The following is a 66,220-nucleotide window of genomic DNA, read 5'->3' as shown; positions in this document are numbered from 1 at the left end:
TTGAGTATTGGAGTTTCGGAGTTTCGGAGTTCTGGAGAATTGCAGTTTTGGAGTTTCAAATTTTCAGAGTTTCGGATTTTTGGAGTTTTGGAGTTTCGGAGATTTGGAGTTTTGTGCGTTTTGGAGATTCGGAATCTTAGAGTTTCGGAATTTTGTAGTTTTGTAGTTTTCGAGTGTCGGAGTTTTGGAGTGTTGGAGTTTTGGAGCCTTGGAGTTTTGGAGTTTTTGAGTTTTGGAGTTTTGGATTTTTGCAAATTTGGAGTTTTGGAGTTTTGGAGTTTCGGAGTTTCGGAGTTTTGGAGTCTCAGAGTTTTGGAGGTTCAGGGTTGTGGAGTTTCGGAATTTTTGAGTTTTGGAGTTTCGGAGTTTCGGAGTTTTGGAGTATTGCAGTTTTGTGGTTTTGGAGTTTTGGAGTTCCGAATTTTCAGAGTTTAGGATTTTTGGAGTTTTGGAGTTTCGGAGTTTTGGAGTTTCAGAGTTTTCGAGGTTCAGGGTTGTGGAGTTTCGGAATTTTTGAGTTTCGAATTTCCAGAGTTTCGGATTTTTGGAGTTTTGGAGTTTCGGAGATTTGGAGTTTTGGCGTTTTGGAGATTCGAAATCTTGGAGTTTCGGAATTTTGTAGTTTTGTAGTTTTCGAGTGTCGGAGTTTTGGAGTGTTGGAGTTTTGGAGCTTTGGAGTTTTGGAGTTTTTGAGTTTTGGAGTTTTGGATTTTTGCACTTTTGGAGTTTTGGAGTTTCAGAGTTTTGGAGGTTCAGGGTTGTGGAGTTTCGGAATTTTTTAGTTTTGGAGTTTCGGAGTTTCGGAGGTTTGGAGTATTGCAGTTTTGGAGTTTTGGAGTTTTGGAGTTTCAGAGATTTGGAGTTTTGGCATTTTGGAGATTCGGAATCTTGGAGTTTCGGAATTTTGTAGTTTTGTAGTTTTGGAGTGTCAGAGTTTTGGAGTTTCGGAGTTTCGGAGTTTTGGAGTTTCAGAGTTTTGGAGGTTCAGGGTTGTGGAATTTCGGAATTTTTGAGTTTTGGAGTTTCGGAGTTTCGGAGTTTTGGAGTTTCAGAGTTTTGGAGGTTCAGGGTTGTGGAGTTTCGGAATTTTTGAGTTTTGGAGTTTCGGAGTTTTGGAGCATTGCAGTTTTGGAGTTCTGGAGTTTTGGAGTTTGGAATTTTCAGAGTTTCGGATTTTTGGAGTTTTGGAGTTTCGGAGATTTGGAGTTTTGGCCTTTTGGAGATTCTTGGTCTTGGAGTTTCGGAATTTTGTAGTTTTGCAGTTTTGGAGTGTCGGAGGTTTGGAGTGTTGGAGTTTTGGAGTTTTGGAGTTCTGGAGTTTTGGAGTTTCGGAGTTTCGGAGTTTCGGAGTTTTGGAGTTTCAGAGTTTTGGAGGTTCAGGGTTGTGGAATTCCGGAATTTTTGAGTTTTGGAGTTTCGGAGTTTTGGAGTATTGCAGTTTTGGAATTTTGGAGTTTTGGAGTTTCGAATTTTCAGAGTTTCGGATTTTTGGAGTTTTGGAGTTTCGGAGATTTGGAGTTTTGCCCTTTTGGAGATTCGGGGTCTTGGAGTTTCGGAATTTTGTAGTTTTGCAGTTTTGGAGTGTCGGAGTTTTGGAGTTTCGGAGTTTCGGAGTTTTGGAGTTTTGGATTTTTGCACTTTTGGAGTTTTGGAGTTTTGGAGTTTCAGAGTTTTGGAGTTTCGGAGTTTTGGAGTTTCAGAGTTTTGGAGGTTCAGGGTTGTGGAGTTTCGGAATTTTGGAGTTTTGGAGTTTCGAATTTTCAGAGTTTCGGATTTTTGGAGTTTTGGAGTTTCGGAGATTTGGAGTTTTGGCGTTTTCGAGATTCGGAATCTTGGAGTTTCGGAATTTTGTAGTTTTGTAGTTTTGGAGTGTCAGAGTTTTGGAGTGTTGGAGTTTTGGAGCTTTGGAGTTTTGGAGTTTTTGAGTTTTTGAGTTTTTGAGTTTTTGAGTTTTGGATTTTGACACTTTTGGAGTTTTGGAGTTTCGGAATTTTTGAGTTTTGGAGTTTCGGAGTTTTGGAGTTTTGGAGTTTTGGAGTTTCGGAGTTTTGGAGTTTCAGAGTTTTGGAGGTTCAGGGTTGTGGAGTTTCGGAATTTTTGAGTATTGGAGTTACGGAGTTTCGGAGTTTTGGAGAATTGCAGTTTTGGAATTTTTGTAGTTTCGAATTTTCAGAGTTTCGGATTTTTGGAGTTTTGGAGTTTCGGAATTTTGCAGTTTTGTAGTTTTGGAGTGTCGGAGTTTTGGAGTGTTGGAGTTTTGGAGTTTCGGAGTTTCGGAGTTTCGGAGTTTTGGAGTTTCAGAGTTTCAGAGTTCTGGAGGTTCAGGGTTGTGGAGTTTCGGAATTTTTGAGTTTTGGAGTTTCGGAGTTTCGGAGTTTTGGAGTTTTGCGGTTTTGGAGTTTTGGAGTTTCGAATTTTCAGTTTCGGATTTTTGGAGTTTTGGAGTTTTCGAGATTTGGAGTTTCGGCGTTTTGGAGATTCGGAGTCTTGGAGTGTCGGAATTTTGTAGTTTTGTAGTTTTGGAGTGTCGGAGTTTTGGAGTGTTGGAGGTTTGGAGCTTTGGAGTTTTGGAGTTTTTGAGTTTTTTAGTTTTGGATTTTTGCACTTTTGGAGTTTTGGAGTTTTGGAGTTTCGGAGTTTCGGAGTTTTGGAGTTCAGAGTTTTGGAGGTTCAGGGTTGTGGAGTTTCGGAATTTTTGAGTTTTGGAGTTTCGGAGTTTCGGAGTTTTGGAGAATTGCAGTTTTGGAGTTTTGGGGTTTTGGAGTTTCGAATTTTCAGAGTTTCGGATTTTTGGAGTTTTGGAGTTTCGGAGTTTCGGAGTTTTGGAGTTTCAGAGTTTTCGAGGTTCAGGGTTGTGGAGTTTCGGAATTTTTGAGTTTTGGAGTTTCGGAGTTTCGGAGTTTTGGAGTTTTGGAGTTTCGAATTTTCAGTTTCGGATTTTAGGAGTTTTGGAGTTTCGGAGATTTGGAGTTTTGGCGTTTTGGAGATTCGGAATCTTGGAGTTTCGGAATTTTGTAGTTTTGTAGTTTTGGAGTGTCAGAGTTCTGGAGTGTTGGAGCTTTGGAGTTTTGGAGTTTATGAGTTTTTGAGTTTTGGATTTTTGCACTTTTGGAGTTTTGGAGTTTTGGAGTTTTGGAGTTTCGGAGTTTTGGAGTTTCAGAGTTTTGGAGGTTCAGGGTTGTGAAGTTTCGGAATTTTTGAGTATTGGAGTTCCGGAGTTTCGCAGTTTTGGAGAATTGCAGTTTTGGAATTTTTGTAGTTTTGAATTTTCAGAGTTTCGGATTTTTGGAGTTTTGGAGTTTCGGAGATTTGGAGTTTTGGCGTTTTGGAGATTCGGAATCTTGGAGTTTCGGAATTTTGTAGTTTTGTAGTTTTCGAGTGTCGGAGTTTTGGAGTGTTGGAGTTTTGGAGCTTTGGAGTTTTGGAGTTTTTGAGTTTTGGAGTTTTGGATTTTTGCACTTTTGGAGTTTTGGAGTTTCAGAGTTTTGGAGGTTCAGGGTTGTGGAGTTTCGGAATTTTTTAGTTTTGGAGTTTCGGAGTTTCGGAGGTTTGGAGTATTGCAGTTTTGGAGTTTTGGAGTTTTGGAGTTTCAGAGATTTGGAGTTTTGGCATTTTGGAGATTCGGAATCTTGGAGTTTCGGAATTTTGTAGTTTTGTAGTTTTGGAGTGTCAGAGTTTTGGAGTTTCGGAGTTTCGGAGTTTTGGAGTTTCAGAGTTTTGGAGGTTCAGGGTTGTGGAATTTCGGAATTTTTGAGTTTTGGAGTTTCGGAGTTTCGGAGTTTTGGAGTTTCAGAGTTTTGGAGGTTCAGGGTTGTGGAGTTTCGGAATTTTTGAGTTTTGGAGTTTCGGAGTTTTGGAGCATTGCAGTTTTGGAGTTCTGGAGTTTTGGAGTTTGGAATTTTCAGAGTTTCGGATTTTTGGAGTTTTGGAGTTTCGGAGATTTGGAGTTTTGGCCTTTTGGAGATTCTTGGTCTTGGAGTTTCGGAATTTTGTAGTTTTGCAGTTTTGGAGTGTCGGAGGTTTGGAGTGTTGGAGTTTTGGAGTTTTGGAGTTCTGGAGTTTTGGAGTTTCGGAGTTTCGGAGTTTCGGAGTTTTGGAGTTTCAGAGTTTTGGAGGTTCAGGGTTGTGGAATTCCGGAATTTTTGAGTTTTGGAGTTTCGGAGTTTTGGAGTATTGCAGTTTTGGAATTTTGGAGTTTTGGAGTTTCGAATTTTCAGAGTTTCGGATTTTTGGAGTTTTGGAGTTTCGGAGATTTGGAGTTTTGCCCTTTTGGAGATTCGGGGTCTTGGAGTTTCGGAATTTTGTAGTTTTGCAGTTTTGGAGTGTCGGAGTTTTGGAGTTTCGGAGTTTCGGAGTTTTGGAGTTTTGGATTTTTGCACTTTTGGAGTTTTGGAGTTTTGGAGTTTCAGAGTTTTGGAGTTTCGGAGTTTTGGAGTTTCAGAGTTTTGGAGGTTCAGGGTTGTGGAGTTTCGGAATTTTTGAGTTTTGGAGTTTCGGAGTTTCGGAGTTTTGGAGTATTGCAGTTTTGGAATTTTGGAGTTTTGGAGTTTCGAATTTTCAGAGTTTCGGATTTTTGGAGTTTTGGAGTTTCGGAGATTTGGAGTTTTGGCGTTTTCGAGATTCGGAATCTTGGAGTTTCGGAATTTTGTAGTTTTGTAGTTTTGGAGTGTCAGAGTTTTGGAGTGTTGGAGTTTTGGAGCTTTGGAGTTTTGGAGTTTTGGAGTTTTTGAGTTTTTGAGTTTTGGATTTTGACACTTTTGGAGTTTTGGAGTTTCGGAATTTTTGAGTTTTGGAGTTTCGGAGTTTTGGAGTTTTGGAGTTTTGGAGTTTCGGAGTTTTGGAGTTTCAGAGTTTTGGAGGTTCAGGGTTGTGGAGTTTCGGAATTTTTGAGTATTGGAGTTTCGCAGTTTTGGAGTTTTGGAGAATTGCAGTTTTGGAGTTTTGGAGTTTCGAATTTTCAGAGTTTCGGATTTTTGGAGTTTTGGAGTTTCGGAGATTTGGAGTTTTGTGCGTTTTGGAGATTCGGAATCTTAGAGTTTCGGAATTTTGTAGTTTTGTAGTTTTCGAGTGTCGGAGTTTTGGAGTGTTGGAGTTTTGGAGCCTTGGAGTTTTGGAGTTTTTGAGTTTTGGAGTTTTGGATTTTTGCAAATTTGGAGTTTTGGAGTTTTGGAGTCTCAGAGTTTTGGAGGTTCAGGGTTGTGGAGTTTCGGAATTTTTGAGTTTTGGAGTTTCGGAGTTTCGGAGCTTTGGAGTATTGCAGTTTTGGAATTTTGGAGTTTTGGAGTTTCGAATTTTAAGAGTTTCGGATTTTTGGAGTTTTGGAGTTTCAGAGAATTGGAGTTTTAACGTTTTCGAGATTCGGAATCTTGGAGTTTCGGAATTTTGTAGTTTTGTAGTTTTGGAGTGTCGGAGTTTTGGAGTGTTGGAGTTTTGGAGCTTTGGAGCTTTGGAGTTTGGGAGTTTTTGAGTTTTTGAGTTTTGGATTTTTGCACTTTTTGAAATTTGGAGTTTTAGAGTTTTGGAGTTTTGGAGTTTCGGAGTTTTGGAGTTTCAGAGTTTTGGAGGTTCAGCGTTGTGGAGTTTCGGAATTTTTGAGTTTTAGAGTTTCGGAGTTTCGGAGTTTTGGAGCATTGCAGTTTTGGAGTTCTGGAGTTTTGGAGTTTGGAATTTTCAGAGTTTCGGATTTTTGGAGTTTTGGAGTTTCGGAGATTTGGAGTTTTGGCCTTTTGGAGATTCGGGGTCTTGGAGTTTCGGAATTTTGTAGTTTTGCAGTTTTGGAGTGTCGGAGGCTTGGAGTGTTGGAGTTTTGGAGTTTTGGAGTTCTGGAGTTTTGGAGTTTCGGAGTTTCGGAGTTTCGGAGTTTTGGAGTTTCAGAGTTTTGGAGGTTCAGGGTTGTGGAATTTCGGAATTTTTGAGTTTTGGAGTTTCGGAGTTTTGGAGTATTGCAGTTTTGGAATTTTGGAGTTTTTGGAGTTTCGAATTTTCAGAGTTTCGGATTTTTGGAGTTTTGGAGTTTCGGAGATTTGGAGTTTTGGCGTTTTTGAGATTCGGAATCTTGGAGTTTCGGAATTTTGTAGTTTTGTAGTTTTGGAGTGTCACAGTTTTGGAGTGTTGGAGTTTTGGAGCTTTGGAGTTTTGGAGTTTTTGAGTTTTTGAGTTTTTGAGTTTTGGATTTTTGCACTTTTGGAGTTTTGGAGTTTCGAATTTTCAGAGTTTCGGATTTTTGGAGTTTTGGAGTTTTGGAGTTTCGGAGTTTCGGAGTTTTGGAGTATTGCAGTTTTGGAGTTTTGGAGTTTTGGAGTTGCGAATGTTCAGAGTTTAGGATTTTTGGAGTTTTGGAGTTTTGGAGAATTGGACTTTTGGCGTTTTCGAGATTCGGAATCTTGGAGTTTCGGAATTTTGTAGTTTTGGAGTTTTGGAGTTTAGGAGTTTCGGAGTTTCGGAGTTTTGGAGTTTCAGAGTTTTGGAGATTCAGGGTTGTGGAGTGTCGGAATTTTTGAGTTTTGGAGTTTCGGAGTTTCGGAGTTTTGGAGTTTTGCAGTTTTGGAGTTTTGGTGTTCTGGAGTTTTGGAGTTTCGAATTTTCAGAGTTTCAAATTTATGGAGTTTTGGAGTTTCGGAGATTTGGAATTTCGGCGTTTTGGGGATTCGGGGTCTTGGAGTTTCGGAATTTTGTAGTTTTGTGGTTTTGGAGTGTCGGAGTTTCGGAGTGTTGGAGTTTTGGAGTTTTAGAGTTTTAGAGTTTTGGAGTTTTGAAATTTTTGAGTTTCGGATTTTTGGAGTTTGGAGTTTTTAAGTTTTGGATTTTTGAGTTTTGGATTTTTGGATTTTTGGAGTTTTTGTGTTTTTGAGTTTTGGAGTTTTGTATTTGCACTTTTGGAGGTTTGGAGTTTTGGAGTTTTGGATTTTTGGAGCTTTGGAGGTATGGATTTTTGGATATTCAGGGTTTTGTTCCAGAATTTTGTAGTTTTGGAGTTTTGGAGTGTCGGAGTTTCGAATTATTGGAGTTTTCGTGTTTTGGAATTTTTGATTTTTGGAGGTATGGATTTTTGGAGTTTCGGAGTTGTGGAGATTCGGGTTTGTGGAGTTTTGGAGTTTTGGAGTTTTGGATTTTTGCACTTTTGGAGTTTTGGAGTTTCGGAGTTTTGGAGATTCAGGGTTGTGGAGTTTCGGAATTTTTGAGTTTTGGAGTTTTGGAGTTTCGGAGTTCCGGAGTTTCGGAGTTTCGGAGTTTTGGAGTTTTGCAGTTTCGGAGTTTTGGAGTTTCGAATTTACAGAGTTTCGGATTTGCGGAGTTTTGGAGTTTCGGAGATTTGTAGTTTTGGCGTTTTGGAGATTCAGGGTCTTGGAGTTTCGGAATTTTGCAGTTTTGTAGTTTTGGAGTGTCGGAGTTTTGGAGTGTTGGAGTTTTGGAATTTCGGAGTTTCAGAGTTTCAGAGTTCTGGAGGTTCAGGGTTGTGGAGTTTCGGAATTTTTGAGTTTTGGAGTTTCGGAGTTTCGGAGTTTTGGAGTATTGCAGTTTTGGAATTTTGGCGTTTTGGAGTTTCGAATTTTCAGAGTTTCGGATTTTTGGAGTTTTGGAGTTTCGGAGATTTGGAGTTTTGGCGTTTTGGAGTTTCGAATTTTCAGAGTTTGGGATTTTTGGAGTTTTGGAGTTTCGGAGATTTGGAGTTTTGCCGTTTTGGAGTTTCGGAGTTTCGGAGTTTTGGAGTTTCAGAGTTTTGGAGGTTCAGGGTTGTGGAGTTTCGGAATTTTTGAGTATTGGAGTTTCGGAGTTTCGGAGTTCTGGAGAATTGCAGTTTTGGAGTTTCAAATTTTCAGAGTTTCGGATTTTTGGAGTTTTGGAGTTTCGGAGATTTGGAGTTTTGTGCGTTTTGGAGATTCGGAATCTTAGAGTTTCGGAATTTTGTAGTTTTGTAGTTTTCGAGTGTCGGAGTTTTGGAGTGTTGGAGTTTTGGAGCCTTGGAGTTTTGGAGTTTTTGAGTTTTGGAGTTTTGGATTTTTGCAAATTTGGAGTTTTGGAGTTTTGGAGTTTCGGAGTTTCGGAGTTTTGGAGTCTCAGAGTTTTGGAGGTTCAGGGTTGTGGAGTTTCGGAATTTTTGAGTTTTGGAGTTTCGGAGTTTCGGAGTTTTGGAGTATTGCAGTTTTGTGGTTTTGGAGTTTTGGAGTTTCGAATTTTCAGAGTTTAGGATTTTTGGAGTTTTGGAGTTTCGGAGTTTTGGAGTTTCGAATTTCCAGAGTTGCGGATTTTTGGAGTTTTGGAGTTTCGGAGATTTGGAGTTTTGGCGTTTTGGAGATTCGAAATCTTGGAGTTTCGGAATTTTGTAGTTTTGTAGTTTTCGAGTGTCGGAGTTTTGGAGTGTTGGAGTTTTGGAGCTTTGGAGTTTTTGAGTTTTTGAGTTTTGGAGTTTTGGATTTTTGCACTTTTGGAGTTTTGGAGTTTCAGAGTTTTGGAGGTTCAGGGTTGTGGAGTTTCGGAATTTTTTAGTTTTGGAGTTTCGGAGTTTCGGAGGTTTGGAGTATTGCAGTTTTGGAGTTTTGGAGTTTTGGAGTTTCAGAGATTTGGAGTTTTGGCATTTTGGAGATTCGGAATCTTGGAGTTTCGGAATTTTGTAGTTTTGTAGTTTTGGAGTGTCAGAGTTTTGGAGTTTCGGAGTTTCGGAGTTTTGGAGTTTCAGAGTTTTGGAGGTTCAGGGTTGTGGAATTTCGGAATTTTTGAGTTTTGGAGTTTCGGAGTTTCGGAGTTTTGGAGTTTCAGAGTTTTGGAGGTTCAGGGTTGTGGAGTTTCGGAATTTTTGAGTTTTGGAGTTTCGGAGTTTTGGAGCATTGCAGTTTTGGAGTTCTGGAGTTTTGGAGTTTGGAATTTTCAGAGTTTCGGATTTTTGGAGTTTTGGAGTTTCGGAGATTTGGAGTTTTGGCCTTTTGGAGATTCTTGGTCTTGGAGTTTCGGAATTTTGTAGTTTTGCAGTTTTGGAGTGTCGGAGGTTTGGAGTGTTGGAGTTTTGGAGTTTTGGAGTTCTGGAGTTTTGGAGTTTCGGAGTTTCGGAGTTTCGGAGTTTTGGAGTTTCAGAGTTTTGGAGGTTCAGGGTTGTGGAATTCCGGAATTTTTGAGTTTTGGAGTTTCGGAGTTTTGGAGTATTGCAGTTTTGGAATTTTGGAGTTTTGGAGTTTCGAATTTTCAGAGTTTCGGATTTTTGGAGTTTTCGAGTTTCGGAGATTTGGAGTTTTGCCCTTTTGGAGATTCGGGGTCTTGGAGTTTCGGAATTTTGTAGTTTTGCAGTTTTGGAGTGTCGGAGTTTTGGAGTTTCGGAGTTTCGGAGTTTTGGAGTTTTGGATTTTTGCACTTTTGGAGTTTTGGAGTTTTGGAGTTTCAGAGTTTTGGAGTTTCGGAGTTTTGGAGTTTCAGAGTTTTGGAGGTTCAGGGTTGTGGAGTTTCGGAATTTTGGAGTTTTGGAGTTTCGAATTTTCAGAGTTTCGGATTTTTGGAGTTTTGGAGTTTCGGAGATTTGGAGTTTTGGCGTTTTCGAGATTCGGAATCTTGGAGTTTCGGAATTTTGTAGTTTTGTAGTTTTGGAGTGTCAGAGTTTTGGAGTGTTGGAGTTTTGGAGCTTTGGAGTTTTGGAGTTTTGGAGTTTTTGAGTTTTTGAGTTTTTGAGTTTTGGATTTTGACACTTTTGGAGTTTTGGAGTTTCGGAATTTTTGAGTTTTGGAGTTTCGGAGTTTTGGAGTTTTGGAGTTTTGGAGTTTCGGAGTTTTGGAGTTTCAGAGTTTTGGAGGTTCAGGGTTGTGGAGTTTCGGAATTTTTGAGTATTGGAGTTACGGAGTTTCGGAGTTTTGGAGAATTGCAGTTTTGGAATTTTTGTAGTTTCGAATTTTCAGAGTTTCGGATTTTTGGAGTTTTGGAGTTTCGGAATTTTGCAGTTTTGTAGTTTTGGAGTGTCGGAGTTTTGGAGTGTTGGAGTTTTGGAGTTTCGGAGTTTCGGAGTTTCGGAGTTTTGGAGTTTCAGAGTTTCAGAGTTCTGGAGGTTCAGGGTTGTGGAGTTTCGGAATTTTTGAGTTTTGGAGTTTCGGAGTTTCGGAGTTTTGGAGTTTTGCGGTTTTGGAGTTTTGGAGTTTCGAATTTTCAGTTTCGGATTTTTGGAGTTTTGGAGTTTTCGAGATTTGGAGTTTCGGCGTTTTGGAGATTCGGAGTCTTGGAGTGTCGGAATTTTGTAGTTTTGTAGTTTTGGAGTGTTGGAGGTTTGGAGCTTTGGAGTTTTGGAGTTTTTGAGTTTTTTAGTTTTGGATTTTTGCACTTTTGGAGTTTTGGAGTTTTGGAGTTTCGGAGTTTCGGAGTTTTGGAGTTTCAGAGTTTTGGAGGTTCAGGGTTGTGGAGTTTCGGAATTTTTGAGTTTTGGAGTTTCGGAGTTTCGGAGTTTTGGAGAATTGCAGTTTTGGAGTTTTGGGGTTTTGGAGTTTCGAATTTTCAGAGTTTCGGATTTTTGGAGTTTTGGAGTTTCGGAGTTTCGGAGTTTTGGAGTTTCAGAGTTTTCGAGGTTCAGGGTTGTGGAGTTTCGGAATTTTTGAGTTTTGGAGTTTCGGAGTTTCGGAGTTTTGGAGTTTTGGAGTTTCGAATTTTCAGTTTCGGATTTTTGGAGTTTTGGAGTTTCGGAGATTTGGAGTTTTGGCGTTTTGGAGATTCGGAATCTTGGAGTTTCGGAATTTTGTAGTTTTGTAGTTTTGGAGTGTCAGAGTTCTGGAGTGTTGGAGCTTTGGAGTTTTGGAGTTTATGAGTTTTTGAGTTTTGGATTTTTGCACTTTTGGAGTTTTGGAGTTTTGGAGTTTTGGAGTTTCGGAGTTTTGGAGTTTCAGAGTTTTGGAGGTTCAGGGTTGTGAAGTTTCGGAATTTTTGAGTATTGGAGTTCCGGAGTTTCGCAGTTTTGGAGAATTGCAGTTTTGGAATTTTTGTAGTTTTGAATTTTCAGAGTTTCGGATTTTTGGAGTTTTGGAGTTTCGGAGTTTCGGAGTTTTGAAGTTTCAGACTTTTCGAGGTTCAGGGTTGTGGAATTTCGGAATTTTTGAGTTTTGGAGTTTCGGAGTTCCGGAGTTTCGGATTTTTGGAGTTTTGGAGTTCCGGAGATTTGGAGTTTCAGAGTTTGGGATGTTCAGGGTTGTGGAGTTTCGGAATTTTTGAGTTTTGGAGTTTCGGAGTTTTGGAGTTTCGGAGTTTCGGAGTTTTGGAGTTTCATAGTTTTCGAGGTTCAGGGTTGTGGAGTTTCGGAATTTTTGAGTTTCGGAGTTTCGGAGTTTTGGAGTTTTGGAGTTTCGAATTTTCAGTTTCGGATTTTTGGAGTTTTGGAGTTTCGGAGATTTGGAGTTTTGGCGTTTTGGAGATTCGGAATCTTGGAGTTTCGGAATTTTGTAGTTTTGTAGTTTTCGAGTGTCGGAGTTTTGGAGTGTTGGAGTTTTGGAGCTTTGGAGTTTTGGAGTTTTTGAGTTTTAGAGTTTTGGATTTTTGCACTTTTGGAGTGTTGGAGTTTCAGAGTTTTGGAGGTTCAGGGTTGTGGAGTTTCGGAATTTTTGAGTTTTGGAGTTTCGGAGTTTCGGAGGTTTGGAGTATTGCAGTTTTGGAGTTTTGGAGTTTTGGAGTTTCAGAGATTTGGAGTTTTGGCGTTTTGGAGATTCGGAATCTTGGAGTTTCGGAATTTTGTAGTTTTGTAGTTTTGGAGTGTTGGAGCTTTGGAGTTTTGGAGTTTATGAGTTTTTGAGTTTTGGATTTTTGCACTTTTTGAGTTTTGGAGTTTCGGAGTTTCGGAGTTTTGGAGTATTGCAGTTTTGTGGTTTTGGAGTTTTGGAGTTTCGAATTTTCAGAGTTTAGGATTTTTGGAGTTTTGGAGTTTCGGAGTTTTGGAGTTTCAGAGTTTTCGAGGTTCAGGGTTGTGGAGTTTCGGAATTTTTGAGTTTCGAATTTCCAGAGTTTCGGATTTTTGGAGTTTTGGAGTTTCGGAGATTTGGAGTTTTGGCGTTTTGGAGATTCGAAATCTTGGAGTTTCGGAATTTTGTAGTTTTGTAGTTTTCGAGTGTCGGAGTTTTGGAGTGTTGGAGTTTTGGAGCTTTGGAGTTTTGGAGTTTTTGAGTTTTGGAGTTTTGGATTTTTGCACTTTTGGAGTTTTGGAGTTTCAGAGTTTTGGAGGTTCAGGGTTGTGGAGTTTCGGAATTTTTTAGTTTTGGAGTTTCGGAGTTTCGGAGGTTTGGAGTATTGCAGTTTTGGAGTTTTGGAGTTTTGGAGTTTCAGAGATTTGGAGTTTTGGCATTTTGGAGATTCGGAATCTTGGAGTTTCGGAATTTTGTAGTTTTGTAGTTTTGGAGTGTCAGAGTTTTGGAGTTTCGGAGTTTCGGAGTTTTGGAGTTTCAGAGTTTTGGAGGTTCAGGGTTGTGGAATTTCGGAATTTTTGAGTTTTGGAGTTTCGGAGTTTCGGAGTTTTGGAGTTTCAGAGTTTTGGAGGTTCAGGGTTGTGGAGTTTCGGAATTTTTGAGTTTTGGAGTTTCGGAGTTTTGGAGCATTGCAGTTTTGGAGTTCTGGAGTTTTGGAGTTTGGAATTTTCAGAGTTTCGGATTTTTGGAGTTTTGGAGTTTCGGAGATTTGGAGTTTTGGCCTTTTGGAGATTCTTGGTCTTGGAGTTTCGGAATTTTGTAGTTTTGCAGTTTTGGAGTGTCGGAGGTTTGGAGTGTTGGAGTTTTGGAGTTTTGGAGTTCTGGAGTTTTGGAGTTTCGGAGTTTCGGAGTTTCGGAGTTTTGGAGTTTCAGAGTTTTGGAGGTTCAGGGTTGTGGAATTCCGGAATTTTTGAGTTTTGGAGTTTCGGAGTTTTGGAGTATTGCAGTTTTGGAATTTTGGAGTTTTGGAGTTTCGAATTTTCAGAGTTTCGGATTTTTGGAGTTTTGGAGTTTCGGAGATTTGGAGTTTTGCCCTTTTGGAGATTCGGGGTCTTGGAGTTTCGGAATTTTGTAGTTTTGCAGTTTTGGAGTGTCGGAGTTTTGGAGTTTCGGAGTTTCGGAGTTTTGGAGTTTTGGATTTTTGCACTTTTGGAGTTTTGGAGTTTTGGAGTTTCAGAGTTTTGGAGTTTCGGAGTTTTGGAGTTTCAGAGTTTTGGAGGTTCAGGGTTGTGGAGTTTCGGAATTTTGGAGTTTTGGAGTTTCGAATTTTCAGAGTTTCGGATTTTTGGAGTTTTGGAGTTTCGGAGATTTGGAGTTTTGGCGTTTTCGAGATTCGGAATCTTGGAGTTTCGGAATTTTGTAGTTTTGTAGTTTTGGAGTGTCAGAGTTTTGGAGTGTTGGAGTTTTGGAGCTTTGGAGTTTTGGAGTTTTGGAGTTTTTGAGTTTTTGAGTTTTGGATTTTGACACTTTTGGAGTTTTGGAGTTTCGGAATTTTTGAGTTTTGGAGTTTCGGAGTTTTGGAGTTTTGGAGTTTTGGAGTTTCGGAGTTTTGGAGTTTCAGAGTTTTGGAGGTTCAGGGTTGTGGAGTTTCGGAATTTTTGAGTATTGGAGTTACGGAGTTTCGGAGTTTTGGAGAATTGCAGTTTTGGAATTTTTGTAGTTTCGAATTTTCAGAGTTTCGGATTTTTGGAGTTTTGGAGTTTCGGAATTTTGCAGTTTTGTAGTTTTGGAGTGTCGGAGTTTTGGAGTGTTGGAGTTTTGGAGTTTCGGAGTTTCGGAGTTTCGGAGTTTTGGAGTTTCAGAGTTTCAGAGTTCTGGAGGTTCAGGGTTGTGGAGTTTCGGAATTTTTGAGTTTTGGAGTTTCGGAGTTTCGGAGTTTTGGAGTTTTGCGGTTTTGGAGTTTTGGAGTTTCGAATTTTCAGTTTCGGATTTTTGGAGTTTTGGAGTTTTCGAGATTTGGAGTTTCGGCGTTTTGGAGATTCGGAGTCTTGGAGTGTCGGAATTTTGTAGTTTTGTAGTTTTGGAGTGTCGGAGTTTTGGAGTGTTGGAGGTTTGGAGCTTTGGAGTTTTGGAGTTTTTGAGTTTTTTAGTTTTGGATTTTTGCACTTTTGGAGTTTTGGAGTTTTGGAGTTTCGGAGTTTCGGAGTTTTGGAGTTTCAGAGTTTTGGAGGTTCAGGGTTGTGGAGTTTCGGAATTTTTGAGTTTTGGAGTTTCGGAGTTTCGGAGTTTTGGAGAATTGCAGTTTTGGAGTTTTGGGGTTTTGGAGTTTCGAATTTTCAGAGTTTCGGATTTTTGGAGTTTTGGAGTTTCGGAGTTTCGGAGTTTTGGAGTTTCAGAGTTTTCGAGGTTCAGGGTTGTGGAGTTTCGGAATTTTTGAGTTTTGGAGTTTCGGAGTTTCGGAGTTTTGGAGTTTTGGAGTTTCGAATTTTCAGTTTCGGATTTTTGGAGTTTTGGAGTTTCGGAGATTTGGAGTTTTGGCGTTTTGGAGATTCGGAATCTTGGAGTTTCGGAATTTTGTAGTTTTGTAGTTTTGGAGTGTCAGAGTTCTGGAGTGTTGGAGCTTTGGAGTTTTGGAGTTTATGAGTTTTTGAGTTTTGGATTTTTGCACTTTTGGAGTTTTGGAGTTTTGGAGTTTTGGAGTTTCGGAGTTTTGGAGTTTCAGAGTTTTGGAGGTTCAGGGTTGTGAAGTTTCGGAATTTTTGAGTATTGGAGTTCCGGAGTTTCGCAGTTTTGGAGAATTGCAGTTTTGGAATTTTTGTAGTTTTGAATTTTCAGAGTTTCGGATTTTTGGAGTTTTGGAGTTTCGGAGTTTCGGAGTTTTGAAGTTTCAGACTTTTCGAGGTTCAGGGTTGTGGAATTTCGGAATTTTTGAGTTTTGGAGTTTCGGAGTTCCGGAGTTTCGGATTTTTGGAGTTTTGGAGTTCCGGAGATTTGGAGTTTCAGAGTTTTGGATGTTCAGGGTTGTGGAGTTTCGGAATTTTTGAGTTTTGGAGTTTCGGAGTTTTGGAGTTTCGGAGTTTCGGAGTTTTGGAGTTTCATAGTTTTCGAGGTTCAGGGTTGTGGAGTTTCGGAATTTTTGAGTTTCGGAGTTTCGGAGTTTTGGAGTTTTGGAGTTTCGAATTTTCAGTTTCGGATTTTTGGAGTTTTGGAGTTTCGGAGATTTGGAGTTTTGGCGTTTTGGAGATTCGGAATCTTGGAGTTTCGGAATTTTGTAGTTTTGTAGTTTTCGAGTGTCGGAGTTTTGGAGTGTTGGAGTTTTGGAGCTTTGGAGTTTTGGAGTTTTTGAGTTTTAGAGTTTTGGATTTTTGCACTTTTGGAGTGTTGGAGTTTCAGAGTTTTGGAGGTTCAGGGTTGTGGAGTTTCGGAATTTTTGAGTTTTGGAGTTTCGGAGTTTCGGAGGTTTGGAGTATTGCAGTTTTGGAGTTTTGGAGTTTTGGAGTTTCAGAGATTTGGAGTTTTGGCGTTTTGGAGATTCGGAATCTTGGAGTTTCGGAATTTTGTAGTTTTGTAGTTTTGGAGTGTTGGAGCTTTGGAGTTTTGGAGTTTATGAGTTTTTGAGTTTTGGATTTTTGCACTTTTGGAGTTTTGGAGTTTTGGAGTTTCGGAGTTTCGGAGTTTTGGAGTTTCAGAGTTTTGGAGGTTCAGGGTTGTGGAATTTCGGAATTTTTGAGTATTGGAGTTTCGGAGTTTTAGAGTTTTAGAGTTTTGGAGTTTTGAAATTTTTGAGTTTCGGATTTTTGGAGTTTGGAGTTTTTAAGTTTTGGATTTTTGAGTTTTGGATTTTTGGATTTTTGGAGTTTTTGTGTTTTTGAGTTTTGGAGTTTTGGATTTTTGAACTTTTGGAGGTTTGGAGTTTTGGAGTTTTGGATTTTTGGAGCTTTGGAGGTATGGATTTTTGGATATTCAGCGTTTTGTTCCAGAATTTTGTAGTTTTGGAGTTTTGGAGTGTCGGAGTTTCGAATTATTGGAGTTTTTGAGTTTTGAAATTTTTGATTTTTGGAGGTATGGATTTTTGGAGTTTCGGAGTTGTGGAGATTCGGAGTTTTGGAGATTCAGGGTTGTGGAGTTTCGGAATTTTTGAGTTTTGGAGTTTTGGAGTTTCGGAGTTCCGGAGTTTCGGAGTTTTGGAGTTTTGCAGTTTCGGAGTTTTGGAGTTTTGGAGTTTCGGAGTTTCGGAGTTTTGGAGTTTCAGAGTTTTCGAGTTTCAGGGTTGTGGAGTTTCTGAATTTTTGAATTTTGGAGTTTCGGAGTTTCGGAGTTTTGGAGTTTTGGAGTTTCGAATTTACAGTTTCGGATTTTCGGAGTTTTGGAGTTCAGAGATTTGGAGTTTTGGCGTTTTGGAGATTCGGGGTCTTGGAGTTTCGGAATTTTGCAGTTTTGTAGTTTTGGAGTGTCGGAGTTTTGGAGTGTTGGAGTTTTGGAGTTTCGGAGTTGTTTCAGAGTTTCAGAGTTCTGGAGGTTCAGGGTTGTGGAGTGTCGGAATTTTTGAGTTTTGGAGTTTCGGAGTTTTGGAGTTTTGCGGTTTTGGAGGTTTGGAGTTTCGAATTTTCAGTTTCGGATTTTTGGAGTTTTGGAGTTTTCGAGATTTGGAGTTTCGGCGTTTTGGAGATTCGGAGTCTTGGAGTGTCGGAATTTTGTAGTTTTGTAGTTTTGGAGTGTTGGAGTTTTGTAGTTTTGGAGTTTTGGAGCTTTGGAGTTTTGGAGTTTTTGAGTTTTTGAGTTTTGGATTTTGACACTTTTGGAGTTTTGGAGTTTTGGAGTTTCGGAATTTTTGAGTTTTGGAGTTTCGGAGTTTTGGAGTTTTGGAGGTTCAGGGTTGTGGAGTTTCGGAATTTTTGAGTTTTGGAGTTTCGGAGTTTCGGAGTTTTGGAGTTTTGCAGTTTTGGAGTTGTGGAGTTTCGAATTTTCAGTTTCAGATTTTTGGAGTTTTGGAGTTTCGGAGATTTGGAGTTTCGGCGTTTTGGAGATTCGGAGTCTTGGAGTATCGGAATTTTGTAGTTTTGTAGTTTTGGAGTGTTGGAGTTTTGGAGCTTAGGAGTTTTGGAGTTTTTTAGTTTTTTAGTTTTGGATTTTTGCACTTTTGGAGTTTTGGAGTTATGGAGTTTCGGAGTTTCGGAGTTTTTGGAGTTTCAGAGTTTTGGAGGTTCAGGGTTGTGGAGTTTCGGAATTTTTGAGTTTTGGAGTTTCGGAGTTTTGGAGTTTTGGAGTTTTGGAGTTTCAGAGTTTTGGAGGTTCAGGGTTGTGGAGTTTCGGAATTTTTGAGTATTGGAGTTCCGGAGTTTCGGAGTTTTGGAGAATTGCAGTTTTGGAATTTTTGAAGTTTCGAATTTTCAGAGTTTCGGATTTTTGGAGTTTTGGAGTTTCGGAATTTTGCAGTTTTGTAGTTTTGGAGTGTCGGAGTTTTGGAGTGTTGGAGTTTTGGAGTTTCGGAGTTTCGGAGTTTCGGAGTTTTGGAGTTTCAGAGTTTCAGAGTTCTGGAGGTTCAGGGTTGTGGAGTTTCGGAATTTTTGAGTTTTGGAGTTTCGGAGTTTCGGAGTTTTGGAGTTTTGCGGTTTTGGAGTTTTGGAGTTTCGAATTTTCAGTTTCGGATTTTTGGAGTTTTGGAGTTTTCGAGATTTGGAGTTTCGGCGTTTTGGAGATTCGGAGTCTTGGAGTGTCGGAATTTTGTAGTTTTGTAGTTTTGGAGTGTCGGAGTTTTGGAGTGTTGGAGTTTTGGAGCTTTGGAGTTTTGGAGTTTTGGATTTTTGGAGCTTTGGAGGTATGGATTTTTGGATATTCAGCGTTTTGTTCCAGAATTTTGTAGTTTTGGAGTTTTGGAGTGTCGGAGTTTCGAATTATTGGAGTTTTCGAGTTTTGAAATTTTTGATTTTTGGAGGTATGGATTTTTGGAGTTTCGGAGTTGTGGAGATTCGGAGTTTTGGAGATTCAGGGTTGTGGAGTTTCGGAATTTTTGAGTTTTGGAGTTTTGGAGTTTCGGAGTTCCGGAGTTTCGGAGTTTTGGAGTTTTGCAGTTTCGGAGTTTTGGAGTTTTGGAGTTTCGGAGTTTCGGAGTTTTGGAGTTTCAGAGTTTTCGAGGTTCAGGGTTGTGGAGTTTCTGAATTTTTGAATTTTGGAGTTTCGGAGTTTCGGAGTTTTGGAGTTTTGGAGTTTCGAATTTACAGTTTCGGATTTTCGGAGTTTTGGAGTTTCAGAGATTTGGAGTTTTGGCGTTTTGGAGATTCGGGGTCTTGGAGTTTCGGAATTTTGCAGTTTTGTAGTTTTGGAGTGTCGGAGTTTTGGAGTGTTGGAGTTTTGGAGTTTCGGAGTTGTTTCAGAGTTTCAGAGTTCTGGAGGTTCAGGGTTGTGGAGTGTCGGAATTTTTGAGTTTTGGAGTTTCGGAGTTTTGGAGTTTTGCGGTTTTGGAGGTTTGGAGTTTCGAATTTTCAGTTTCGGATTTTTGGAGTTTTGGAGTTTTCGAGATTTGGAGTTTCGGCGTTTTGGAGATTCGGAGTCTTGGAGTGTCGGAATTTTGTAGTTTTGTAGTTTTGGAGTGTTGGAGTTTTGTAGTTTTGGAGTTTTGGAGCTTTGGAGTTTTGGAGTTTTTGAGTTTTTGAGTTTTGGATTTTGACACTTTTGGAGTTTTGGAGTTTTGGAGTTTCGGAATTTTTGAGTTTTGGAGTTTCGGAGTTTTGGAGTTTTGGAGGTTCAGGGTTGTGGAGTTTCGGAATTTTTGAGTTTTGGAGTTTCGGAGTTTCGGAGTTTTGGAGTTTTGCAGTTTTGGAGTTGTGGAGTTTCGAATTTTCAGTTTCAGATTTTTGGAGTTTTGGAGTTTCGGAGATTTGGAGTTTCGGCGTTTTGGAGATTCGGAGTCTTGGAGTATCGGAATTTTGTAGTTTTGTAGTTTTGGAGTGTTGGAGTTTTGGAGCTTAGGAGTTTTGGAGTTTTTTAGTTTTTTAGTTTTGGATTTTTGCACTTTTGGAGTTTTGGAGTTATGGAGTTTCGGAGTTTCGGAGTTTTTGGAGTTTCAGAGTTTTGGAGGTTCAGGGTTGTGGAGTTTCGGAATTTTTGAGTTTTGGAGTTTCGGAGTTTTGGAGTTTTGGAGTTTTGGAGTTTCAGAGTTTTGGAGGTTCAGGGTTGTGGAGTTTCGGAATTTTTGAGTATTGGAGTTCCGGAGTTTCGGAGTTTTGGAGAATTGCAGTTTTGGAATTTTTGAAGTTTCGAATTTTCAGAGTTTCGGATTTTTGGAGTTTTGGAGTTTCGGAATTTTGCAGTTTTGTAGTTTTGGAGTGTCGGAGTTTTGGAGTGTTGGAGTTTTGGAGTTTCGGAGTTTCGGAGTTTTGGAGTTTCAGAGTTTCAGAGTTCTGGAGGTTCAGGGTTGTGGAGTTTCGGAATTTTTGAGTTTTGGAGTTTCGGAGTTTCGGAGTTTTGGAGTTTTGCGGTTTTGGAGTTTTGGAGTTTCGAATTTTCAGTTTCGGATTTTTGGAGTTTTGGAGTTTTCGAGATTTGGAGTTTCGGCGTTTTGGAGATTCGGAGTCTTGGAGTGTCGGAATTTTGTAGTTTTGTAGTTTTGGAGTGTCGGAGTTTTGGAGTGTTGGAGTTTTGGAGCTTTGGAGTTTTGGAGTTTTTGAGTTTTTTAGTTTTGGATTTTTGCACTTTTGGAGTTTTGGAGTTTTGGAGTTTCGGAGTTTCGGAGTTTTGGAGTTTCAGAGTTTTGGAGGTTCAGGGTTGTGGAGTTTCGGAATTTTTGAGTTTTGGAGTTTCGGAGTTTCGGAGTTTTGGAGAATTGCAGTTTTGGAGTTTTGGGGTTTTGGAGTTTCGAATTTTCAGAGTTTCGGATTTTTGGAGTTTTGGAGTTTCGGAGTTTCGGAGTTTTGGAGTTTCAGAGTTTTCGAGGTTCAGGGTTGTGGAGTTTCGGAATTTTTGAGTTTTGGAGTTTCGGAGTTTCGGATTTTTGGAGTTTTGGAGTTTCGGAGATTTGGAGTTTTGGCGTTTTGGAGATTCGGAATCTTGGAGTTTCGGAATTTTGTAGTTTTGTAGTTTTGGAGTGTCAGAGTTCTGGAGTGTTGGAGCTTTGGAGTTTTGGAGTTTATGAGTTTTTGAGTTTTGGATTTTTGCACTTTTGGAGTTTTGGAGTTTTGGAGTTTTGGAGTTTCGGAGTTTCGGAGTTTTGGAGTTTCAGAGTTTTGGAGGTTCAGGGTTGTGGAGTTTCGGAATTTTTGAGTATTGGAGTTCCGGAGTTTCGGAGTTTTGGAGAATTGCAGTTTTGGAATTTTTGTAGTTTTGAATTTTCAGAGTTTCGGATTTTTGGAGTTTTGGAGTTTCGGAGTTTCGGAGTTTTGAAGTTTCAGACTTTTCGAGGTTCAGGGTTGTGGAATTTCGGAATTTTTGAGTTTTGGAGTTTCGGAGTTCCGGAGTTTCGGAGTTTTGGAGTTTTGCAGTTTCGGAGTTTTGGAGTTTTGGAGTTTGCAGAGTTTTGGAGTTTCAGAGTTTTCGAGGTTCAGGGTTGTGGAGTTTCGGAATTTTTGAGTTTTGGAGTTTCGGAGTTTTGGAGTTTTGGTGTTTTGGAGCTTCGAATTTTCAGAGTTTCGGATTTTTGGAGTTTTGGAGTTCCGGAGATTTGGAGTTTCAGAGTTTTGGATGTTCAGGGTTGTGGAGTTTCGGAATTTTTGAGTTTTGGAGTTTCGGAGTTTTGGAGTTTCGGAGTTTCGGAGTTTTGGAGTTTCATAGTTTTCGAGGTTCAGGGTTGTGGAGTTTCGGAATTTTTGAGTTTCGGAGTTTCGGAGTTTTGGAGTTTTGGAGTTTCGAATTTTCAGTTTCGGATTTTTGGAGTTTTGGAGTTTCGGAGATTTGGAGTTTTGGCGTTTTGGAGATTCGGAATCTTGGAGTTTCGGAATTTTGTAGTTTTGTAGTTTTCGAGTGTCGGAGTTTTGGAGTGTTGGAGTTTTGGAGCTTTGGAGTTTTGGAGTTTTTGAGTTTTAGAGTTTTGGATTTTTGCACTTTTGGAGTTTTGGAGTTTCAGAGTTTTGGAGGTTCAGGGTTGTGGAGTTTCGGAATTTTTGAGTTTTGGAGTTTCGGAGTTTCGGAGGTTTGGAGTATTGCAGTTTTGGAGTTTTGGAGTTTCAGAGATTTGGAGTTTTGGTGTTTTGGAGCTTCGGAATCTTGGAGCTTAGGAGTTTTGGAGTTTTTTAGTTTTTTAGTTTTGGATTTTTGCACTTTTGGAGTTTTGGAGTTATGGAGTTTCGGAGTTTCGGAGTTTTTGGAGTTTCAGAGTTTTGGAGGTTCAGGGTTGTGGAGTTTCGGAATTTTTGAGTTTTGGAGTTTCGGAGTTTTGGAGTTTTGGAGTTTTGGAGTTTCAGAGTTTTGGAGGTTCAGGGTTGTGGAGTTTCGGAATTTTTGAGTATTGGAGTTCCGGAGTTTCGGAGTTTTGGAGAATTGCAGTTTTGGAATTTTTGAAGTTTCGAATTTTCAGAGTTTCGGATTTTTGGAGTTTTGGAGTTTCGGAATTTTGCAGTTTTGTAGTTTTGGAGTGTCGGAGTTTTGGAGTGTTGGAGTTTTGGAGTTTCGGAGTTTCGGAGTTTCGGAGTTTTGGAGTTTCAGAGTTTCAGAGTTCTGGAGGTTCAGGGTTGTGGAGTTTCGGAATTTTTGAGTTTTGGAGTTTCGGAGTTTCGGAGTTTTGGAGTTTTGCGGTTTTGGAGTTTTGGAGTTTCGAATTTTCAGTTTCGGATTTTTGGAGTTTTGGAGTTTTCGAGATTTGGAGTTTCGGCGTTTTGGAGATTCGGAGTCTTGGAGTGTCGGAATTTTGTAGTTTTGTAGTTTTGGAGTGTCGGAGTTTTGGAGTGTTGGAGTTTTGGAGCTTTGGAGTTTTGGAGTTTTGGATTTTTGGAGCTTTGGAGGTATGGATTTTTGGATATTCAGCGTTTTGTTCCAGAATTTTGTAGTTTTGGAGTTTTGGAGTGTCGGAGTTTCGAATTATTGGAGTTTTCGAGTTTTGAAATTTTTGATTTTTGGAGGTATGGATTTTTGGAGTTTCGGAGTTGTGGAGATTCGGAGTTTTGGAGATTCAGGGTTGTGGAGTTTCGGAATTTTTGAGTTTTGGAGTTTTGGAGTTTCGGAGTTCCGGAGTTTCGGAGTTTTGGAGTTTTGCAGTTTCGGAGTTTTGGAGTTTTGGAGTTTCGGAGTTTCGGAGTTTTGGAGTTTCAGAGTTTTCGAGGTTCAGGGTTGTGGAGTTTCTGAATTTTTGAATTTTGGAGTTTCGGAGTTTCGGAGTTTTGGAGTTTTGGAGTTTCGAATTTACAGTTTCGGATTTTCGGAGTTTTGGAGTTTCAGAGATTTGAAGTTTTGGCGTTTTGGAGATTCGGGGTCTTGGAGTTTCGGAATTTTGCAGTTTTGTAGTTTTGGAGTGTCGGAGTTTTGGAGTGTTGGAGTTTTGGAGTTTCGGAGTTGTTTCAGAGTTTCAGAGTTCTGGAGGTTCAGGGTTGTGGAGTGTCGGAATTTTTGAGTTTTGGAGTTTCGGAGTTTTGGAGTTTTGCGGTTTTGGAGGTTTGGAGTTTCGAATTTTCAGTTTCGGATTTTTGGAGTTTTGGAGTTTTCGAGATTTGGAGTTTCGGCGTTTTGGAGATTCGGAGTCTTGGAGTGTCGGAATTTTGTAGTTTTGTAGTTTTGGAGTGTTGGAGTTTTGTAGTTTTGGAGTTTTGGAGCTTTGGAGTTTTGGAGTTTTTGAGTTTTTGAGTTTTGGATTTTGACACTTTTGGAGTTTTGGAGTTTTGGAGTTTCGGAATTTTTGAGTTTTGGAGTTTCGGAGTTTTGGAGTTTTGGAGGTTCAGGGTTGTGGAGTTTCGGAATTTTTGAGTTTTGGAGTTTCGGAGTTTCGGAGTTTTGGAGTTTTGCAGTTTTGGAGTTGTGGAGTTTCGAATTTTCAGTTTCAGATTTTTGGAGTTTTGGAGTTTCGGAGATTTGGAGTTTCGGCGTTTTGGAGATTCGGAGTCTTGGAGTATCGGAATTTTGTAGTTTTGTAGTTTTGGAGTGTTGGAGTTTTGGAGCTTAGGAGTTTTGGAGTTTTTTAGTTTTTTAGTTTTGGATTTTTGCACTTTTGGAGTTTTGGAGTTATGGAGTTTCGGAGTTTCGGAGTTTTTGGAGTTTCAGAGTTTTGGAGGTTCAGGGTTGTGGAGTTTCGGAATTTTTGAGTTTTGGAGTTTCGGAGTTTTGGAGTTTTGGAGTTTTGGAGTTTCAGAGTTTTGGAGGTTCAGGGTTGTGGAGTTTCGGAATTTTTGAGTATTGGAGTTCCGGAGTTTCGGAGTTTTGGAGAATTGCAGTTTTGGAATTTTTGAAGTTTCGAATTTTCAGAGTTTCGGATTTTTGGAGTTTTGGAGTTTCGGAATTTTGCAGTTTTGTAGTTTTGGAGTGTCGGAGTTTTGGAGTGTTGGAGTTTTGGAGTTTCGGAGTTTCGGAGTTTTGGAGTTTCAGAGTTTCAGAGTTCTGGAGGTTCAGGGTTGTGGAGTTTCGGAATTTTTGAGTTTTGGAGTTTCGGAGTTTCGGAGTTTTGGAGTTTTGCGGTTTTGGAGTTTTGGAGTTTCGAATTTTCAGTTTCGGATTTTTGGAGTTTTGGAGTTTTCGAGATTTGGAGTTTCGGCGTTTTGGAGATTCGGAGTCTTGGAGTGTCGGAATTTTGTAGTTTTGTAGTTTTGGAGTGTCGGAGTTTTGGAGTGTTGGAGTTTTGGAGCTTTGGAGTTTTGGAGTTTTTGAGTTTTTTAGTTTTGGATTTTTGCACTTTTGGAGTTTTGGAGTTTTGGAGTTTCGGAGTTTCGGAGTTTTGGAGTTTCAGAGTTTTGGAGGTTCAGGGTTGTGGAGTTTCGGAATTTTTGAGTTTTGGAGTTTCGGAGTTTCGGAGTTTTGGAGAATTGCAGTTTTGGAGTTTTGGGGTTTTGGAGTTTCGAATTTTCAGAGTTTCGGATTTTTGGAGTTTTGGAGTTTCGGAGTTTCGGAGTTTTGGAGTTTCAGAGTTTTCGAGGTTCAGGGTTGTGGAGTTTCGGAATTTTTGAGTTTTGGAGTTTCGGAGTTTCGGATTTTTGGAGTTTTGGAGTTTCGGAGATTTGGAGTTTTCGCGTTTTGGAGATTCGGAATCTTGGAGTTTCGGAATTTTGTAGTTTTGTAGTTTTGGAGTGTCAGAGTTCTGGAGTGTTGGAGCTTTGGAGTTTTGGAGTTTATGAGTTTTTGAGTTTTGGATTTTTGCACTTTTGGAGTTTTGGAGTTTTGGAGTTTTGGAGTTTCGGAGTTTCGGAGTTTTGGAGTTTCAGAGTTTTGGAGGTTCAGGGTTGTGGAGTTTCGGAATTTTTGAGTATTGGAGTTCCGGAGTTTCGGAGTTTTGGAGAATTGCAGTTTTGGAATTTTTGTAGTTTTGAATTTTCAGAGTTTCGGATTTTTGGAGTTTTGGAGTTTCGGAGTTTCGGAGTTTTGAAGTTTCAGACTTTTCGAGGTTCAGGGTTGTGGAATTTCGGAATTTTTGAGTTTTGGAGTTTCGGAGTTCCGGAGTTTCGGAGTTTTGGAGTTTTGCAGTTTCGGAGTTTTGGAGTTTTGGAGTTTGCAGAGTTTTGGAGTTTCAGAGTTTTCGAGGTTCAGGGTTGTGGAGTTTCGGAATTTTTGAGTTTTGGAGTTTCGGAGTTTTGGAGTTTTGGTGTTTTGGAGCTTCGAATTTTCAGAGTTTCGGATTTTTGGAGTTTTGGAGTTCCGGAGATTTGGAGTTTCAGAGTTTTGGATGTTCAGGGTTGTGGAGTTTCGGAATTTTTGAGTTTTGGAGTTTCGGAGTTTTGGAGTTTCGGAGTTTCGGAGTTTTGGAGTTTCATAGTTTTCGAGGTTCAGGGTTGTGGAGTTTCGGAATTTTTGAGTTTCGGAGTTTCGGAGTTTTGGAGTTTTGGAGTTTCGAATTTTCAGTTTCGGATTTTTGGAGTTTTGGAGTTTCGGAGATTTGGAGTTTTGGCGTTTTGGAGATTCGGAATCTTGGAGTTTCGGAATTTTGTAGTTTTGTAGTTTTCGAGTGTCGGAGTTTTGGAGTGTTGGAGTTTTGGAGCTTTGGAGTTTTGGAGTTTTTGAGTTTTAGAGTTTTGGATTTTTGCACTTTTGGAGTTTTGGAGTTTCAGAGTTTTGGAGGTTCAGGGTTGTGGAGTTTCGGAATTTTTGAGTTTTGGAGTTTCGGAGTTTCGGAGGTTTGGAGTATTGCAGTTTTGGAGTTTTGGAGTTTCAGAGATTTGGAGTTTTGGTGTTTTGGAGCTTCGGAATCTTGGAGTTTCGGAATTTTGTAGTTTTGTAGTTTTGGAGTGTTGGAGCTTTGGAGCTTTGGAGTTTTGGAGTGTATGAGTTTTTGAGTTTTGGATTTTTGCACTTTTGGAGTTTTGGAGTTGTGGAGTTTCGGAGTTTCGGAGTTTTGGAGTTTCAGAGTTTTGGAGGTTCAGGGTTGTGGAGTTTCGGAATTTTTGAGTTTTGGAGTTTCGGAGTTTTGGAGTATTGCAGTTTTGGAATTTTGGAGTTTTGGAGTTTCGGAGACTTGGAGTTTTGGCGTTTTGGAGATTCGGAATCTTGGAGTTTCGGAATTTTGTATAGTTGTAGTTTTGGAGTGTCAGAGTTTTGGAGTGTTGCAGTTTTGGAGCTTTGGAGTTTTTGAGTTTTTAAGTTTTTGAGTTTTGGATTTTTGCACTTTTGGCGTTTTGGAGTTTTGGAGTTTCGGAGTTTCGGAGTTTTGGAGTTTCAGAGTTTTGAAGGTTCAGGGTTGTGGAGTTTCGGAATTTTTGAGTATTGGAGTTTCGGAGTTTCGGAGTTTTGGAGAATTGCAGTTTTGGAGTTTCGAATTTTCAGAGTTTCGGATTTTTGGGGTTTTGGAGTTTCGGAGTTTCGGAGTTATGGAGTTTCAGAGTTTTCGAGGTTCAGGGTTGTGGAGTTTCGGAATTTTTGAGTTTTGGAGTTTCGGAGTTTCGGAGTTTTGGAGTTTCGAATTTCCAGAGTTTCGGATTTTTGGAGTTTTGGAGTTTCGGAGATTTGGAGTTTTGGCGTTTTGGAGATTCGGAATCTTGGAGTTTCGGAATTTTGTAGTTTTGTAGTTTTCGAGTGTCGGAGTTTTGGAGTGTTGGAGTTTTGGAGCTTTGGAGTTTTGGAGTTTTTGAGTTTTGGAGTTTTGGATTTTTGCACTTTTGGAGTTTTGGAGTTTCAGAGTTTTGGAGGTTCAGGGTTGTGGAGTTTCGGAATTTTTTAGTTTTGGAGTTTCGGAGTTTCGGAGGTTTGGAGTATTGCAGTTTTGGAGTTTTGGAGTTTTGGAGTTTCAGAGATTTGGAGTTTTGGCTTTTTGGAGATTCGGAATCTTGGAGTTTCGGAATTTTGTAGTTTTGTAGTTTTGGAGTGTCAGAGTTTTGGAGTGTTGGAGCTTTGGAGTTTTGGAGTTTATGAGTTTTTGAGTTTTGGATTTTTGCACTTTTGGAGTTTTGGAGTTTTGGAGTTTTGGAGTCTCGGAGTTTCGGAGTTTTGGAGTTTCAGAGTTTTGGAGGTTCAGGGTTGTGGAATTTCGGAATTTTTGAGTATTGGAGTTTCGGAGTTTCGGAGTTTTGGAGAATTGCAGTTTTGGAATTTTTCGAGTTTCGAATTTTCAGTTTCGGATTTTTGGAGTTTTGGAGTTTCGGAGTTTCGGAGTTTTGGAGTTTCAGAGTTTTCGAGGTTCAGGGTTGTGGAGTTTCGGAATTTTTGTGTTTTGGAGTTTCAAAGTTTTGGAGTTTTGGAGTTTTGGAGTTTCGAATTTTCAGAGTTTGGGATTTTTGGAGTTTTGGAGTTTCACGGATTTGGAGTTTTGGCGTTTTGGAGATTCGGAATCTTGGAGTTTCGGAATTTTGTAGTTTTGTAGTTTTGGAGTGTCGGAGTTTTGGAGTGTTGGAGTTTTGGAGCTTTGGAGTTTTGGAGTTTTTGAGTTTTTGAGTTTTGGATTTTTGCACTTTTGGAGGTTTGGAGTTTTGGAGTTCTGGATTTTTGGAGCTTTGGAGGTATGGATTTTTGGATATTCAGGGTTTTGTTCCATAATTTTGTAGTTTTGGAGTTTTGGAGTGTCGGAGTTTCGAATTATTGGAGTTTTCGTGTTTTGGAATTTTTGATTTTTGGAGGTATGGATTTTTGGAGTTTCGGAGTTGTGGAGATTCGGGTTTGTGGAGTTTTGGAGTTTTGGAGTTTTGGATTTTTGCACTTTTGGAGTTTTGGAGTTTCGGAGTTTTGGAGATTAAGGTTTTTGGAGTTTCGGAATTTTTGAGTTTTGGAGTTTTGGAGTTTCGGAGTTCCGGAGTTTCGGAGTTTTGGAGTTTTGCAGTTTCGGAGTTTTGGAGTTTTGGAGTTTCGAATTTACAGAGTTTCGGATTTTCGGAGTTTTGGAGTTTCGGAGATTTGTAGTTTTGGCGTTTTGGAGATTCAGGGTCTTGGAGTTTCGGAATTTTGCAGTTTTGTAGTTATAGAGTGTCGGAGTTTTGGAGTGTTGGAGTTTTGGAATTTCGGAGTTTCGGAGTTTTGGAGTTTCAGAGTTTCAGAGTTCTGGAGGTTCAGGGTTGTGGAGTTTCGGAATTTTTGAGTTTTGGAGTTTCGGAGTTTCGGAGTTTTGGAGTATTGCAGTTTTGGAATTTTGGAGTTTTCGAATTTTCAGAGTTTCGGATTTTTGGAGTTTTGGAGTTTCGGAGATTTGGAGTTTTGGCGTTTTGGAGTTTCGAATTTTCAGAGTTTGGGATTTTTGGAGTTTTGGAGTTTCAGAGATTTGGAGTTTTGGCGTTTTGGAGTTTCGGAGTTTCGGAGTTTTGGAGTTTCAGAGTTTTGGAGGTTCAGGGTTGTGGAGTTTCGGAATTTTTGAGTATTGGAGTTTCGGAGTTTTGGAGTTTTGGAGAATTGCAGTTTTGGAGTTTTGGAGTTTCGAATTTTCAGAGTTTCGGATTTTTGGAGTTTTGGAGTTTCGGAGATTTGGAGTTTTGTGCGTTTTGGAGATTCGGAATCTTAGAGTTTCGGAATTTTGTAGTTTTGTAGTTTTCGAGTGTCGGAGTTTTGGAGTGTTGGAGTTTTGGAGCCTTGGAGTTTTGGAGTTTTTGAGTTTTGGAGTTTTGGATTTTTGCAAATTTGGAGTTTTGGAGTTTTGGAGTCTCAGAGTTTTGGAGGTTCAGGGTTGTGGAGTTTCGGAATTTTTGAGTTTTGGAGTTTCGGAGTTTCGGAGCTTTGGAGTATTGCAGTTTTGGAATTTTGGAGTTTTGGAGTTTCGAATTTTAAGAGTTTCGGATTTTTGGAGTTTTGCAGTTTCAGAGAATTGGAGTTTTAACGTTTTCGAGATTCGGAATCTTGGAGTTTCGGAATTTTGTAGTTTTGTAGTTTTGGAGTGTCGGAGTTTTGGAGTGTTGGAGTTTTGGAGCTTTGGAGCTTTGGAGTTTGGGAGTTTTTGAGTTTTTGAGTTTTGGATTTTTGCACTTTTTGAAATTTGGAGTTTTAGAGTTTTGGAGTTTTGGAGTTTCGGAGTTTTGGAGTTTCAGAGTTTTGGAGGTTCAGGGTTGTGGAGTTTCGGAATTTTTTAGTTTTGGAGTTTCGGAGTTTCGGAGGTTTGGAGTATTGCAGTTTTGGAGTTTTGGAGTTTTGGAGTTTCAGAGATTTGGAGTTTTGGCATTTTGGAGATTCGGAATCTTGGAGTTTCGGAATTTTGTAGTTTTGTAGTTTTGGAGTGTCAGAGTTTTGGAGTGTTGGAGCTTTGGAGTTTTGGAGTTTATGAGTTTTTGAGTTTTGGATTTTTGCACTTTTTGAGTTTTGGAGTTTTGGAGTTTTGGAGTATCGGAGTTTCGGAGTTTTGGAGTTTCAGAGTTTTGGAGGTTCAGGGTTGTGGAATTTCGGAATTTTTGAGTATTGGAGTTTCGGAGTTTCGGAGTTTTGGAGAATTGCAGTTTTGGAATTTTTCGAGTTTCGAATTTTCAGTTTCGGATTTTTGGAGTTTTGGAGTTTCGGAGTTTCGGATTTTTGGAGTTTCAGAGTTTTCGAGGTTCAGGGTTGTGGAGTTTCGGAATTTTTGTGTTTTGGAGTTTCAAAGTTTTGGAGTTTTGGAGTTTTGGAGTTTCGAATTTTCAGAGTTTGGGATTTTTGGAGTTTTGGAGTTTCACGGATTTGGAGTTTTGGCGTTTTGGAGATTCGGAATCTTGGAGTTTCGGAATTTTGTAGTTTTGTAGTTTTGGAGTGTCGGAGTTTTGGAGTGTTGGAGTTTTGGAGCTTTGGAGTTTTGGAGTTTTTGAGTTTTTGAGTTTTGGATTTTTGCACTTTTGGAGGTTTGGAGTTTTGGAGTTCTGGATTTTTGGAGCTTTGGAGGTATGGATTTTTGGATATTCAGGGTTTTGTTCCAGAATTTTGTAGTTTTGGAGTTTTGGAGTGTCGGAGTTTCGAATTATTGGAGTTTTCGTGTTTTGGAATTTTTGATTTTTGGAGGTATGGATTTTTGGAGTTTCGGAGTTGTGGAGATTCGGGTTTGTGGAGTTTTGGAGTTTTGGAGTTTTGGATTTTTGCACTTTTGGAGTTTTGGAGTTTCGGAGTTTTGGAGATTAAGGTTTTTGGAGTTTCGGAATTTTTGAGTTTTGGAGTTTTGGAGTTTCGGAGTTCCGGAGTTTCGGAGTTTCGGAGTTTTGGAGTTTTGCAGTTTCGGAGTTTTGGAGTTTTGGAGTTTCGAATTTACAGAGTTTCGGATTTTCGGAGTTTTGGAGTTTCGGAGATTTGTAGTTTTGGCGTTTTGGAGATTCAGGGTCTTGGAGTTTCGGAATTTTGCAGTTTTGTAGTTATAGAGTGTCGGAGTTTTGGAGTGTTGGAGTTTTGGAATTTCGGAGTTTCGGAGTTTTGGAGTTTCAGAGTTTCAGAGTTCTGGAGGTTCAGGGTTGTGGAGTTTCGGAATTTTTGAGTTTTGGAGTTTCGGAGTTTCGGAGTTTTGGAGTATTGCAGTTTTGGAATTTTGGAGTTTTGGAGTTTCGAATTTTCAGAGTTTCGGATTTTTGGAGTTTTGGAGTTTCGGAGATTTGGAGTTTTGGCGTTTTGGAGTTTCGAATTTTCAGAGTTTGGGATTTTTGGAGTTTTGGAGTTTCAGAGATTTGGAGTTTTGGCGTTTTGGAGTTTCGGAGTTTCGGAGTTTTGGAGTTTCAGAGTTTTGGAGGTTCAGGGTTGTGGAGTTTCGGAATTTTTGAGTATTGGAGTTTCGGAGTTTTGGAGTTTTGGAGAATTGCAGTTTTGGAGTTTTGGAGTTTCGAATTTTCAGAGTTTCGGATTTTTGGAGTTTTGGAGTTTCGGAGATTTGGAGTTTAATGCGTTTTGGAGATTCGGAATCTTAGAGTTTCGGAATTTTGTAGTTTTGTAGTTTTCGAGTGTCGGAGTTTTGGAGTGTTGGAGTTTTGGAGCCTTGGAGTTTTGGAGTTTTTGAGTTTTGGAGTTTTGGATTTTTGCAAATTTGGAGTTTTGGAGTTTTGGAGTCTCAGAGTTTTGGAGGTTCAGGGTTGTGGAGTTTCGGAATTTTTGAGTTTTGGAGTTTCGGAGTTTCGGAGCTTTGGAGTATTGCAGTTTTGGAATTTTGGAGTTTTGGAGTTTCGAATTTTAAGAGTTTCGGATTTTTGGAGTTTTGGAGTTTCAGAGAATTGGAGTTTTAACGTTTTCGAGATTCGGAATCTTGGAGTTTCGGAATTTTGTAGTTTTGTAGTTTTGGAGTGTCGGAGTTTTGGAGTGTTGGAGTTTTGGAGCTTTGGAGCTTTGGAGTTTGGGAGTTTTTGAGTTTTGGATTTTTGCACTTTTTGAAATTTGGAGTTTTAGAGTTTTGGAGTTTTGGAGTTTCGGAGTTTTGGAGTTTCAGAGTTTTGGAGGTTCAGGGTTGTGGAGTTTCGGAATTTTTTAGTTTTGGAGTTTCGGAGTTTCGGAGGTTTGGAGTATTGCAGTTTTGGAGTTTTGGAGTTTTGGAGTTTCAGAGATTTGGAGTTTTGGCATTTTGGAGATTCGGAATCTTGGAGTTTCGGAATTTTGTAGTTTTGTAGTTTTGGAGTGTCAGAGTTTTGGAGTGTTGGAGCTTTGGAGTTTTGGAGTTTATGAGTTTTTGAGTTTTGGATTTTTGCACTTTTGGAGTTTTGGAGTTTTGGAGTTTTGGAGTCTCGGAGTTTCGGAGTTTTGGAGTTTCAGAGTTTTGGAGGTTCAGGGTTGTGGAATTTCGGAATTTTTGAGTATTGGAGTTTCGGAGTTTCGGAGTTTTGGAGAATTGCAGTTTTGGAATTTTTCGAGTTTCGAATTTTCAGTTTCGGATTTTTGGAGTTTTGGAGTTTCGGAGTTTCGGATTTTTGGAGTTTCAGAGTTTTCGAGGTTCAGGGTTGTGGAGTTTCAAAGTTTTGGAGTTTTGGAGTTTCGAATTTTCAGAGTTTGGGATTTTTGGAGTTTTGGAGTTTCAGAGATTTGGAGTTTTGGCGTTTTGGAGATTCGGAATCTTGGAGTTTCGGAATTTTGTAGTTTTGTAGTTTTGGAGTGTCGGAGTTTTGGAGTGTTGGAGTTTTGGAGCTTTGGAGTTTTGGAGTTTTTGAGTTTTTGAGTTTTGGATTTTTGCACTTTTGGAGGTTTGGAGTTTTGGAGTTTTGGATTTTTGGAGCTTTGGAGGTATGGATTTTTGGATATTCAGGGTTTTGTTCCAGAATTTTGTAGTTTTGGAGTTTTGGAGTGTCGGAGTTTCGAATTATTGGAGTTTTCGTGTTTTGGAATTTTTGATTTTTGGAGGTATGGATTTTTGGAGTTTCGGAGTTGTGGAGATTCGGGTTTGTGGAGTTTTGGAGTTTTGAGGATTTGGATTTTTGCACTTTTGGAGTTTTGGAGTTTCGGAGTTTTGGAGATTCAGGGTTGTGGAGTTTCGGAATTTTTGAGTTTTAGAGTTTTGGAGTTTCGGAGTTCCGGAGTTTCGGAGTTTCGGAGTTTCGGATTTTTGGAGTTTTGGAGTTTCGGAGATTTGGAGTTTTGGCGTTTTGGAGATTCGGAATCTTGGAGTTTCGGAATTTTGTAGTTTTGTAGTTTTCGAGTGTCGGAGTTTTGGAGTGTTGGAGTTTTGGAGCTTTGGAGCTTTGGAGTTTTTGAGTTTTGGAGTTTTGGATTTTTGCACTTTTGGAGTTTTGGAGTTTCAGAGTTTTGGAGGTTCAGGGTTGTGGAGTTTCGGAATTTTTTAGTTTTGGAGTTTCGGAGTTTCGGAGGTTTGGAGTATTGCAGTTTTGGAGTTTTGGAGTTTTGGAGTTTCAGAGATTTGGAGTTTTGGCATTTTGGAGATTCGGAATCTTGGAGTTTCGGAATTTTGTAGTTTTGTAGTTTTGGAGTGTCAGAGTTTTGGAGTGTTGGAGCTTTGGAGTTTTGGAGTTTATGAGTTTTTGAGTTTTGGATTTTTGCACTTTTGGAGTTTTGGAGTTTTGGAGTTTTGGAGTCTCGGAGTTTCGGAGTTTTGGAGTTTCAGAGTTTTGGAGGTTCAGGGTTGTGGAATTTCGGAATTTTTGAGTATTGGAGTTTCGGAGTTTCGGAGTTTTGGAGAATTGCAGTTTTGGAATTTTTCGAGTTTCGAATTTTCAGTTTCGGATTTTTGGAGTTTTGGAGTTTCGGAGTTTCGGAGTTTTGGAGTTTCAGAGTTTTCGAGGTTCAGGGTTGTGGAGTTTCGGAATTTTTGTGTTTTGGAGTTTCAAAGTTTTGGAGTTTTGGAGTTTTGGAGTTTCGAATTTTCAGAGTTTGGGAGTTTTGGAGTTTCAGAGATTTGGAGTTTTGGAGATTCGGAATCTTGGAGTTTCGGAATTTTGTAGTTTTGTAGTTTTGGAGTGTCGGAGTTTTGGAGTGTTGGAGTTTTGGAGCTTTGGAGTTTTGGAGTTTTTGAGTTTTTGAGTTTTGGATTTTTGCACTTTTGGAGGTTTGGAGTTTTGGAGTTTTGGATTTTTGGAGCTTTGGAGGTATGGATTTTTGGATATTCAGGGTTTTGTTCCAGAATTTTGTAGTTTTGGAGTTTTGGAGTGTCGGAGTTTCGAATTGTTGGAGTTTATGTGTTTTGGAATTTTTGATTTTTGGAGGTATGGATTTTTGGAGTTTCGGAGTTGTGGAGATTCGGGTTTGTGGAGTTTTGGAGTTTTGGAGTTTTGGATTTTTGCACTTTTGGAGTTTTGGAGTTTCGGAGTTTTGGAGATTCAGGGTTGTGTAGTTTCGGAATTTTTGAGTTTTGGAGTTTTGGAGTTTCGGAGTTCCGGAGTTTCGGAGTTTCGGAGTTTTGGAGTTTTGCAGTTTCGGAGTTTTGGAGTTTTGGAGTTTCGAATTTACAGAGTTTCGGATTTTCGGAGTTTTGGAGTTTCGGAGATTTGTAGTTTTGGCGTTTTGGAGATTCAGGGTCATGGAGTTTCGGAATTTTGCAGTTTTGTAGTTATAGAGTGTCGGAGTTTTGGAGTGTTGGAGTTTTGGAATTTCGGAGTTTCTGAGTTTTGGAGTTTCAGAGTTTCAGAGTTCTGGAGGTTCAGGGTTGTGGAGTTTCGGAATTTTTGAGTTTTGGAGTTTCGGAGTTTCGGAGTTTTGGAGTATTGCAGTTTTGGAATTTTGGAGTTTTGGAGTTTCGAATTTTCACAGAGTTTCGGATTTTTGGAGTTTTGGAGTTTCGGAGATTTGGAGTTTTGGCGTTTTGGAGTTTCGAATTTTCAGAGTTTGGGATTTTTGGAGTTTTGGAGTTTCAGAGATTTGGAGTTTTGGCGTTTTGGAGTTTCGGAGTTTCTGAGTTTTGGAGTTTCAGAGTTTTGGAGGTTCAGGGTTGTGGAGTTTCGGAATTTTTGAGTATTGGAGTTTCGGAGTTTTGGAGTTTTGGAGAATTGCAGTTTTGGAGTTTTGGAGTTTCGAATTTTCAGAGTTTCGGATTTTTGGAGTTTTGGAGTTTCGGAGATTTGGAGTTTTGTGCGTTTTGGAGATTCGGAATCTTAGAGTTTCGGAATTTTGTAGTTTTGTAGTTTTCGAGTGTCGGAGTTTTGGAGTGTTGGAGTTTTGGAGCCTTGGAGTTTTGGAGTTTTTGAGTTTTTGAGTTTTGGATTTTTGCAAATTTGGAGTTTTGGAGTTTTGGAGTCTCAGAGTTTTGGAGGTTCAGGGTTGTGGAGTTTCGGAATTTTTGAGTTTTGGAGTTTCGGAGTTTCGGAGCTTTGGAGTATTGCAGTTTTGGAATTTTGGAGTTTTGGAGTTTCGAATTTTAAGAGTTTCGGATTTTTGGAGTTTTGGAGTTTCAGAGAATTGGAGTTTTAACGTTTTCGAGATTCGGAATCTTGGAGTTTCGGAACTTTGTAGTTTTGTAGTTTTGGAGTGTCGGAGTTTTGGAGTGTTGGAGTTTTGGAGCTTTGGAGCTTTGGAGTTTGGGAGTTTTTGAGTTTTTGAGTTTTGGATTTTTGCACTTTTTGAAATTTGGAGTTTTAGAGTTTTGGAGTTTTGGAGTTTCGGAGTTTTGGAGTTTCAGAGTTTTGGAGGTTCAGGGTTGTGGAGTTTCGGAATTTTTGAGTTTTAGAGTTTCGGAGTTTCGGAGTTTTGGAGCATTGCAGTTTTGGAGTTCTAGAGTTTTGGAGTTTGGAATTTTCAGAGTTTCGGATTTTTGGAGTTTTGGAGTTTCGGAGATTTGGAGTTTTGGCCTTTTGGAGATTCGGGGTCTTGGAGTTTCGGAATTTTGTAGTTTTGCAGTTTTGGAGTGTCGGAGGCTTGGAGTGTTGGAGTTTTGGAGTTTTGGAGTTCTGGCGTTTTTGAGATTCGGAATCTTGGAGTTTCGGAATTTTGTAGTTTTGTAGTTTTGGAGTGTCACAGTTTTGGAGTGTTGGAGTTTTGGAGCTTTGGAGTTTTGGAGTTTTTGAGTTTTTGAGTTTTTGAGTTTTGGATTTTTGCACTTTTGGAGTTTTGGAGTTTTGGAGTTTCGGAGTTTCGGAGTTTTGGAGTTTCAGAGTTTTGGAGGTTCAGTGTTGTGGAGTTTCGGCATTTTTGAGTATTGGAGTTTCGGAGTTTCGGAGTTTTGGAGAATTGCAGTTTTGGAGTTTTGGAGTTTCGAATTTTCAGAGTTTCGGATTTTTGGAGTTTTGGAGTTTTGGAGTTTCGGAGTTTCGGAGTTTTGGAGTATTGCAGTTTTGGAGTTTTGGAGTTTTGGAGTTGCGAATGTTCAGAGTTTAGGATTTTTGGAGTTTTGGAGTTTTGGAGAATTGGACTTTTGGCGTTTTCGAGATTCGGAATCTTGGAGTTTCGGAATTTTGTAGTTTTGGAGTTTTGGAGTTTAGGAGTTTCGGAGTTTCGGAGTTTTGGAGTTTCAGAGTTTTGGAGATTCAGGGTTGTGGAGTGTCGGAATTTTTGAGTTTTGGAGTTTCGGAGTTTCGGAGTTTTGGAGTTTTGCAGTTTTGGAGTTTTGGTGTTCTGGAGTTTTGGAGTTTCGAATTTTCAGAGTTTCAAATTTTTGGAGTTTTGGAGTTTCGGAGATTTGGAATTTCGGCGTTTTGGGGATTCGGGGTCTTGGAGTTTCGGAATTTTGAAGTTTTGTGGTTTTGGAGTGTCGGAGTTTCGGAGTGTTGGAGTTTTGGAGTTTTAGAGTTTTGGAGTTTTGAAATTTTTGAGTTTCGGATTTTTGGAGTTTGGAGTTTTTAAGTTTTGGATTTTTGAGTTTTGGATTTTTGGATTTTTGGAGTTTTTGTGTTTTTGAGTTTTGGAGTTTTGGATTTTTGCACTTTTGGAGGTTTGGAGTTTTGGAGTTTTGGATTTTTGGAGCTTTGGAGGTATGGATTTTTGGATATTCAGGGTTTTGTTCCAGAATTTTGTAGTTTTGGAGTTTTGGAGTGTCGGAGTTTCGAATTATTGGAGTTTTCGTGTTTTGGAATTTTTGATTTTTGGAGGTATGGATTTTTGGAGTTTCGGAGTTGTGGAGATTCGGGTTTGTGGAGTTTTGGAGTTTTGGAGTTTTGGATTTTTGCACTTTTGGAGTTTTGGAGTTTCGGAGTTTTGGAGATTCAGGGTTGTGGAGTTTCGGAATTTTTGAGTTTTGGAGTTTTGGAGTTTCGGAGTTCCGGAGTTTCGGAGTTTCGGAGTTTTGGAGTTTTGCAGTTTCGGAGTTTTGGAGTTTTGGAGTTTCGAATTTACAGAGTTTCGGATTTACGGAGTTTTGGAGTTTCGGAGATTTGTAGTTTTGGCGTTTTGGAGATTCAGGGTCTTGGAGTTTCGGAATTTTGCAGTTTTGTAGTTTTGGAGTGTCGGAGTTTTGGAGTGTTGGAGTTTTGGAATTTCGGAGTTTCAGAGTTTCAGAGTTCTGGAGGTTCAGGGTTGTGGAGTTTCGGAATTTTTGAGTTTTGGAGTTTCGGAGTTTCGGAGTTTTGGAGTATTGCAGTTTTGGAATTTTGGCGTTTTGGAGTTTCGAATTTTCAGAGTTTCGGATTTTTGGAGTTTTGGAGTTTCGGAGATTTGGAGTTTTGGCGTTTTGGAGTTTCGAATTTTCAGAGTTTGGGATTTTTGGAGTTTTGGAGTTTCGGAGATTTGGAGTTTTGCCGTTTTGGAGTTTCGGAGTTTCGGAGTTTTGGAGTTTCAGAGTTTTGGAGGTTCAGGGTTGTGGAGTTTCGGAATTTTTGAGTATTGGAGTTTCGGAGTTTCGGAGTTCTGGAGAATTGCAGTTTTGGAGTTTCGAATTTTCAGAGTTTCGGATTTTTGGAGTTTTGGAGTTTCGGAGATTTGGAGTTTTGTGCGTTTTGGAGATTCGGAATCTTAGAGTTTCGGAATTTTGTAGTTTTGTAGTTTTCGAGTGTCGGAGTTTTGGAGTGTTGGAGTTTTGGAGCCTTGGAGTTTTGGAGTTTTTGAGTTTTGGAGTTTTGGATTTTTGCAAATTTGGAGTTTTGGAGTTTTGGAGTTTCGGAGTTTCGGAGTTTTGGAGTCTCAGAGTTTTGGAGGTTCAGGGTTGTGGAGTTTCGGAATTTTTGAGTTTTGGAGTTTCGGAGTTTCGGAGTTTTGGAGTATTGCAGTTTTGTGGTTTTGGAGTTTTGGAGTTGCGAATTTTCAGAGTTTAGGATTTTTGGAGTTTTGGAGTTTCGGAGATTTGGAGTTTTGGCCTTTTGGAGATTCGAGGTCTTGGAGTTTCGGAGTGTTGGAGTTTTGGAGCTTTGGAGTTTTTGAGTTTTTGAGTTTTGGATTTTTGCACTTTTGGAGTTTTGGAGTTTTGGAGTTTCAGAGTTTTGGAGGTTCAGGGTTGTGGAGTTTCGGAATTTTTGAGTATTGGAGTTTCGGAGTTTCGGAGTTTTGGAGAATTGCAGTTTTGGAGTTTTGGAGTTTCGAATTTTCAGAGTATCGGATTTTTGGAGTTTTGGAGTTTCGGAGTTTTGGAGTTTCAGAGTTTTCGAGGTTCAGGGTTGTGGAGTTTCGGAATTTTTGAGTTTTGGAGTTTCGGAGTTTCGGAGTTTTGGAGTTTTGGAGTTTTGGAGATTTGGAGTTTTGGCGTTTTGGAGATTCGGAATCTTGGAGTTTCGGAATTTTGTTGTTTTGTAGTTTTCGAGTGTCGGAGTTTTGGAGTGTTGGAGTTTTGGAGCTTTGGAGTTTTGGAGTTCTTGAGTTTTGGAGTTTTGGATTTTTGCACTTTTGGAGTTTTGGAGTTTCAGAGTTTTGGAGGTTCAGGGTTGTGGAGTTTCGGAATTTTTGAGTTTTGGAGTTTCGGAGTTTCGGAGTTTTGGAGTATTGCAGTTTTGGAGTTTTGGAGTTTCAGAGATTTGGAGTTTTGGCGTTTTGGAGATTCGGAATCTTGGAGTTTCGGAATTTTGTATTGTTGTAGTTTTGGATGTCAGAGTTTTGGAGTGTTGGAGTTTTGGAGCTTTGGAGTTTTTGAGTTTTTAAGTTTTTGAGTTTTGGATTTTTGCACTTTTGGCGTTTTGGAGTTTTGGAGTTTCGGAGTTTCGGAGTTTTGGAGTTTCAGAGTTTTGGAGGTTCAGGGTTGTGGAATTTCGGAATTTTTGAGTTTTGGAGTTTCGGAGTTTCGGAGTTTTGGAGTTTCAGAGTTTTGGAGGTTCAGGGTCGTGGAGTTTCGGAATTTTTGAGTTTTGGAGTTTCGGAGTTTTGGAGCATTGCAGTTTTGGAGTTCTGGAGTTTTGGAGTTTGGAATTTTCAGAGTTTCGGATTTTTGGAGTTTTGGAGTTTCGGAGATTTGGAGTTTTGGCCTTTTGGAGATTCTTGGTCTTGGAGTTTCGGAATTTTGTAGTTTTGCAGTTTTGGAGTGTCGGAGGTTTGGAGTGTTGGAGTTTTGGAGTTCTGGAGTTTTGGAGTTTCGGAGTTTCGGAGTTTCGGAGTTTTGGAGTTTCAGAGTTTTGGAGGTTCAGGGTTGTGGAATTCCGGAATTTTTGAGTTTTGGAGTTTCGGAGTTTTGGAGTATTGCAGTTTTGGAATTTTGGAGTTTTGGAGTTTCGAATTTTCAGAGTTTCGGATTTTTGGAGTTTTGGAGTTTCGGAGATTTGGAGTTTTGCCCTTTTGGAGATTCGGGGTCTTGGAGTTTCGGGATTTTGTAGTTTTGCAGTTTTGGAGTGTCGGAGTTTTGGAGTTTCGGAGTTTCGGAGTTTTGGAGTTTTGGATTTTTGCACTTTTGGAGTTTTGGAGTTTTGGAGTTTCAGAGTTTTGGAGTTTCGGAGTTTTGGAGTTTCAGAGTTTTGGAGGTTCAGGGTTGTGGAGTTTCGGAATTTTTGAGTTTTGGAGTTTCGGAGTTTCGGAGTTTTGGAGTATTGCAGTTTTGGAATTTTGGAGTTTTGGAGTTTCGAATTTTCAGAGTTTCGGATTTTTGGAGTTTTGGAGTTTCGGAGATTTGGAGTTTTGGCGTTTTCGAGATTCGGAATCTTGGAGTTTCGGAATTTTGTAGTTTTGTAGTTTTGGAGTGTCAGAGTTTTGGAGTGTTGGAGTTTTGGAGCTTTGGAGTTTTGGAGTTTTTGAGTTTTTGAGTTTTTGAGTTTTGGATTTTGACACTTTTGGAGTTTTGGAGTTTCGGAATTTTTGAGTTTTGGAGTTTCGGAGTTTTGGAGAATTGCAGTTTTGGAATTTTTGTAGTTTCGAATTTTCAGAGTTTCGGATTTTTGGAGTTTTGGAGTTTCGGAATTTTGCAGTTTTGTAGTTTTGGAGTGTCGGAGTTTTGGAGTGTTGGAGTTTTGGAGTTTCGGAGTTTCGGAGTTTCGGAGTTTTGGAGTTTCAGAGTTTCAGAGTTCTGGAGGTTCAGGGTTGTGGAGTTTCGGAATTTTTGAGTTTTGGAGTTTCGGAGTTTCGGAGTTTTGGAGTTTTGCGGTTTGGGAGTTTCGAATTTTCAGTTTCGGATTTTTGGAGTTTTGGAGTTTTCGAGATTTGGAGTTTCGGCGTTTTGGAGATTCGGAGTCTTGGAGTGTCGGAATTTTGTAGTTTTGTAGTTTTGGAGTGTCGGAGTTTTGGAGTGTTGGAGGTTTGGAGCTTTGGAGTTTTGGAGTTTTTGAGTTTTTTAGTTTTGGATTTTTGCACTTTTGGAGTTTTGGAGTTTTGGAGTTTCGGAGTTTCGGAGTTTTGGAGTTTCAGAGTTTTGGAGGTTCAGGGTTGTGGAGTTTCGGAATTTTTGAGTTTTGGAGTTTCGGAGTTTCGGAGTTTTGGAGAATTGCAGTTTCGGAGTTTTGGAGTTTTGGAGTTTCGAATTTTCAGTTTCGGATTTTTGGAGTTTTGGAGTTTCGGAGATTTGGAGTTTTGGCGTTTTGGAGATTCGGAATCTTGGAGTTTCGGAATTTTGTAGTTTTGTAGTTTTGGAGTGTCAGAGTTCTGGAGTGTTGGAGCTTTGGAGTTTTGGAGTTTATGAGTTTTTGAGTTTTGGATTTTTGCACTTTTGGAGTTTTGGAGTTTTGGAGTTTCGGAGTTTTGGAGTTTCAGAGTTTTGGAGGTTCAGGGTTGTGGAGTTTCGGAATTTTTGAGTATTGGAGTTCCGGAGTTTCGCAGTTTTGGAGAATTGCAGTTTTGGAATTTTTGTAGTTTTGAATTTTCAGAGTTTCGGATTTTTGGAGTTTTGGAGTTTCGGAGTTTCGGAGTTTTGAAGTTTCAGACTTTTCGAGGTTCAGGGTTGTGGAATTTCGGAATTTTTGAGTTTTGGAGTTTCGGAGTTCCGGAGTTTCGGAGTTTTGGAGTTTTGCAGTTTCGGAGTTTTGGAGTTTGCAGAGTTTTGGAGTTTCAGAGTTTTCGAGGTTCAGGGTTGTGGAGTTTCGGAATTTTTGAGTTTTGGAGTTTCGGAGTTTTGGAGTTTTGGTGTTTTGGAGTTTCGAATTTTCAGAGTTTCGGATTTTTGGAGTTTTGGAGTTCCGGAGATTTGGAGTTTCAGAGTTTTGGATGTTCAGGGTTGTGGAGTTTCGGAATTTTTGAGTTTTGGAGTTTCGGAGTTTTGGAGTTTCGGAGTTTCGGAGTTTTGGAGTTTCATAGTTTTCGAGGTTCAGGGTTGTGGAGTTTCGGAATTTTTGAGTTTCGGAGTTTCGGAGTTTTGGAGTTTTGGAGTTTCGAATTTTCAGTTTCGGATTTTTGGAGTTTTGGAGTTTCGGAGATTTGGAGTTTTGGCGTTTTGGAGATTCGGAATCTTGGAGTTTCGGAATTTTGTAGTTTTGTAGTTTTCGAGTGTCGGAGTTTTGGAGTGTTGGAGTTTTGGAGCTTTGGAGTTTTGGAGTTTTTGAGTTTTAGAGTTTTGGATTTTTGCACTTTTGGAGTGTTGGAGTTTCAGAGTTTTGGAGGTTCAGGGTTGTGGAGTTTCGGAATTTTTGAGTTTTGGAGTTTCGGAGTTTCGGAGGTTTGGAGTATTGCAGTTTTGGAGTTTTGGAGTTTTGGAGTTTCAGAGATTTGGAGTTTTGGCGTTTTGGAGATTCGGAATCTTGGAGTTTCGGAATTTTGTAGTTTTGTAGTTTTGGAGTGTTGGAGCTTTGGAGTTTTGGAGTTTATGAGTTTTTGAGTTTTGGATTTTTGCACTTTTGGAGTTTTGGAGTTTTGGAGTTTTGGAGTTTCGGAGTTTCGGAGTTTTGGAGTTTCAGAGTTTTGGAGGTTCAGGGTTGTGGAATTTCGGAATTTTTGAGTATTGGAGTTTCGGAGTTTTAGAGTTTTAGAGTTTTGAAGTTTTGAAATTTTTGAGTTTCGGATTTTTGGAGTTTGGAGTTTTTAAGTTTTGGATTTTTGAGTTTTGGATTTTTGGATTTTTGGAGTTTTTGTGTTTTTGAGTTTTGGAGTTTTGGATTTTTGAACTTTTGGAGGTTTGGAGTTTTGGAGTTTTGGATTTTTGGAGCTTTGGAGGTATCGATTTTTGGATATTCAGCGTTTTGTTCCAGAATTTTGTAGTTTTGGAGTTTTGGAGTGTCGGAGTTTCGAATTATTGGAGTTTTCGAGTTTTGAAATTTTTGATTTTTGGAGGTATGGATTTTTGGAGTTTCGGAGTTGTGGAGATTCGGAGTTTTGGAGATTCAGGGTTGTGGAGTTTCGGAATTTTTGAATTTTGGAGTTTCGGAGTTTCGGAGTTTTGGAGTTTTGGAGTTTCGAATTTACAGTTTCGGATTTTCGGAGTTTTGGAGTTTCAGAGATTTGGAGTTTTGGCGTTTTGGAGATTCGGGGTCTTGGAGTTTCGGAATTTTGCAGTTTTGTAGTTTTGGAGTGTCGGAGTTTTGGAGTGTTGGAGTTTTGGAGTTTCGGAGTTGTTTCAGAGTTTCAGAGTTCTGGAGGTTCAGGGTTGTGGAGTGTCGGAATTTTTGAGTTTTGGAGTTTCGGAGTTTTGGAGTTTTGCGGTTTTGGAGGTTTGGAGTTTCGAATTTTCAGTTTCGGATTTTTGGAGTTTCGGAATTTTTGAGTTTTGGAGTTTCGGAGTTTTGGAGTTTTGGAGTTTTGGAGTTTCAGAGTTTTGGAGGTTCAGGGTTGTGGAGTTTCGGAATTTTTGAGTATTGGAGTTCCGGAGTTTCGGAGTTTTGGAGAATTGCAGTTTTGGAATTTTTGAAGTTTCGAATTTTCAGAGTTTCGGATTTTTGGAGTTTTGGAGTTTCGGAATTTTGCAGTTTTGTAGTTTTGGAGTGTCGGAGTTTTGGAGTGTTGGAGTTTTGGAGTTTCGGAGTTTCGGAGTTTTGGAGTTTCAGAGTTTCAGAGTTCTGGAGGTTCAGGGTTGTGGAGTTTCGGAATTTTTGAGTTTTGGAGTTTCGGAGTTTCGGAGTTTTGGAGTTTTGCGGTTTTGGAGTTTTGGAGTTTCGAATTTTCAGTTTCGGATTTTTGGAGTTTTGGAGTTTTCGAGATTTGGAGTTTCGGCGTTTTGGAGATTCGGAGTCTTGGAGTGTCGGAATTTTGTAGTTTTGTAGTTTTGGAGTGTCGGAGTTTTGGAGTGTTGGAGTTTTGGAGCTTTGGAGTTTTGGAGTTTTGGATTTTTGGAGCTTTGGAGGTATGGATTTTTGGATATTCAGCGTTTTGTTCCAGAATTTTGTAGTTTTGGAGTTTTGGAGTGTCGGAGTTTCGAATTATTGGAGTTTTCGAGTTTTGAAATTTTTGATTTTTGGAGGTATGGATTTTTGGAGTTTCGGAGATGTGGAGATTCGGAGTTTTGGAGATTCAGGGTTGTGGAGTTTCGGAATTTTTGAGTTTTGGAGTTTTGGAGTTTCGGAGTTCCGGAGTTTCGGAGTTTTGGAGTTTTGCAGTTTCGGAGTTTTGGAGTTTTGGAGTTTCGGAGTTTCGGAGTTTTGGAGTTTCAGAGTTTTCGAGGTTCAGGGTTGTGGAGTTTCTGAATTTTTGAATTTTGGAGTTTCGGAGTTTCGGAGTTTTGGAGTTTTGGAGTTTCGAATTTACAGTTTCGGATTTTCGGAGTTTTGGAGTTTCAGAGATTTGGAGTTTTGGCGTTTTGGAGATTCGGGGTCTTGGAGTTTCGGAATTTTGCAGTTTTGTAGTTTTGGAGTGTCGGAGTTTTGGAGTGTTGGAGTTTTGGAGTTTCGGAGTTGTTTCAGAGTTTCAGAGTTCTGGAGGTTCAGGGTTGTGGAGTGTCGGAATTTTTGAGTTTTGGAGTTTCGGAGTTTTGGAGTTTTGCGGTTTTGGAGGTTTGGAGTTTCGAATTTTCAGTTTCGGATTTTTGGAGTTTTGGAGTTTTCGAGATTTGGAGTTTCGGCGTTTTGGAGATTCGGAGTCTTGGAGTGTCGGAATTTTGTAGTTTTGTAGTTTTGGAGTGTTGGAGTTTTGTAGTTTTGGAGTTTTGGAGCTTTGGAGTTTTGGAGTTTTTGAGTTTTTGAGTTTTGGATTTTGACACTTTTGGAGTTTTGGAGTTTTGGAGTTTCGGAATTTTTGAGTTTTGGAGTTTCGGAGTTTTGGAGTTTTGGAGGTTCAGGGTTGTGGAGTTTCGGAATTTTTGAGTTTTGGAGTTTCGGAGTTTCGGAGTTTTGGAGTTTTGCAGTTTTGGAGTTGTGGAGTTTCGAATTTTCAGTTTCAGATTTTTGGAGTTTTGGAGTTTCGGAGATTTGGAGTTTCGGCGTTTTGGAGATTCGGAGTCTTGGAGTATCGGAATTTTGTAGTTTTGTAGTTTTGGAGTGTTGGAGTTTTGGAGCTTAGGAGTTTTGGAGTTTTTTAGTTTTTTAGTTTTGGATTTTTGCACTTTTGGAGTTTTGGAGTTATGGAGTTTCGGAGTTTCGGAGTTTTTGGAGTTTCAGAGTTTTGGAGGTTCAGGGTTGTGGAGTTTCGGAATTTTTGAGTATTGGAGTTCCGGAGTTTCGGAGTTTTGGAGAATTGCAGTTTTGGAATTTTTGTAGTTTCGAATTTTCAGAGTTTCGGATTTTTGGAGTTTTGGAGTTTCGGAATTTTGCAGTTTTGTAGTTTTGGAGTGTCGGAGTTTTGGAGTGTTGGAGTTTTGGAGTTTCGGAGTTTCGGAGTTTTGGAGTTTCAGAGTTTCAGAGTTCTGGAGGTTCAGGGTTGTGGAGTTTCGGAATTTTTGAGTTTTGGAGTTTCGGAGTTTCGGAGTTTTGGAGTTTTGCGGTTTTGGAGTTTTGGAGTTTCGAATTTTCAGTTTCGGATTTTTGGAGTTTTGGAGTTTTCGAGATTTGGAGTTTCGGCGTTTTGGAGATTCGGAGTCTTGGAGTGTCGGAATTTTGTAGTTTTGTAGTTTTGGAGTGTCGGAGTTTTGGAGTGTTGGAGTTATGGAGCTTTGGAGTTTTGGAGTTTTTGAGTTTTTTAGTTTTGGATTTTTGCACTTTTGGAGTTTTGGAGTTTTGGAGTTTCGGAGTTTCGGAGTTTTGGAGTTTCAGAGTTTTGGAGGTTCAGGGTTGTGGAGTTTCGGAATTTTTGAGTTTTGGAGTTTCGGAGTTTCGGAGTTTTGGAGAATTGCAGTTTTGGAGTTTTGGGGTTTTGGAGTTTCGAATTTTCAGAGTTTCGGATTTTTGGAGTTTTGGAGTTTCGGAGTTTCGGAGTTTTGGAGTTTCAGAGTTTTCGAGGTTCAGGGTTGTGGAGTTTCGGAATTTTTGAGTTTTGGAGTTTCGGAGTTTCGGAGTTTTGGAGTTTTGGAGTTTCGAATTTTCAGTTTCGGATTTTTGGAGTTTTGGAGTTTCGGAGATTTGGAGTTTTGGCGTTTTGGAGATTCGGAATCTTGGAGTTTCGGAATTTTGTAGTTTTGTAGTTTTGGAGTGTCAGAGTTCTGGAGTGTTGGAGCTTTGGAGTTTTGGAGTTTATCAGTTTTTGAGTTTTGGATTTTTGCACTTTTGGAGTTTTGGAGTTTTGGAGTTTCGGAGTTTCGGAGTTTTGGAGTTTCAGAGTTTTGGAGGTTCAGGGTTGTGGAGTTTCGGAATTTTTGAGTATTGGAGTTCCGGAGTTTCGGAGTTTTGGAGAATTGCAGTTTTGGAATTTTTGTAGTTTTGAATTTTCAGAGTTTCGGATTTTTGGAGTTTTGGAGTTTCGGAGTTTCGGAGTTTTGAAGTTTCAGACTTTTCGAGGTTCAGGGTTGTGGAATTTCGGAATTTTTGAGTTTTGGAGTTTCGGAGTTCCGGAGTTTCGGAGTTTTGGAGTTTTGCAGTTTCGGAGTTTTGGAGTTTTGGAGTTTGCAGAGTTTTGGAGTTTCAGAGTTTTCGAGGTTCAGGGTTGTGGAGTTTCGGAATTTTTGAGTTTTGGAGTTTCGGAGTTTTGGAGTTTTGGTGTTTTGGAGCTTCGAATTTTCAGAGTTTCGGATTTTTGGAGTTTTGGAGTTCCGGAGATTTGGAGTTTCAGAGTTTTGGATGTTCAGGGTTGTGGAGTTTCGGAATTTTTGAGTTTTGGAGTTTCGGAGTTTTGGAGTTTCGGAGTTTTGGAGTTTCATAGTTTTCGAGGTTCAGGGTTGTGGAGTTTCGGAATTTTTGAGTTTCGGAGTTTCGGAGTTTTGGAGTTTTGGAGTTTCGAATTTTCAGTTTCGGATTTTTGGAGTTTTGGAGTTTCGGAGATTTGGAGTTTTGGCGTTTTGGAGATTCGGAATCTTGGAGTTTCGGAATTTTGTAGTTTTGTAGTTTTCGAGTGTCGGAGTTTTGGAGTGTTGGAGTTTTGGAGCTTTGGAGTTTTGGAGTTTTTGAGTTTTAGAGTTTTGGATTTTTGCACTTTTGGAGTTTTGGAGTTTCAGAGTTTTGGAGGTTCAGGGTTGTGGAGTTTCGGAATTTTTGAGTTTTGGAGTTTCGGAGTTTCGGAGGTTTGGAGTATTGCAGTTTTGGAGTTTTGGAGTTTCAGAGATTTGGAGTTTTGGTGTTTTGGAGCTTCGGAATCTTGGAGTTTCGGAATTTTGTAGTTTTGTAGTTTTGGAGTGTTGGAGCTTTGGAGCTTTGGAGTTTTGGAGTTTATGAGTTTTTGAGTTTTGGATTTTTGCACTTTTGGAGTTTTGGAGTTTTGGAGTTTCGGAGTTTCGGAGTTTTGGAGTTTCAGAGTTTTGGAGGTTCAGGGTTGTGGAATTTCGGAATTTTTGAGTATTGGAGTTTCGGAGTATCGGAGTTTTGGAGAATTGCAGTTTTGGAATTTTTGGAGTTTCGAATTTTCAGAGTTTCGGATTTTTGGAGTTTTGGAGTTTCGGAGTTTCGGAGTTTTGGAGTTTCAGAGTTTTCGAGGTTCAGGGTTGTGGAGTTTCGGAATTTTTGAGTTTTGGAATTTCAAAGTTTTGGAGTTTTGGAGTTTTGGAGTTTCGAATTTTCAGAGTTTGGGATTTTTGGAGTTTTGGAGTTTCAGAGATTTGGAGTTTTGGCGTTTTGGAGATTCGGAATCTTGGAGTTTCGGAATTTTGTAGTTTTGTAGTTTTGGAGTGTCAGAGTTCTGGAGTGTTGGAGCTTTGGAGTTTTGGAGTTTATCAGTTTTTGAGTTTTGGATTTTTGCACTTTTGGAGTTTTGGAGTTTTGGAGTTTTGGAGTTTCGGAGTTTCGGAGTTTTGGAGTTTCAGAGTTTTGGAGGTTCAGGGTTGTGGAGTTTCGGAATTTTTGAGCATTGGAGTTCCGGAGTTTCGGAGTTTTGGAGAATTGCAGTTTTGGAATTTTTGTAGTTTTGAATTTTCAGAGTTTCGGATTTTTGGAGTTTTGGAGTTTCGGAGTTTCGGAGTTTTGAAGTTTCAGACTTTTCGAGGTTCAGGGTTGTGGAATTTCGGAATTTTTGAGTTTTGGAGTTTCGGAGTTCCGGAGTTTCGGAGTTTTGGAGTTTTGCAGTTTCGGAGTTTTGGAGTTTTGGAGTTTGCAGAGTTTTGGAGTTTCAGAGTTTTCGAGGTTCAGGGTTGTGGAGTTTCGGAATTTTTGAGTTTTGGAGTTTCGGAGTTTTGGAGTTTTGGTGTTTTGGAGCTTCGAATTTTCAGAGTTTCGGATTTTTGGAGTTTTGGAGTTCCGGAGATTTGGAGTTTCAGAGTTTTGGTTTGGATGTTCAGGGTTGTGGAGTTTCGGAATTTTTGAGTTTTGGAGTTTCGGAGTTTTGGAGTTTCGGAGTTTTGGAGTTTCATAGTTTTCGAGGTTCAGGGTTGTGGAGTTTCGGAATTTTTGAGTTTCGGAGTTTCGGAGTTTTGGAGTTTTGGAGTTTCGAATTTTCAGTTTCGGATTTTTGGAGTTTTGGAGTTTCGGAGATTTGGAGTTTTGGCGTTTTGGAGATTCGGAATCTTGGAGTTTCGGAATTTTGTAGTTTTGTAGTTTTCGAGTGTCGGAGTTTTGGAGTGTTGGAGTTTTGGAGCTTTGGAGTTTTGGAGTTTTTGAGTTTTAGAGTTTTGGATTTTTGCACTTTTGGAGTTTTGGAGTTTCAGAGTTTTGGAGGTTCAGGGTTGTGGAGTTTCGGAATTTTTGAGTTTTGGAGTTTCGGAGTTTCGGAGGTTTGGAGTATTGCAGTTTTGGAGTTTTGGAGTTTCAGAGATTTGGAGTTTTGGTGTTTTGGAGCTTCGGAATCTTGGAGTTTCGGAATTTTGTAGTTTTGTAGTTTTGGAGTGTTGGAGCTTTGGAGCTTTGGAGTTTTGGAGTTTATGAGTTTTTGAGTTTTGGATTTTTGCACTTTTGGAGTTTTGGAGTTTTGGAGTTTCGGAGTTTCGGAGTTTTGGAGTTTCAGAGTTTTGGAGGTTCAGGGTTGTGGAATTTCGGAATTTTTGAGTATTGGAGTTTCGGAGTATCGGAGTTTTGGAGAATTGCAGTTTTGGAATTTTTGGAGTTTCGAATTTTCAGAGTTTCGGATTTTTGGAGTTTTGGAGTTTCGGAGTTTCGGAGTTTTGGAGTTTCAGAGTTTTCGAGGTTCAGGGTTGTGGAGTTTCGGAATTTTTGAGTTTTGGAATTTCAAAGTTTTGGAGTTTTGGAGTTTCGAATTTTCAGAGTTTGGGATTTTTGGAGTTTTGGAGTTTCAGAGATTTGGAGTTTTGGCGTTTTGGAGATTCGGAATCTTGGAGTTTCGGAATTTTGTAGTTTTGTAGTTTTGGAGTGTCAGAGTTTTGGAGTGTTGGAGTTTTGGAGCTTTGGAGTTTTGGAGTTTTTGAGTTTTGGAGTTTTGGATTTTTGCACTTTTGGAGTTTTGGAGTTTCGGAGTTTCGGAGTTTCGGATTTTTGGAGTTTTGGAGTTTCGGAGGTTTGGAGTTTTGGCGTTTTTGAGATTCGGAATCTTGGAGTTTCGGAATTTTGTAGTTTTGTAGTTTTGGAGTGTCACAGTTTTGGAGTGTTGGAGTTTTGGAGCTTTGGAGTTTCGTAGTTTCGGAGTTTTGGAGTTTCAGAGTTTTGGAGGTTTAGTGTTGTGGAGTTTCGGCATTTTTGAGTATTGGAGTTTCGGAGTTTTGGAGAATTGCAGTTTTCGAGTTTTGGAGTTTCGAATTTTCAGAGTTTCGGATTTTTGGAGTTTTGGAGTTTTGGAGTTTCGGAGTTTCGGAGTTTTGGAGTATTGCAGTTTTGAAGTTTTGGAGTTTTGGAGAATTGGAGTTTTGGAGTGTCGGAGTTTCGGAGTGTTGGAGTTTTGGAGTTTTAGAGTTTTAGAGTTTTGGAGTTTTGAAATTTTTGAGTTTCGGATTTTTGGAGTTTGGAGTTTTTAAGTTTTGGATTTTTGAGTTTTGGATTTTTGGATTTTTGGAGTTTTTGTGTTTTTGAGTTTTGGAGCTTTGGATTTTTGAACTTTTGGAGGTTTGGAGTTTTGGAGTTTTGGATTTTTGGAGCTTTGGAGGTATGGATTTTTGGATATTCAGGGTTTTGTTCCAGAATTTTGAAGTTTTGGAGTTTTGGAGTGTCGGAGTTTCGAATTATTGGAGTTTTCGAGTTTTGTAATTTTTGATTTTTGGAGGTATGGATTTTTGGAGTTTCGGAGTTGTGGAGATTCGGAGTTTTGGAGATTCAGGGTTGTGGAGTTTCGGAATTTTTGAGTTTTGGAGTTTTGGAGTTTCGGAGTTCCGGAGTTTCGGAGTTTTGGAGTTTAGCAGTTTCGGAGTTTTGGAGTTTTGGAGTTTCGGAGTTTCGGAGTTTTGGAGTTTCAGAGATCTGGAGTTTTGGCGTTTTGGAGATTCGGGGTCTTGGAGTTTCGGAATTTTGCAGTTTTGTAGTTTTGGAGTGTCGGAGTTTTGGAGTGTTGGAGTTTCGGAGTTTCGGAGTTTCGGAGTTTTGGAGTTTCAGAGTTTCAGAGTTCTGGAGGTTCAGGGTTGTGGAGTGTCGGAATTTTTGAGTTTTGGAGTTTCGGAGTTTTGGAGTTTTGCGGTTTTGGAGTTTTGGAGTTTCGAATTTTCAGTTTCGTATTTTTGGAGTTTTGGAGTTTTCGAGATTTGGAGTTTCGGCGTTTTGGAGATTCGGAGTCTTGGAGTGTCGGAATTTTGTAGTTTTGTAGTTTTGGAGTGTTGGAGTTTTGTAGTTTTGGAGTGTCGGAGTTTTGGAGTGTTGGAGTTTTGGAGTTTTGGAGTTTCGGAGTTTCGGAGTTTCGGAGTTTTGGAGTTTCAGAGTTTCAGAGTTCTGGAGGTTCAGGGTTGTGGAGTTTCGGAATTTTTGAGTTTTGGAGTTTCGGAGTTTCGGAGTTTTGGAGTTTTGCAGTTTTGGAGTTGTGGAGTTTCGAATTTTCAGTTTCGGATTTTTGGAGTTTTGGAGTTTCGGAGATTTGGAGTTTCGGCGTTTTGGAGATTCGGAGTCTTGGAGTATCGGAATTTTGTAGTTTTGTAGTTTTGGAGTGTTGGAGTTTTGGAGCTTAGGAGTTTTGGAGTTTTTTAGTTTTTTAGTTTTGGATTTTTGCACTTTTGGAGTTTTGGAGTTATGGAGTTTCGGAGTTTCGGAGTTTTTGGAGTTTCAGAGTTTTGGAGGTTCAGGGTTGTGGAGTTTCGGAATTTTTGAGTTTTGGAGTTTCGGAGTTTTGGAGTTTTGGAGTTTTGGAGTTTCAGAGTTTTGGAGGTTCAGGGTTGTGGAGTTTCGGAATTTTTGAGTATTGGAGTTCCGGAGTTTCGGAGTTTTGGAGAATTGCAGTTTTGGAATTTTTGTAGTTTCGAATTTTCAGAGTTTCGGATTTTTGGAGTTTTGGAGTTTCGGAATTATGCAGTTTTGTAGTTTTGGAGTGTCGGAGTTTTGGAGTGTTGGAGTTTTGGAGTTTCGGAGTTTCGGAGTTTTGGAGTTTCAGAGTTTCAGAGTTCTGGAGGTTCAGGGTTGTGGAGTTTCGGAATTTTTGAGTTTTGGAGTTTCGGAGTTTCGGAGTTTTGGAGTTTCAGAGTTTTGGAGGTTCAGGGTTGTGGAGTTTCGGATTTTTGGAGTTTTGGAGTTTCGGAGTTTCGGAGTTTTGAAGTTTCAGACTTTTCGAGGTTCAGGGTTGTGGAATTTCGGAATTTTTGAGTTTTGGAGTTTCGGAGTTCCGGAGTTTCGGAGTTTTGGAGTTTTGCAGTTTCGGAGTTTTGGAGTTTTGGAGTTTGCAGAGTTTTGGAGTTTCAGAGTTTTCGAGGTTCAGGGTTGTGGAGTTTCGGAATTTTTGAGTTTTGGAGTTTCGGAGTTTTGGAGTTTTGGCGTTTTGGAGCTTCGAATTTTCAGAGTTTCGGATTTTTGGAGTTTTGGAGTTCCGGAGATTTGGAGTTTCAGAGTTTTGGATGTTCAGGGTTGTGGAGTTTCGGAATTTTTGAGTTTTGGAGTTTCGGAGTTTTGGAGTTTCGGAGTTTCGGAGTTTTGGAGTTTCATAGTTTTCGAGGTTCAGGGTTGTGGAGTTTCGGAATTTTTGAGTTTCGGAGTTTCGGAGTTTTGGAGTTTTGGAGTTTCGAATTTTCAGTTTCGGATTTTTGGAGTTTTGGAGTTTCGGAGATTTGGAGTTTTGGCGTTTTGGAGATTCGGAATCTTGGAGTTTCGGAATTTTGTAGTTTTGTAGTTTTCGAGTGTCGGAGTTTTGGAGTGTTGGAGTTTTGGAGCTTTGGAGTTTTGGAGTTTTTGAGTTTTAGAGTTTTGGATTTTTGCACTTTTGGAGTTTTGGAGTTTCAGAGTTTTGGAGGTTCAGGGTTGTGGAGTTTCGGAATTTTTGAGTTTTGGAGTTTCGGAGTTTCGGAGGTTTGGAGTATTGCAGTTTTGGAGTTTTGGAGTTTTGGAGTTTCAGAGATTTGGAGTTTTGGTGTTTTGGAGCTTCGGAATCTTGGAGTTTCGGAATTTTGTACTTTTGTAGTTTTGGAGTGTTGGAGCTTTGGAGCTTTGGAGTTTTGGAGTTTATGAGTTTTTGAGTTTTGGATTTTTGCACTTTTGGAGTTTTGGAGTTTTGGAGTTTCGGAGTTTCGGAGTTTTGGAGTTTCAGAGTTTTGGAGGTTCAGGGTTGTGGAATTTCGGAATTTTTGAGTATTGGAGTTTCGGAGTATCGGAGTTTTGGAGAATTGCAGTTTTGGAATTTTTGGAGTTTCGAATTTTCAGAGTTTCGGATTTTTGGAGTTTTGGAGTTTCAGAGATTTGGAGTTTTGGCGTTTTGGAGATTCGGAATCTTGGAGTTTCGGAATTTTGTAGTTTTGTAGTTTTGGAGTGTCAGAGTTTTGGAGTGTTGGAGTTTTGGAGCTTTGGAGTTTTGGAGTTTTTGAGTTTTGGAGTTTTGGATTTTTGCACTTTTGGAGTTTTGGAGTTTTGGAGTTTCGGAGTTTCGGAGTTTCGGAGTTTTGGAGTTTCAGAGTTTTGGAGGTTCAGGGTTGTGGAGTTTCGGAATTTTTGAGTTTTGGAGTTTCGGAGTTTCGGAGTTTTGGAGTATTGCAGTTTTGGAATTTTTGAGTTTTGGAGTTTCGAATTTTCAGAGTTTCGGATTTTTGGAGTTTTGGAGTTTCGGAGGTTTGGAGTTTTGGCGTTTTTGAGATTCGGAATCTTGGAGTTTCGGAATTTTGTAGTTTTGTAGTTTTGGAGTGTCACAGTTTTTGAGTGTTGGAGTTTTGGAGCTTTGGAGTTTCGTAGTTTCGGAGTTTTGGAGTTTCAGAGTTTTGGAGGTTTAGTGTTGTGGAGTTTCGGCATTTTTGAGTATTGGAGTTTCGGAGTTTTGGAGAATTGCAGTTTTGGAGTTTTGGAGTTTCGAATTTTCAGAGTTTCGGATTTTTGGAGTTTTGGAGTTTTGGAGTTTCGGAGTTTCGGAGTTTTGGAGTATTGCAGTTTTGGAGTTTTGGAGTTTTGGAGAATTGGAGTTTTGGAGTGTCGGAGTTTCGGAGTGTTGGAGTTTTGGAGTTTTAGAGTTTTAGAGTTTTGGAGTTTTGAAATTTTTGTGTTTCGGATTTTTGGAGTTTGGAGTTTTTAAGTTTTGGATTTTTGAGTTTTGGATTTTTGGATTTTTGGAGTTTTTGTGTTTTTGAGTTTTGGAGCTTTGGATTTTTGAACTTTTGGAGGTTTGGAGTTTTGGAGTTTTGGATTTTTGGAGCTTTGGAGGTATGGATTTTTGGATATTCAGGGTTTTGTTCCAGAATTTTGTAGTTTTGGAGTTTTGGAGTGTCGGAGTTTCGAATTATTGGAGTTTTCGAGTTTTGTAATTTTTGATTTTTGGAGGTATGGATTTTTGGAGTTTCGGAGTTGTGGAGATTCGGAGTTTTGGAGATTCAGGGTTGTGGAGTTTCGGAATTTTTGAGTTTTGGAGTTTTGGAGTTTCGGAGTTCCGGAGTTTCGGAGTTTTGGAGTTTCAGAGTTTTCGAGGTTCAGGGTTGTGGAGTTTCTGAATTTTTGAATTTTGGAGTTTCGGAGTTTTGGAGTTTCGAATTTACAGAGTTTCGGATTTTCGGAGTTTTGGAGTTTCAGAGATCTGGAGTTTTGGCGTTTTGGAGATTCGGGGTCTTGGAGTTTCGGAATTTTGCAGTTTTGTAGTTTTGGAGTGTCGGAGTTTTGGAGTGTTGGAGTTTTGGAGTTTCGGAGTTTCGGAGTTTCGGAGTTTCGGAGTTTCGGAGTTTTGGAGTTTCAGAGTTTAAGAGTTCTGGAGGTTCAGGGTTGTGGAGTGTCGGAATTTTTGAGTTTTGGAGTTTCGGAGTTTTGGAGTTTTGGTGTTTTGGAGTTTCGGAGTTTTGGAGTTTCAGAGTTTTGGAGGTTCAGGGTTGTGGAGTTTCAGAATTTTTGAGTATTGGAGTTACGGAGTTTCGGAGTTTTGGAGAATTGCAGTTTTGGAATTTTTGTAGTTTCGAATTTTCAGAGTTTCGGATTTTTGGAGTTTTGGAGTTTCGGAATTTTGCAGTTTTGTAGTTTTGGAGTGTCGGAGTTTTGGAGTGTTGGAGTTTTGGAGTTTCGGAGTTTCGGAGTTTCGGAGTTTTGGAGTTTCAGAGTTTTGAGAGTTCTGGAGGTTCAGGGTTGTGGAGTTTCGGAATTTTTGAGTTTTGGAGTTTCGGAGTTTCGGAGTTTTGGAGTTTTGCGGTTTTGGAGTTTTGGAGTTTCGAATTTTCAGTTTCGGATTTTTGGAGTTTTGGAGTTTTCGAGATTTGGAGTTTCGGCATTTTGGAGATTCGGAGTCTTGGAGTGTCGGAATTTTGTAGTTTTGTAGTTTTGGAGTGTCGGAGTTTTGGAGTGTTGGAGGTTTGGAGCTTTGGAGTTTTGGAGTTTTTGAGTTTTTTAGTTTTGGATTTTTGCACTTTTGGAGTTTTGGAGTTTTGGAGTTTCGGAGTTTCGGAGTTTTGGAGTTTCAGAGTTTTGGAGCTTCAGGGTTGTGGAGTTTCGGAATTTTTGAGTTTTGGAGTTTCGGAGTTTCGGAGTTCTGGAGAATTGCAGTTTTGGAGTTTTGGGGTTTTGGAGTTTCGAATTTTCAGAGTTTCGGATTTTTGGAGTTTTGGAGTTTCGGAGTTTCGGAGTTTTGGAGTTTCAGAGTTTTGGAGGTTCAGGGTTGTGGAGTTTCAGAATTTTTGAGTATTGGAGTTACGGAGTTTCGGAGTTTTGGAGAATTGCAGTTTTGGAATTTTTGTAGTTTCGAATTTTCAGAGTTTCGGATTTTTGGAGTTTTGGAGTTTCGGAATTTTGCAGTTTTGTAGTTTTGGAGTGTCGGAGTTTTGGAGTGTTGGAGTTTTGGAGTTTCGGAGTTTCGGAGTTTCGGAGTTTTGGAGTTTCAGAGTTTTGAGAGTTCTGGAGGTTCAGGGTTGTGGAGTTTCGGAATTTTTGAGTTTTGGAGTTTCGGAGTTTCGGAGTTTTGGAGTTTTGCGGTTTTGGAGTTTTGGAGTTTCGAATTTTCAGTTTCGGATTTTTGGAGTTTTGGAGTTTTCGAGATTTGGAGTTTCGGCATTTTGGAGATTCGGAGTCTTGGAGTGTCGGAATTTTGTAGTTTTGTAGTTTTGGAGTGTCGGAGTTTTGGAGTGTTGGAGGTTTGGAGCTTTGGAGTTTTGGAGTTTTTGAGTTTTTTAGTTTTGGATTTTTGCACTTTTGGAGTTTTGGAGTTTTGGAGTTTCGGAGTTTCGGAGTTTTGGAGTTTCAGAGTTTTGGAGGTTCAGGGTTGTGGAGTTTCGGAATTTTTGAGTTTTGGAGTTTCGGAGTTTCGGAGTTCTGGAGAATTGCAGTTTTGGAGTTTTGGGGTTTTGGAGTTTCGAATTTTCAGAGTTTCGGATTTTTGGAGTTTTGGAGTTTCGGAGTTGCGGAGTTTTGGAGTTTCAGAGTTTTCGAGGTTCAGGGTTGTGGAGTTTCGGAATTTTTGAGTTTTGGAGTTTCGGAGTTTCGGAGTTTTGGAGTTTTGGAGTTTCGAATTTTCAGTTTCGGATTTTTGGAGTTTTGGAGTTTCGGAGATTTGGAGTTTTGGCGTTTTGGAGATTCGGAATCTTGGAGTTTCGGAATTTTGTAGTTTTGTAGTTTTGGAGTGTCAGAGTTCTGGAGTGTTGGAGCTTTGGAGTATTGGAGTTTATGAGTTTTTGAGTTTTGGATTTTTGCACTTTTGGAGTTTTGGACTTTTGGAGTTTGGAGTTTCGGAGTTTTGGAGTTTCAGAGTTTTGGAGGTTCAGGGTTGTGGAGTTTCGGAATTTTTGAGTATTGGAGTTCCGGAGTTTCGCAGTTTTGGAGAATTGCAGTTTTGGAATTTTTGTAGTTTTGAATTTTCAGAGTTTCGGATTTTTGGAGTTTTGGAGTTTCGGAGTTTCGGAGTTTTGAAGTTTCAGACTTTTCGAGGTTCAGGGTTGTGGAATTTCGGAATTTTTGAGTTTTGGAGTTTCGGAGTTCCGGAGTTTCGGAGTTTTGGAGTTTTGCAGTTTCGGAGTTTTGGAGTTTTGGAGTTTGCGGAGTTTTGGAGTTTCAGAGTTTTCGAGGTTCAGGGTTGCGGAGTTTCGGAATTTTTGAGTTTTGGAGTTTCGGAGTTTTGGAGTTTTGGAGTTTTGGAGTTTCGAATTTTCAGAGTTTGGGATTTTTGGAGTTTTAGAGTTTCAGAGATTTGGAGTTTTGGCGTTCTGGAGATTCGGAATCTTGGAGTTTCGGAATTTTGTAGTTTTGTAGTTTTGGAGTGTCAGAGTTTTGGAGTGTTGGAGTTTTGGAGCTTTGGAGTTTTGGAGTTTTTGAGTTTTGGAGTTTTGGATTTTTGCACTTTTGGAGTTTTGGAGTTTTGGAGTTTCGGAGTTTCGGAGTTTCGGAGTTTTGGAGTTTCAGAGTTTTGGAGGTTCAGGGTTGTGGAGTTTCGGAATTTTTGAGTTTTGGAGTTTCGGAGTTTCGGAGTTTTGGAGTATTGCAGTTTTGGAATTTTGGAGTTTTGGAGTTTCGAATTTTCAGAGTTTCGGATTTTTGGAGTTTTGGAGTTTCGGAGGTTTGGAGTTTTGGCGTTTTTGAGATTCGGAATCTTGGAGTTTCGGAATTTTGTAGTTTTGTAGTTTTGGAGTGTCACAGTTTTGGAGTGTTGGAGTTTTGGAGCTTTGGAGTTTCTTAGCTTCGGAGTTTTGGAGTTTCAGAGTTTTGGAGGTTAAGTGTTGTGGAGTTTCGGCATTTTTGAGTATTGGAGTTTCGGAGTTTCGGAGTTTTGGAGAATTGCAGTTTTGGAGTTTTGGAGTTTCGAATTTTCAGAGTTTCGGATTTTTGGAGTTTTGGAGTTTTGGAGTTTTGGAGTTTCGGAGTTTCGGAGTTTTGGAGTATTGCAGTTTTGGAGTTTTGGAGTTTTGGAGAATTGGAGTTTTGGAGTGTCGGAGTTTCGGAGTGTTGGAGTTTTGGAGTTTTAGAGTTTTAGAGTTTTGGAGTTTTGAAATTTTTGAGTTTCGGATTTTTGGAGTTTGGAGTTTTTAAGTTTTGGATTTTTGAGTTTTGGATTTTTGGATTTTTGGAGTTTTTGTGTTTTTGAGTTTTGGAGCTTTGGATTTTTGAACTTTTGGAGGTTTGGAGTTTTGGAGTTTTGGATTTTTGGAGCTTTGGAGGTATGGATTTTTGGATATTCAGGGTTTTGTTCCAGAATTTTGTAGTTTTGGAGTTTTGGAGTGTCGGAGTTTCGAATTATTGGAGTTTTCGAGTTTTGTAATTTTTGATTTTTGGAGGTATGGATTTTTGGAGTTTCGGAGTTGTGGAGATTCGGAGTTTTGGAGATTCAGGGTTGTGGAGTTTCGGAATTTTTGAGTTTTAGAGTTTTGGAGTTTCGGAGTTCCGGAGTTTCGGAGTTTTGGAGTTTAGCAGTTTCGGAGTTTTGGAGTTTTGGAGTTTCGGAGTTTCGGAGTTTTGGAGTTTCAGAGTTTTCGAGGTTCAGGGTTGTGGAGTTTCTGAATTTTTGAATTTTGGAGTTTCGGAGTTTTGGAGTTTCGAATTTACAGAGTTTCGGATTTTCGGAGTTTTGGAGTTTCAGAGATCTGGAGTTTTGGCGTTTTGGAGATTCGGGGTCTTGGAGTTTCGGAATTTTGCAGTTTTGTAGTTTTGGAGTGTCGGAGTTTTGGAGTGTTGGAGTTTTGGAGTTTCGGAGTTTCGGAGTTTCGGAGTTTTGGAGTTTCAGAGTTTCAGAGTTCTGGAGGTTTAGGGTTGTGGAGTGTCGGAATTTTTGAGTTTTGGAGTTTCGGAGTTTTGGAGTTTTGGTGTTTTGGAGTTTCGGAGTTTTGGAGTTTCAGAGTTTTGGAGGTTCAGGGTTGTGGAGTTTCGGAATTTTTGAGTATTGGAGTTACGGAGTTTCGGAGTTTTGGAGAATTGCAGTTTTGGAATTTTTGTAGTTTCGAATTTTCAGAGTTTCGGATTTTTGGAGTTTTGGAGTTTCGGAATTTTGCAGTTTTGTAGTTTTGGAGTGTCGGAGGTTTGGAGCTTTGGAGTTTTGGAGTTTTTGAGTTTTTTAGTTTTGGATTTTTGCACTTTTGGAGTTTTGGAGTTTTGGAGTTTCGGAGTTTCGGAGTTTTGGAGTTTCAGAGTTTTGGAGGTTCAGGGTTGTGGAGTTTCGGAATTTTTGAGTTTTGGAGTTTCGGAGTTTCGGAGTTTTGGAGAATTGCAGTTTTGGAGTTTTGGGGTTTTGGAGTTTCGAATTTTCAGAGTTTCGGATTTTTGGAGTTTTGGAGTTTCGGAGTTTCGGAGTTTTGGAGTTTCAGAGTTTTCGAGGTTCAGGGTTGTGGAGTTTCGGAATTTTTGAGTTTTGGAGTTTCGGAGTTTCGGAGTTTTGGAGTTTTGGAGTTTCGAATTTTCAGTTTCGGATTTTTGGAGTTTTGGAGTTTCGGAGATTTGGAGTTTTGGCGTTTTGGAGATTCGGAATCTTGGAGTTTCGGAATTTTGTAGTTTTGTAGTTTTGGAGTGTCAGAGTTCTGGAGTGTTGGAGCTTTGGAGTTTTGGAGTTTCAGAGTTTTGGAGGTTCAGGGTTGTGGAATTTCGGAATTTTTGAGTATTGGAGTTTCGGAGTTTTAGAGTTTTAGAGTTTTGAAGTTTTGAAATTTTTGAGTTTCGGATTTTTGGAGTTTGGAGTTTTTAAGTTTTGGATTTTTGAGTTTTGGATTTTTGGATTTTTGGAGTTTTTGTGTTTTTGAGTTTTGGAGTTTTGGATTTTTGAACTTTTGGAGGTTTGGAGTTTTGGAGTTTTGGATTTTTGGAGCTTTGGAGGTATCGATTTTTGGATATTCAGCGTTTTGTTCCAGAATTTTGTAGTTTTGGAGTTTTGGAGTGTCGGAGTTTCGAATTATTGGAGTTTTCGAGTTTTGAAATTTTTGATTTTTGGAGGTATGGATTTTTGGAGTTTCGGAGTTGTGGAGATTCGGAGTTTTGGAGATTCAGGGTTGTGGAGTTTCGGAATTTTTGAGTTTTGGAGTTTTGGAGTTTCGGAGTTCCGGAGTTTCGGAGTTTTGGAGTTTTGCAGTTTCGGAGTTTTGGAGTTTCGGAGTTTCGGAGTTTTGGAGTTTTGGAGTTTCGAATTTACAGTTTCGGATTTTCGGAGTTTTGGAGTTTCAGAGATTTGGAGTTTTGGCGTTTTGGAGATTCGGGGTCTTGGAGTTTCGGAATTTTGCAGTTTTGTAGTTTTGGAGTGTCGGAGTTTTGGAGTGTTGGAGTTTTGGAGTTTCGGAGTTGTTTCAGAGTTTCAGAGTTCTGGAGGTTCAGGGTTGTGGAGTGTCGGAATTTTTGAGTTTTGGAGTTTCGGAGTTTTGGAGTTTTGCGGTTTTGGAGGTTTGGAGTTTCGAATTTTCAGTTTCGGATTTTTGGAGTTTCGGAATTTTTGAGTTTTGGAGTTTCGGAGTTTTGGAGTTTTGGAGTTTTGGAGTTTCAGAGTTTTGGAGGTTCAGGGTTGTGGAGTTTCGGAATTTTTGAGTATTGGAGTTCCGGAGTTTCGGAGTTTTGGAGAATTGCAGTTTTGGAATTTTTGAAGTTTCGAATTTTCAGAGTTTCGGATTTTTGGAGTTTTGGAGTTTCGGAATTTTGCAGTTTTGTAGTTTTGGAGTGTCGGAGTTTTGGAGTGTTGGAGTTTTGGAGTTTCGGAGTTTCGGAGTTTTGGAGTTTCAGAGTTTCAGAGTTCTGGAGGTTCAGGGTTGTGGAGTTTCGGAATTTTTGAGTTTTGGAGTTTCGGAGTTTCGGAGTTTTGGAGTTTTGCGGTTTTGGAGTTTTGGAGTTTCGAATTTTCAGTTTCGGATTTTTGGAGTTTTGGAGTTTTCGAGATTTGGAGTTTCGGCGTTTTGGAGATTCGGAGTCTTGGAGTGTCGGAATTTTGTAGTTTTGTAGTTTTGGAGTGTCGGAGTTTTGGAGTGTTGGAGTTTTGGAGCTTTGGAGTTTTGGAGTTTTGGATTTTTGGAGCTTTGGAGGTATGGATTTTTGGATATTCAGCGTTTTGTTCCAGAATTTTGTAGTTTTGGAGTTTTGGAGTGTCGGAGTTTCGAATTATTGGAGTTTTCGAGTTTTGAAATTTTTGATTTTTGGAGGTATGGATTTTTGGAGTTTCGGAGATGTGGAGATTCGGAGTTTTGGAGATTCAGGGTTGTGGAGTTTCGGAATTTTTGAGTTTTGGAGTTTTGGAGTTTCGGAGTTCCGGAGTTTCGGAGTTTTGGAGTTTTGCAGTTTCGGAGTTTTGGAGTTTTGGAGTTTCGGAGTTTCGGAGTTTTGGAGTTTCAGAGTTTTCGAGGTTCAGGGTTGTGGAGTTTCTGAATTTTTGAATTTTGGAGTTTCGGAGTTTTGGAGTTTTGGAGTTTCGAATTTACAGTTTCGGATTTTCGGAGTTTTGGAGTTTCAGAGATTTGGAGTTTTGGCGTTTTGGAGATTCGGGGTCTTGGAGTTTCGGAATTTTGCAGTTTTGTAGTTTTGGAGTGTCGGAGTTTTGGAGTGTTGGAGTTTTGGAGTTTCGGAGTTGTTTCAGAGTTTCAGAGTTCTGGAGGTTCAGGGTTGTGGAGTGTCGGAATTTTTGAGTTTTGGAGTTTCGGAGTTTTGGAGTTTTGCGGTTTTGGAGGTTTGGAGTTTCGAATTTTCAGTTTCGGATTTTTGGAGTTTTGGAGTTTTCGAGATTTGGAGTTTCGGCGTTTTGGAGATTCGGAGTCTTGGAGTGTCGGAATTTTGTAGTTTTGTAGTTTTGGAGTGTTGGAGTTTTGTAGTTTTGGAGTTTTGGAGCTTTGGAGTTTTGGAGTTTTTGAGTTTTTGAGTTTTGGATTTTGACACTTTTGGAGTTTTGGAGTTTTGGAGTTTCGGAATTTTGGAGTTTTGGAGTTTCGGAGTTTTGGAGTTTTGGAGGTTCAGGGTTGTGGAGTTTCGGAATTTTTGAGTTTTGGAGTTTCGGAGTTTCGGAGTTTTGGAGTTTTGCAGTTTTGGAGTTGTGGAGTTTCGAATTTTCAGTTTCAGATTTTTGGAGTTTTGGAGTTTCGGAGATTTGGAGTTTCGGCGTTTTGGAGATTCGGAGTCTTGGAGTATCGGAATTTTGTAGTTTTGTAGTTTTGGAGTGTTGGAGTTTTGGAGCTTAGGAGTTTTGGAGTTTTTTAGTTTTTTAGTTTTGGATTTTTGCACTTTTGGAGTTTTGGAGTTATGGAGTTTCGGAGTTTCGGAGTTTTTGGAGTTTCAGAGTTTTGGAGGTTCAGGGTTGTGGAGTTTCGGAATTTTTGAGTATTGGAGTTCCGGAGTTTCGGAGTTTTGGAGAATTGCAGTTTTGGAATTTTTGTAGTTTCGAATTTTCAGAGTTTCGGATTTTTGGAGTTTTGGAGTTTCGGAATTTTGCAGTTTTGTAGTTTTGGAGTGTCGGAGTTTTGGAGTGTTGGAGTTTTGGAGTTTCGGAGTTTCGGAGTTTTGGAGTTTCAGAGTTTCAGAGTTCTGGAGGTTCAGGGTTGTGGAGTTTCGGAATTTTTGAGTTTTGGAGTTTCGGAGTTTCGGAGTTTTGGAGTTTTGCGGTTTTGGAGTTTCGAATTTTCAGTTTCGGATTTTTGGAGTTTTGGAGTTTTCGAGATTTGGAGTTTCGGCGTTTTGGAGATTCGGAGTCTTGGAGTGTCGGAATTTTGTAGTTTTGTAGTTTTGGAGTGTCGGAGTTTTGGAGTGTTGGAGTTATGGAGCTTTGGAGTTTTGGAGTTTTTGAGTTTTTTAGTTTTGGATTTTTGCACTTTTGGAGTTTTGGAGTTTTGGAGTTTCGGAGTTTCGGAGTTTTGGAGTTTCAGAGTTTTGGAGGTTCAGGGTTGTGGAGTTTCGGAATTTTTGAGTTTTGGAGTTTCGGAGTTTCGGAGTTTTGGAGAATTGCAGTTTTGGAGTTTTGGGGTTTTGGAGTTTCGAATTTTCAGAGTTTCGGATTTTTGGAGTTTTGGAGTTTCGGAGTTTCGGAGTTTTGGAATTTCAGAGTTTTCGAGGTTCAGGGTTGTGGAGTTTCGGAATTTTTGAGTTTTGGAGTTTCGGAGTTTCGGAGTTTTGGAGTTTTGGAGTTTCGAATTTTCAGTTTCGGATTTTTGGAGTTTTGGAGTTTCGGAGATTTGGAGTTTTGGCGTTTTGGAGATTCGGAATCTTGGAGTTTCGGAATTTTGTAGTTTTGTAGTTTTGGAGTGTCAGAGTTCTGGAGTGTTGGAGCTTTGGAGTTTTGGAGTTTATCAGTTTTTGAGTTTTGGATTTTTGCACTTTTGGAGTTTTGGAGTTTTGGAGTTTTGGAGTTTCGGAGTTTCGGAGTTTTGGAGTTTCAGAGTTTTGGAGGTTCAGGGTTGTGGAGTTTCGGAATTTTTGAGTATTGGAGTTCCGGAGTTTCGGAGTTTTGGAGAATTGCAGTTTTGGAATTTTTGTAGTTTTGAATTTTCAGAGTTTCGGATTTTTGGAGTTTTGGAGTTTCGGAGTTTCGGAGTTTTGAAGTTTCAGACTTTTCGAGGTTCAGGGTTGTGGAATTTCGGAATTTTTGAGTTTTGGAGTTTCGGAGTTCCGGAGTTTCGGAGTTTTGGAGTTTTGCAGTTTCGGAGTTTTGGAGTTTTGGAGTTTGCAGAGTTTTGGAGTTTCAGAGTTTTCGAGGTTCAGGGTTGTGGAGTTTCGGAATTTTTGAGTTTTGGAGTTTCGGAGTTTTGGAGTTTTGGTGTTTTGGAGCTTCGAATTTTCAGAGTTTCGGATTTTTGGAGTTTTGGAGTTCCGGAGATTTGGAGTTTCAGAGTTTTGGATGTTCAGGGTTGTGGAGTTTCGGAATTTTTGAGTTTTGGAGTTTCGGAGTTTTGGAGTTTCGGAGTTTTGGAGTTTCATAGTTTTCGAGGTTCAGGGTTGTGGAGTTTCGGAATTTTTGAGTTTCGGAGTTTCGGAGTTTTGGAGTTTTGGAGTTTCGAATTTTCAGTTTCGGATTTTTGGAGTTTTGGAGTTTCGGAGATTTGGAGTTTTGGCGTTTTGGAGATTCGGAATCTTGGAGTTTCGGAATTTTGTAGTTTTGTAGTTTTCGAGTGTCGGAGTTTTGGAGTGTTGGAGTTTTGGAGCTTTGGAGTTTTGGAGTTTTTGAGTTTTAGAGTTTTGGATTTTTGCACTTTTGGAGTTTTGGAGTTTCAGAGTTTTGGAGGTTCAGGGTTGTGGAGTTTCGGAATTTTTGAGTTTTGGAGTTTCGGAGTTTCGGAGGTTTGGAGTATTGCAGTTTTGGAGTTTTGGAGTTTCAGAGATTTGGAGTTTTGGTGTTTTGGAGCTTCGGAATCTTGGAGTTTCGGAATTTTGTAGTTTTGTAGTTTTGGAGTGTTGGAGCTTTGGAGCTTTGGAGTTTTGGAGTTTATGAGTTTTTGAGTTTTGGATTTTTGCACTTTTGGAGTTTTGGAGTTTTGGAGTTTCGGAGTTTCGGAGTTTTGGAGTTTCAGAGTTTTGGAGGTTCAGGGTTGTGGAATTTCGGAATTTTTGAGTATTGGAGTTTCGGAGTATCGGAGTTTTGGAGAATTGCAGTTTTGGAATTTTTGGAGTTTCGAATTTTCAGAGTTTCGGATTTTTGGAGTTTTGGAGTTTCGGAGTTTCGGAGTTTTGGAGTTTCAGAGTTTTCGATGTTCAGGGTTGTGGAGTTTCGGAATTTTTGAGTTTTGGAATTTCAAAGTTTTGGAGTTTTGGAGTTTTGGAGTTTCGAATTTTCAGAGTTTGGGATTTTTGGAGTTTTGGAGTTTCAGAGATTTGGAGTTTTGGCGTTTTGGAGATTCGGAATCTTGGAGTTTCGGAATTTTGTAGTTTTGTAGTTTTGGAGTGTCAGAGTTCTGGAGTGTTGGAGCTTTGGAGTTTTGGAGTTTATCAGTTTTTGAGTTTTGGATTTTTGCACTTTTGGAGTTTTGGAGTTTTGGAGTTTTGGAGTTTCGGAGTTTCGGAGTTTTGGAGTTTCAGAGTTTTGGAGGTTCAGGGTTGTGGAGTTTCGGAATTTTTGAGTATTGGAGTTCCGGAGTTTCGGAGTTTTGGAGAATTGCAGTTTTGGAATTTTTGTAGTTTTGAATTTTCAGAGTTTCGGATTTTTGGAGTTTTGGAGTTTCGGAGTTTCGGAGTTTTGGAGTTTCAGAGATTTGGAGTTTTGGCGTTTTGGAGATTCGGGGTCTTGGAGTTTCGGAATTTTGCAGTTTTGTAGTTTTGGAGTGTCGGAGTTTTGGAGTGTTGGAGTTTTGGAGTTTCGGAGTTGTTTCAGAGTTTCAGAGTTCTGGAGGTTCAGGGTTGTGGAGTGTCGGAATTTTTGAGTTTTGGAGTTTCGGAGTTTTGGAGTTTTGCGGTTTTGGAGGTTTGGAGTTTCGAATTTTCAGTTTCGGATTTTTGGAGTTTTGGAGTTTTCGAGATTTGGAGTTTCGGCGTTTTGGAGATTCGGAGTCTTGGAGTGTCGGAATTTTGTAGTTTTGTAGTTTTGGAGTGTTGGAGTTTTGTAGTTTTGGAGTTTTGGAGCTTTGGAGTTTTGGAGTTTTTGAGTTTTTGAGTTTTGGATTTTGACACTTTTGGAGTTTTGGAGTTTTGGAGTTTCGGAATTTTTGAGTTTTGGAGTTTCGGAGTTTTGGAGTTTTGGAGGTTCAGGGTTGTGGAGTTTCGGAATTTTTGAGTTTTGGAGTTTCGGAGTTTCGGAGTTTTGGAGTTTTGCAGTTTTGGAGTTGTGGAGTTTCGAATTTTCAGTTTCAGATTTTTGGAGTTTTGGAGTTTCGGAGATTTGGAGTTTCGGCGTTTTGGAGATTCGGAGTCTTGGAGTATCGGAATTTTGTAGTTTTGTAGTTTTGGAGTGTTGGAGTTTTGGAGCTTAGGAGTTTTGGAGTTTTTTAGTTTTTTAGTTTTGGATTTTTGCACTTTTGGAGTTTTGGAGTTATGGAGTTTCGGAGTTTCGGAGTTTTTGGAGTTTCAGAGTTTTGGAGGTTCAGGGTTGTGGAGTTTCGGAATTTTTGAGTATTGGAGTTCCGGAGTTTCGGAGTTTTGGAGAATTGCAGTTTTGGAATTTTTGTAGTTTCGAATTTTCAGAGTTTCGGATTTTTGGAGTTTTGGAGTTTCGGAATTTTGCAGTTTTGTAGTTTTGGAGTGTCGGAGTTTTGGAGTGTTGGAGTTTTGGAGTTTCGGAGTTTCGGAGTTTTGGAGTTTCAGAGTTTCAGAGTTCTGGAGGTTCAGGGTTGTGGAGTTTCGGAATTTTTGAGTTTTGGAGTTTCGGAGTTTCGGAGTTTTGGAGTTTTGCGGTTTTGGAGTTTTGGAGTTTCGAATTTTCAGTTTCGGATTTTTGGAGTTTTGGAGTTTTCGAGATTTGGAGTTTCGGCGTTTTGGAGATTCGGAGTCTTGGAGTGTCGGAATTTTGTAGTTTTGTAGTTTTGGAGTGTCGGAGTTTTGGAGTGTTGGAGTTATGGAGCTTTGGAGTTTTGGAGTTTTTGAGTTTTTTAGATTTGGATTTTTGCACTTTTGGAGTTTTGGAGTTTTGGAGTTTCGGAGTTTCGGAGTTTTGGAGTTTCAGAGTTTTGGAGGTTCAGGGTTGTGGAGTTTCGGAATTTTTGAGTTTTGGAGTTTCGGAGTTTCGGAGTTTTGGAGAATTGCAGTTTTGGAGTTTTGGGGTTTTGGAGTTTCGAATTTTCAGAGTTTCGGATTTTTGGAGTTTTGGAGTTTCGGAGTTTCGGAGTTTTGGAGTTTCAGAGTTTTCGAGGTTCAGGGTTGTGGAGTTTCGGAATTTTTGAGTTTTGGAGTTTCGGAGTTTCGGAGTTTTGGAGTTTTGGAGTTTCGAATTTTCAGTTTCGGATTTTTGGAGTTTTGGAGTTTCGGAGATTTGGAGTTTTGGCGTTTTGGAGATTCGGAATCTTGGAGTTTCGGAATTTTGTAGTTTTGTAGTTTTGGAGTGTCAGAGTTCTGGAGTGTTGGAGCTTTGGAGTTTTGGAGTTTATCAGTTTTTGAGTTTTGGATTTTTGCACTTTTGGAGTTTTGGAGTTTTGGAGTTTTGGAGTTTCGGAGTTTCGGAGTTTTGGAGTTTCAGAGTTTTGGAGGTTCAGGGTTGTGGAGTTTCGGAATTTTTGAGTATTGGAGTTCCGGAGTTTCGGAGTTTTGGAGAATTGCAGTTTTGGAATTTTTGTAGTTTTGAATTTTCAGAGTTTCGGATTTTTGGAGTTTTGGAGTTTCGGAGTTTCGGAGTTTTGAAGTTTCAGACTTTTCGAGGTTCAGGGTTGTGGAATTTCGGAATTTTTGAGTTTTGGAGTTTCGGAGTTCCGGAGTTTCGGAGTTTTGGAGTTTTGCAGTTTTGGAGTTTTGGAGTTTTGGAGTTTGCAGAGTTTTGGAGTTTCAGAGTTTTCGAGGTTCAGGGTTGTGGAGTTTCGGAATTTTTGAGTTTTGGAGTTTCGGAGTTTTGGAGTTTTGGTGTTTTGGAGCTTCGAATTTTCAGAGTTTCGGATTTTTGGAGTTTTGGAGTTCCGGAGATTTGGAGTTTCAGAGTTTTGGATGTTCAGGGTTGTGGAGTTTCGGAATTTTTGAGTTTTGGAGTTTCGGAGTTTTGGAGTTTCGGAGTTTTGGAGTTTCATAGTTTTCGAGGTTCAGGGTTGTGGAGTTTCGGAATTTTTGAGTTTCGGAGTTTCGGAGTTTTGGAGTTTTGGAGTTTCGAATTTTCAGTTTCGGATTTTTGGAGTTTTGGAGTTTCGGAGATTTGGAGTTTTGGCGTTTTGGAGATTCGGAATCTTGGAGTTTCGGAATTTTGTAGTTTTGTAGTTTTCGAGTGTCGGAGTTTTGGAGTGTTGGAGTTTTGGAGCTTTGGAGTTTTGGAGTTTTTGAGTTTTAGAGTTTTGGATTTTTGCACTTTTGGAGTTTTGGAGTTTCAGAGTTTTGGAGGTTCAGGGTTGTGGAGTTTCGGAATTTTTGAGTTTTGGAGTTTCGGAGTTTCGGAGGTTTGGAGTATTGCAGTTTTGGAGTTTTGGAGTTTCAGAGATTTGGAGTTTTGGTGTTTTGGAGCTTCGGAATCTTGGAGTTTCGGAATTTTGTAGTTTTGTAGTTTTGGAGTGTTGGAGCTTTGGAGCTTTGGAGTTTTGGAGTTTATGAGTTTTTGAGTTTTGGATTTTTGCACTTTTGGAGTTTTGGAGTTTTGGAGTTTCGGAGTTTCGGAGTTTTGGAGTTTCAGAGTTTTGGAGGTTCAGGGTTGTGGAATTTCGGAATTTTTGAGTATTGGAGTTTCGGAGTATCGGAGTTTTGGAGAATTGCAGTTTTGGAATTTTTGGAGTTTCGAATTTTCAGAGTTTCGGATTTTTGGAGTTTTGG

Source organism: Amblyomma mixtum, chromosome 1, assembly GCF_055824585.1.
Source record: "Amblyomma mixtum isolate Tamu chromosome 1, ASM5582458v1, whole genome shotgun sequence".
In the NCBI taxonomy this organism is placed as follows: Eukaryota; Metazoa; Arthropoda; class Arachnida; order Ixodida; family Ixodidae; genus Amblyomma; species Amblyomma mixtum.
Note: the sequence above shows the minus strand (reverse complement) of the source record.